Source organism: Myxocyprinus asiaticus, chromosome 39 (genome assembly GCF_019703515.2).
Source record: "Myxocyprinus asiaticus isolate MX2 ecotype Aquarium Trade chromosome 39, UBuf_Myxa_2, whole genome shotgun sequence".
NCBI classification, from domain to species: Eukaryota; Metazoa; Chordata; class Actinopteri; order Cypriniformes; family Catostomidae; genus Myxocyprinus; species Myxocyprinus asiaticus.
In genome coordinates, this window is record NC_059382.1 from 37721149 (window position 1) to 37785000 (window position 63852).

Below are 63852 nucleotides of genomic sequence, written 5' to 3' on the forward strand. Positions count from 1 at the left end.
GTTTTTGCAGTTAAAGAAGAGCTCAATGAAATTTTGTTTGGTGGGTATTTTAAAGATTTCAGACTGATTGCAGACAAACACAACTGCCGCTCAAGCAAATATAAATATATATATATATTTTTTTAATCTTTTGCGGCAGCTGCTGCGAGACGCACACGGACGTATCAGGGATTTAGGTACACGAGCAGCATGCAGAACTGCCCTGCATTGTGTGGTTTCCCGCAAATTAACTAGAAAATAATATCTGTGACGACATGGCCCTAATATTATCAGTGGGCTTTTCCAGTGTTTTTGGTTGTAGCATTTGCAGTCAAATCATGAGACATATCTTCTCAGCGAGTGCTAATTACTACTGTGTTGACTCATTTGTATGTACTGTATTTTCCCAAATCAGTCAGCAGATAGAGAAAAAAGATTCAGAAAGAAATCTCAGTATCTGTTCTTTAGATAAAACTGCACGTTTGAGATCTCCCCAGAGTGGCTCGAAGATATTAAGGTCAGGAGACTGTGATGGCCACTCCAGAACCTTCACCTTTTTCTGCTGTAACCACTGGAGGGTCAACTTGGCCTTGTGCTTAGGGTCATTGTCGTGCTGGAAAGTCCAAGAGCATCCCATGCGCAGCAAAATGCAAACTGTCTGCCAGTATTTTCTGATAACATGCTGCATTCATCTTGCCATCATTTTTCACAAGATTCCTCATGCCTTTAGAGCTCACACACCCCCAAAACATCAATAAGCCACCACCATGCTTCACAGTGGGGATGGTATTCTTTTCACTATAGGCCTTGTTGACCCCTCTCCATACGTAACGCTTATGGTTGTGACCATAAAGCTCTATTTTGGTCTCGTCACTCCAAATTACAGTGTGCCAGAATCTGTGAGGCGTGTCAAGGTGTTGTCAGGCATATTGTAACCGGGCTTTTTTGTGGCATTGGCGCAGTAAATGCTTCTTTCTAGCAACTCGGCCATGCAGCTCATTTTTGTTCAAGTATTGTCGTATTGTGCTCCTTGAAACAACCACACTGTCTTTTTCCAGAGCAGTCTGTATTTCTCCTGAGGTTACCTGTGGGGTTTTTCTTTGTATCCCGAACAATTCTTCTGGCAGTTGTGGCTGAAATCTTTCTTGGTCTACCTGACCTTGGCTTGGTATCAAGAGATCCCCGAATTTTCCACTTCTTAATAAGTGATTGAACAGTACTGACTAGTATTTTCATGGCTTTGGATATCTTTTTATATCCTTTTCCATCTTTATAAAGTTCCATTACCTTGTTACGCAGGTCTTTTGACAGTTCTTTTCTGCTCCCCATGGCTCAGTATCTAGCCTGCTCAGTGCATCCACGTGAGAGCTAACAAACTCATTGACTATTTATACACAGACACTAATTGTAATTTAAAAAGCCACAGGAGTGGGAAATTAACCTTTAAATGCCATTTAAACCTGTGTGTGCCACCTTGTGTGTCTGTAACAAGGCCAAACATTCAAGGGTATGTAAACTTTTGATCAGGGCCATTTGGGTGATTTCTGTTATCATTATGATTTAAAAAGGAGCCAAACAACTATATGATAATAAATGGCTTCATATGATCACTATCCTTAAATAAAAGACTTTAAATAAATTTTTGCATGATCAGTCATATTTTCAAAAACAATGCCAGAATTTCACAATTTCTGCCAGGGTATGCAAACTTTTGAGCACAACTGTATATCTTTACACAGATTTTATCGCTCTAAATCATATTTTGTTTATGTCTTGTGTCTATACTTTTTTAAACAGTGAGTATTTAAACATTTACAGGTTGGCCCCCATTCACTTCCATTGTAAGTGTCTCACTTTAACCCAGATTTTTGCTTTTTTTAAAGAAAAGGAAGGACGCCACTAAAAAGGAATGTCGTAAAATATATTGTTCCCAAGGAAACCACTGAGAAAGATAATATGTGATGTAATAAGATGTAATATGTGTACAAATGTGACATTTATACCTCCAATATCTGATGATAATACAAATAAAGTCTTGCATACAATTCACCTTTGAAGTAAAAAGAAGTCCTTTTTGAATGCAATTCAGTGTTTGTTCATTCAGCAACCTTGAACACACAGTCTCATAACTGACCTATTCTTGTGTCCATCCTTGTGTACACACAGCCTCACCCACTGTTCTCTGCATACGAGTGTGGAATGTGATCTGCTCTGCCCACTTCCCTTCGGAAAACTGAATTCAGCATCTCACTTTAATGCATCCCATTTGAAAACTACATTCATTTGTTCTAAAGCTTTCCAGGAAATTCGAACAGAAAATTCTCATTTACATATTCATATGAGCTTTTCTCCTCTGGAAATCGTGACTTGTTGATTCAGATGTAATTTGGCAAATGTCTTGAGCTTGAGTAGCTGCTAATTTGAAAGTCAAAGCAGAGGCGTGTAAAAAAGCAGGAGACTGATGTGTATGTGTGTCTTGTAACCTTTCATCAAACATGCAGCAATAAACCTGTCAACTTCATCTGAAGCAGAGGTGGAGGATGGTGACACACTCCCTCTATTGATCATCACCAGAAGCAGTAGAAGCTTTAGCTGAGAATTAAAGGAATCATGATTTACTCACTCTAATGCCATCCTAGATGTGTATGACTTTCTTTCTTCTGCAGAACACAAATTAAGATTTTTAGAAGAATATTTCAGCTCTGTAGGTCCATACAGTTCAAGTGAATGGGTGCCACAATTTTGAAGCTCCAAAATCCACATAAATGCATCATAAAAGTAATCCGTAAGACTCCAGTGGTTAAATCCATGTGTTCAGACGTGATATGATAGGTGCGGGTGAGAAACAGATCAATATTTAAGTCATTTTTATCATAAATTCTCCACCCTGCCCAGTAGGGGGCGATATGCATGATGAAAGAGAATCACCAAAAACAGAAGAAGGAGAATGTGAAAGTGAAAGTAAAATGGACATAAATGACAAAAATGACATAAATATTGTTTCTCACACATACCTATCAAATAGCTTCAGAATATATGGATTTAACCACCAGAGTTGCCTGGAGTACTTTTATGTTGCCATTATGTGGATTTTGGATCTTCAAATTTTTGGCACCCATTCACTTGCATTGTATGGACCTACAGAGCTGAGATATCCCTCTAAAAATCTTTGTTTGTTCTGCTGAAGAGAGAAAAACTTACACATCTGGGATGGCATGAGGGTGAGTAAATGATGAGAGAATTTTCATTTTTGTGTGAGCAAACCCTTTAAGGGGAACCTTTTATTATTTGTAAACAAGTTATTTGTTAATATTTTGTGCCTTCAATCAAGTCCTTGGTTCTCTCGGGTATAATCAAAACCTTCCTACTCCCCGTTTTCTACTATGTGAATTTTAGTTTTAGCTCAGAGTCAACAAGTCTTTAGCTATTTAGACCTGTCTACACTTCATGGTGTATTTTATTCATTTATCTTCTCAGCCAGTGGATAAAAAGCAATGTATCTGATGGCCACTGATGGTACTGATTTATCACAAGAGGGCACCAAAAGCCCTTAGCTAAAATGTGAGTGCAGCTCAGAACACTACTCAAATTGCATCTTGAAGTTTTTCTCAATTGCTAACACTACAGTAAAACACTCTATTGGCACTCTATTTTTATTTTTAAATATCCATCAATACATTTATCAAAAATATAAACACTATTAATCTGTTTTCACGCGTTCCAATTTGTTTAATATTTCCTGCAAAACTCTCCACAAAAATGTCCTCATGAAAAAACAGATTCTCTTTCACACGCTCACAGTATAATCAGAGACATAATGCAACATCAACATCTCAGGATAAATATATACGGTGTTACAATATATTCAGTTCCTGAGCTATTTGGTTCCAGTGGGCGGAGCACACATGAATATTCATGATTTACTCTGACGTGCGTGTTGAAGTGGAACGGAAAATGTTTGCACACCACCGTCATGACTCAACTTCAGCTTGTCTGAAGGATTATTTTGAAAAGGTATTTAAGTTTCAGCAAAGAACAAAGTTTGTATAAACCACAATATTGAGATTTTTGTAACAGTTGAGAGCTTATAATTGCAATATGTGTTTTGATTAGTTTTGTGTTCCTGAATACAGCATTTACTGATGTTGGTTATACACTGATCAGACACAACATTAAAACCACTGACAGGTGAAGTGAATAACATTTATTATCTCGTTACAATGGCATCTGTCAAGGGGTGGGTTATATTAGGCAGCAAGTGAACAGTCAGTTCTTGAATATCATGTGTTGGAAACAGGAGAAATGGGCAAGCGTAAGTATCTGAGCAACTTCGACAAGGGCCACATTGTGATGGCTAGAAGACTGGGTCAGAGCATCTCCAAAACGGTAGGTCTTGTAGGGAGTTCCCGGTATACAGTGGTTAGTACTTACCAAAGTGGTCTAAGGAAGGGGAACCGGTGAACCGGCGACAGGGTCATGGGCTCACTGCTGCGTGTGGGGAGCAAAGGCTAGCCCGTCTTGTCTGATCTCACAGAAGAGCTACTATTGCACAAACTGATGAAAAACTTAATGCTGGCCATGATAAAAAGGTGTCAAAACACACAGTGTGTATGGGACTGTGCAGCCGCAGACTGGTCAGAGTGCCCATGATGACCCCTGTCCACCGCCGAAAGCACCTACAGCGTCAGATCTGTACCTTGGAGCAATGGAAGAAGGTGGCCTGGTCTGATGAATAATGTTTTCTTTTAGATCATGTGGATGGTCGGATGCGTGTGCATCATTTACCTGGGTAAGAGATGGCAGCAGGTTGCACTATGGGAAGAAGGCAGGCCGGCAGGGGCAGTGTGGTGCTCTGGGCAATGTTCTGCTGGGAAACCTTGGGTCCTGGCGTTCATGTGGATGTTACTTTGACACGTACTACCTACCACGCAGGCAATGTACACCCCTTCATGGCAATGATATTCCCTGATGGCAGTGGCCTCTTCAGCAGGATAATGCACCCTGCCACACTGCAAAAATTGTTCAGGAATGGTTTGAGGAACATGACAAAGAGTTCAAGGTGTTGACTTGGCCTTCAAATTCCCCAGATCTCAATCCGATTGAGCATCTATGGGATGTGTTGGACCAACAAGTCCGAACCATGAAGGCCCCACCTCACAACTTACAGGACTTTAAGGATCTGCTGCTAACGTCTTGGTTCCAGATACCACAGGACACCTTCAGAGGTCTTGTGGAGTCCATGCCTCGATGGGTCAGAGCTGTTTTGCGGCACAAGGAGGACCTACACAATATAATTTTGTCTTTCTAGTTGTTATCCTTAACAGTAATGACTAAAATTGCGGAAGTATCTGTGATTTAATATTTGTTTTGGGTGGGGGGGGGTTGATATTCTGTGTCACTCTTTATTTCTTGCTCATTTTGTAAACAGGCTATGGCTAGGACTAACAGCTTAATACCACATGTGAACTTGAAATAGACCCTATTGTCTGTTTTTTGACCATGTGTTGCACTGTGGACAATATACACAACCTATTTCAGTCATTTAATTAAAAAAGGTCTTCATCAGTATATGTTGTGTGATGATAGCCTCCAACCTTTAGTGATCCTTGGTGATGAGGTACCTTACCCTGTACTGACTTATGTTTAGCATACTAATACTGTCCTCATTTTGCAGTCCTTTTCCTCAGTTAGACAAATAGGTCAACTCTTTCACACATTGGCTTGTGGGTGAACATTCTTTTTATTCAACATCACAATGAATATGTTGAAAGAGAGTGAAACTGCAGTAAAAGGATAAAAATATAATACATCTACTTGAATCTCTAACAACGCTCCAATATGAGTTTTTGTTTTGTTCTTTAAATGGTTTAAATATTTCATTACATATAGCTGTGTAAACAATAAATACAGCGATTATCAGAAACATTTACAGACAATGCTTTCTACAAGTGATCACAGAAAGAATGGCTTCAGTAGTCTAGCTGTGATAGTAATTTAAGCACTGCACTTTACTGAATAAAACTATCAGAATGTTTAAAAGACTGCATGACTATGTAAAGAATTGATAGTGACTAAGCAATAAAGCATTAAATAAATGATTAAATACATGATCCAGAACAATACTCAAGTCTCATTCACAGGTGTTCTTCTCATTTCTTATTTTTCAAGTATAGCCTACTTTATGTACAATGACAAAATCATCTGCTGCACACACCAAATGCATGTTGCACCAATTCCGGTCTTCTGTATTATAAGTTATATAAATATTAGTCACGTGAAACAATGCTACCAAAGCCTAATCATTTGAGGAAGCAGTCACAATGAGGGTGAATTCCTCTTCTTGGAAAGATAAGGAAAGCTTCAAAAACATTATTCCCCCAAGGGGAAATTTGGTGTGGACTCTCTGTTGCTACATGTCATTGAACATTAAACATTACACATAGTACAGCACAAACACACAATAAAAAGACATTCAATCAATGTGAACTGCTATTAAAAATTCACACTGATACAGGCACAAATAAGTTCTTAAATCTATTTAATTTACAATGTGGCACTCTGTATCTTCTTCCAGAAGGAAGCAATTCATACTGTGAGTACAAAAAGTGGGATGGATCACTCAGAATTTTCTTCACCTGGCTAAGTATGCACTGCTCATATACGTAGAGACTGGAGGTTGTTATATTCTTTCCGTTCCATAATTTTCATTGCTGTCTGTACTAAATGTAAACTATTTTAGCTTCACAGTAGGATTCCCAAACCATACAGTTATTCTGTACCTGACAATACTTTCTAAAACAGCCCGATAAAACAAAAACACAAGCTCCATAAAAACACAGTCTACGTAAAAAGTACAATCTCTGATGCAGACGAGCACAAAACCCATTCAGTGTGTGTATTCCAAGTGAGTGAACTATCTACATAGATACCCATATAAAATTATACATTATATGAAATTAAACACAAGATTAGTGAGTGTCCCAGAAAATTGTTTATTAAAAAATTGAAACAGTCTCCTTATTTGCCTGGATCAAATATTGCCAGTGGTACAGGAAATACAATTTATCAATATATTAAACTATTATCAAAATCTTGTTTTGAAATGTGTTGTAATAAATCATGAATGCTTTGAGGGCGTGGAGGCGGGCCTTGTATGCCTCCCTGGCTGTCTGGTCGACGACATAGAACTGGGCGGCTGTGTCTGGATGGTGACATGTAGCGACTCAGTCGCTCCCTCTGCGGCCGCTGAAGTCGTGAGAAGCCCTGTGTGGAGAAATGAAGAGACATGAGTTAAGACACTTGTGTTGTGCTGTCAATACAGTGATGGATGGTGGATATGGTCATGCGGCTGTGGCATATTACTCTTGTAGGCTCGCTATTGGCAATTTCTCCATTTGGACTGACGTCAATGTATTTCTCATTTTACAACACTTAAGTGTCACCTCAGTCAGCACTTAAGAATCAGACTTAGACTTTGCTGAAAGATACTTTTAGCTGCTTTATAAAAATCTCCTACTGTTTGCTAAGAATTATTGGACAATAAGTGAAAGCCTAGGACTATTCTTTAAAAATAAAATGTAACATCTAAAAATGTTTTCTTTTAAAAAATGAAAAAGGTCTCGCTACCCTGCACTATGATATACATCTTTAGTTACTTGGCACTTCACGCACTTTTTTTTTTTTTTAACAGAAGCATAAACTATTGCTGGGAGAGTCCCACTGGAGAAACCTAACTCAAGACATTGACGATGAAGTTTTATTCAGCAGATCAAGTTCACGGTCATTCCTTTTGGCATTCTCCAGAATCCTAACCACAACATTCTCATTAACCCATCATTACCATTCAGTATTTTTTACGTGTCTGTCTGTGTGTTTACGGGTGTAATTCTACTCCTTGCAGACAATCAGCAAGTGACTTACAGTATCAGTAAAAGGGGGCGATGTATGTACTCCCTAACTGAAATACCAAAATGCTATAGTTAAGGGGTTCAATAAAGACATCAAAGCTCACTTTCTGTATTCTTTAATATACAGTAATGATTTTAATGTTTGAATGGTGTGTTTCTGGCATGTTTTGTCTTTGTCTATGCATGTTGGTATCTGTGTCTCCTCCTTTAGCTCCCTCAACCCACGTCTCTTTCTCACACACCCTTATTCCCATTCCAAGGCCTTTTGAGTTTGCTGATCTGTGCATGTCTGGGCAAAAATGACGTGTGTGTATGTGTGTGAACACTTGGACTGGCATGTCGGGACACATGCATTGCGGCAGGATATTTTGCATCGTTTTGGCATCACAAAGGCTCACACAAAAACATGGATTCCTGAGTACTTCCACACTTCTTTCCTTGATTGAGAAACGTTTTGCATTTTAACAAAAGACAACTTGTACACCCAAAGTAGCCCAGAAGTTCCATCTGTATCACTGATATCCGCTGCAGCAACAACAACTGAGGAGCCACTAAACAGGTAGGACACAGATAACAGTCTGGGAGGGCAATTAAAAGTGTTTGGGGAACAAAAGAGAAAACAAAGAAAAGATAAAGCAATTGAGTGATAGAGGAAAAGACAGTATTAAGATCTGCCTTTGTTTCTGAGAGAGATCAAGATCTTTAACAATCTATACAGAATTGTTTAAGATTTGACTGATGTCACTAGATGGTGAAATACAATTTCGGATACTGCTTTGTAAAATGTACAGTTCATGATGCGTAGCTTTTTGTGAAACAGCTTCGCAGTTGTGGAATTTTGTTTAGTCTTTCTTCAGAACGTACAGTAAGTTGTTCCATGTCCTGACTTGAGTTCAGATAACACAGAAGCTCCAAAATAGTCTGCCTGAGGGTGTATAATCTGTATGCACACATACTGTATGCACAATGGCCAGTGTTTAGTCTAACTGTCTGGCTGTTTGTGTCACTACTTAACACACTTAATAATTGAATGCTTTTAATACTTAAATTCACCATTCAGAAAAAGGACATTGAGACTGTATTGTTATTTCTCATTGAACAGCCAGGTTAAAAGATTTCACAATTGGCTCTGTAAGGAAAAATAATGACAAATGTTTGAAACGTAGCGACACAATGGACAGGTTAAAGTCAGTCAGTGATATCGGACTTTGCTATTATTAAAGGCATAATTAAAAAAAAAAAAAAAATGTCATAATTTTCCTCATGTGGAACACAAAAATAAATAATTTAATTAAAGGTCTCATCAGCTAGGTTTCCATCTTCATATTTTTATGCGAATTTAGGGATATCGTCACATAAAAAATACTGGGTAGAAACACCATGATGCACACTTTTTTCATTATTTACTATTTTATGATTATTTTATTCGGTAAGAATATGCCTTTGATAGGCATCAAAAAAGTCAAGTGACTGCCAGAACAAGCCATTTGAATACATAATATGCTCAGAGAGTATCAGTATCATTACATAGCATAGTAAATGTTGCTCTGTCTATTCTTAAATCCCGAAGCCTGTCATCAAGATGACTGGCTACTATAAACTCGCAGAACTGTCTGACATGCTTTCCCTCCAAGACATAAAGCAACTAAACCACAATTAATACACGGCTCTCTGGAATACTCAACTCTGATTGGTCAGTGACGCCATCTAGCAGTCTGATATTTCTCAGTAACATTGGAACATTCACATATCAGACCGATCATCCGGATATTTGCGAGTCATCTTTACTACTTCTCTGTGCGATCTTTACAAGTAAGCTAATAAAATAATTTCAACTCAAATCAATGTTTCATGTGCATTTATTAATTTATTTGGCAAGTGATGAGCAGGATAATGTGCAATTAGACAGTCATTAATTACAAAAAAAAAAACACCAATAGAACTCAGAATTGAATTTAGCTGTTCAGCAATTTCTTCCTTCTCACATAATTACACAATTTTAATGCAAATCAAAGTTTCATGTTCATTTATTTATTTATTTGGTAAGTAGTCTTGTAATAGGCTGGATAATGGGCAGTCAGACATTCATTAATTACAAAATAAACACCAACAGATATCCGGCGTAAACCAGAGGTGGATTTCAACTGTTCTACGATTGATTGTTTTTTACATAATTACATAATTTCAACGTGAATCAATATTTTATGTCCATTTATTTATTTGGTTAGCCCTGTAATAAGCGGCCGGTCAGTCAAGACTGATCATCCTTTCAGGGTTTATTTTGTGAAAACAACCGGCTGACTGTGCATTATCCCTTACGTAATTTATCACATATAATAAATGAGCCACAGTGGCCTCTACTTCCATTTTCATTTCCATTTTGTGCCAATTTCCCCAGAAGTGACAATTTTGTTCCTTAAACACATGGGTTGTAAATGCTTTTTTTAATGATTATTATTTTTGCGATGTTCTGTTTTTTTTTTTTTTTTTTTTTTTTTGCATAGAATACATTTGCAACTTGTATGAAAACATAGCTACTGGCAGTGATTGAAGATGTACTCCATACTTAGTAAATAAGTATAGTAAGTATATGTTCCATACTTAAGTACAGATACCTCACTTATATTTTACTTAAGTAAAAGTCAACCATTAAAATACTACATAAGTAGCTAAAAGTAAAAAAATAAATAAAAATAAATTAGTTAAGGATAAAAGGTAACAGCAAATATTGCAAATTCAAATCCATTAATCTAATAAAATGTGACCCATCTAGATTGTCACTTATAAAACCACAAAATTGAGTCTCAGCGAGGTATTATTGGATATAATAAGTGACTACAAGTAGTTAAGTCGTTATTCACTTTTAAATCATATCATTGAAGTCTGTAAACATAGCTAAAATTCAATATTGAAGCTATGTCGAAAACATCAAACCTCATTGGTTCTCTCATGTCTCGTGCCCAAGCGTCATCACGTTATTTCACAAGATACAAAGAGGTTTGGCTAAAGCCAGAGGAAATCAAAGCAATTACCAAATAATAGGGCTAAATGATTAATCAAAATAAAATTGAAATCGTGATATGAAGTAGTGCAATTTTCAACCCATAGAGGCTGTGATAGATTCACTGCACTTACTGTATGTGCAGTGAATCTATCGCAGCCTTTGCAGTTTAATAATCGCATGCATCATGTTGTGATGCAGTGTAGTGTATTGCACATACTCAAAGCATGTGTGAGACTTATGAAATGAGCGTTTTAAAAGAGCAGTGCTCTAGAATCACTAATTGCATATTTGTGTAATCCCAAATATGATTGGCCGCTAAAAGTTACACCTGTTTTTTAGTGGACAGAAGAGTGGATGAGGGCATTTCTCTGCATTCAAAGGCCACTGTCAACACAACTACAAACTTCCTTCCGTCAGTGTACTGTCAAAATAAAAGCTTCTGCCAAAATAAAGGCCTGTATAGCTATGCCACATACAGGTTAAAAAAATACATAAATATGGTACTTTTTTTATAATAATAACAATAATAATAATGATAACAATAATAGGTTAACACTTTACAGTAAAGTTCCATTTGTGAACATTAGTAAATGCATTAGGAATCATGAACTAAAAATGCACAGTATTTTTATTTTAAATCTTTGTTCATGTTAGTTCATAAAAACAGTTCATAGTGCATTAACTAATGTTAACATTTTTTGATTTTATCAATGTATTGTTGATATGTTGAAATTAACATTAACCAAGATAAATAAATGCTGTAAAAATATTGTTAGTTCATGTTAACTAATGTAGTTAACTAATGTTAACCTTATTGTAAAATATTACCAATAATAGTTGTTGTTAATATTATACAAAAATATATTTTCATAATTATTTCTTAACTTAATAATAACCTATTATTTGGGTTCAACACCAAAATATTTATGTAATAAATATAATGTGAATGTGATGTGAAATGTTTCCCCCTCTATATTTCACTGCATTTTTTATTTTATTAGTCTGGTTCTTTTTAAGAGGATTCAAATGTAAACACCCTTTCTTGAACAATAATTTCTATTGGCTGTAGAGCATGTTTGCCCATGACTTAATTTTGGTCAAAAGGAAACACTTACTAGTGTTTTTTTATGTTAATCATATCACAGTTTGTGGTAACGCAATTGTAATATTTTTTCGTAATAATCGCAATTTGTTTTGTCCAATTCGTTCAGCCTTACCATATATATATATATATATGATGCATATAATTTCTGTTGAGTTTTGAAAGCTCATTCTAGGTGAATGCTAATAGAGTTCCATTGGTACAGATTGTGTTCCAGAGAATGGTGACGGGGTTGTGTTTGTGTTTGAGGGAAATCTGAAAGCATGGATCCTGGAGAAAACTGGATTTCTGAGGATGTTCCTCAAAGGCTGGAACAAAACAGAGTTCACCAGCTTTCTCTAGACATGCAGCAAAGTATGTATTACCATCTTCTTATCACAATAACACACACACACATATACACACACACACACACACACACACACACACACATGTTGGTGCAGCTATCATTATGAGGACTCTCCATATACATAATGATTTTTATACTGTACAAACTATAGATTCTATCCCCTAACCCTAACCCTACACCTAAACCTAACCCTCACAAAAAACTTTCTGCATTTTTACATTTTCAATAAAACATCGTTTAGTATGATTTTTAAGCGATTTGAATTAGAACTAGAAATGTCCTCATAAACCACATTTATAGCATAATACCCTTGTAATTACCAGTTTATAACCTAAAAAAAGTCCTCATAAACCACTTAAACCTGCCCATATATACACACAGATACACACACTCTCTTAGGAAACTACAGAGGAAACTAAGTAAGCCACAGGTTCCTGAAGAATGTGACAAAAACAGTGGCGATCAAAACATTGTTTGCTACTCAATTCACTGCAAATTTCTATACATATTTATATTTTTATTCTCTCTTATTTATAAAGTTCCTTATAGTGTTTTTTGTCATTTTTGTACTATGTGGTGTTAACACAGATCAACACTGTACCTGCCATTAGTTTTTTAAATTTCCACTTTGAAATTTATCACAGATTATCAATAGAATGTTCTTTACACACATGTATGAATTCATTTTATTTTCTCTTTATTTTATCAAACTTTTGAAATTATTTAATAGATTAAACCATATATTAAACTTCAGAAAAACAGAAATATTAATATGTTTCTTTTAAAGAAACATACTTAAAATGTCCTCACAGATGGAAGAGGTTTAAGGTGTAGAAGTGGTTTATGATATTGTTTATGAAAAATATTTTAAAAATCAGTCCTTCATTCTGGAGGTCCTCTTTCCATATTTCACCTGCTAGGAGCTATATAATTTTAAGTAATTGTGCTTACATTTACATTAGTTTGTCACAGTATGCTGTCAACAACATAATATTTTCCAAATGAACATGTTTACATGCCCACCATAATGCCGATAACTATCAAAAATCAGTTTATTCAAAACAATCTGACAATGCAAGAAAACAGCATGTACATGAGACCTCATCATCATATAATTCTCTGCTTTTGATGCCAAAATGTAAACAGTGATGTGTACAACACTTATGCACTTTGGATAAGCCAGTTAAAATGCCTATAAAGGTGTTTACATGCAGAGAAAAATCGGGATAATGGGCAAAAAATGTAGGCTACCTGTGTTGATTGTTTTTTGCTTAATCCATCCTTACACCAATAAAGGAAAACAGTTTAAGGCATTTACATGACCGCAAATGTTGTTGTTTTTTTAAGCGTAACTGGTTTAAGATTGTGCATTCAAACACGCTCATGGAGATATCGCCGTAAACGGCACAGTGTTTGGCAAAATCTACTCAAAAACTGAATGGATATGATTCTTAAATGGGCTGGAAAGAGTGATATTGGAATAGAAAGTGACATTACATTTTTATCTGATGTTTTCTTTAAAGAAACTGTCAAATTACACAGTATTCTGAATAAAAACTGTGGAAACTGAATTATCAGAATTGAGGCAACAATTATAGTCACTTGGGGGGAGGTGGGGGTGTACTGGGGTGTACTTGCTTGTTTTGATTATTGGGGGGGGTTATCTCCATCCCCAAAAATAGACATTTATTAATTTTAATATCCTATATATATATTGAATGTGTTGAAACTTGACACCGGGCGACATATCCTGAAAACTGCACCGTTAGATCGGTTTCATGCTGAAGAGCTGCTTAAAAGTTTTTGTTTTCTCTCGTAAATGTAAACGAGTGTAAATATCAACATCATAATGTATGTCGAAAGGATTGAAGCCTGTCATGCAAAACTTGAGTTCACTGATGTCATTAAATGAGTCTGCTTTTTTTATTCCATCTGTTACTCCTGGTCGGAGGCTTCCGTAAATATTTAGTTTATACGTAGGGTTGCGTCCTACCTAAGTTTAATGGTGCAACACTCAAATGTTTAGTAGTCCGTAAATTGTGACTTAGTGCCAATTTGTGCCACAACTAGCCTAAGTTGTAACGTACGTATAGCTGGTGCAACCGGCCCCTGGTCAGAGTCTTCCATAAATATTTAGTTTATACGTAGGGTTACGTCCTACCTAAGTTTAATGGTGCAACGCTCAAATATTTAGTAGAGCGTAAATTGTGACTTAGTGCCCATTTACGCCACAACTAGGCTAAGTTGTAACTTACGTATAGCTAGTGCAACAGGCCCCAGCTGGGCCGCAACGCTGGCCTGACAAAATAATGATAATTAATGCTGAATGTGGCAAATTTAGCAATTTCTGTAAAAACGGCACCTTACAAATGTGAGTTGAATGCTTTAACATCACCCCACTACATTGTGTGAAAATTTGCTCTTTTGGTTTTTTTTTTAGATATAAGTGTTGAACCGAGTTTGGCTAATAAGCTAAAGCTAGCACATTGCCCTCAGCTGGAAAACAGTGAGTGCTTCTCTGTATAAACTAAAGGACACATTAGTGTTCCGTTTGGGACAATACTACACTTTGAAAATTCATACAGTAGAAAAGACAGTGTGCATAGTGTATTGCTACATTTAGGACACAGCTCTTGCTGTTGATGAAGTTGAATTGGTCATTTACATTTTTAGAGCTGGGCTTAGCGAAGATGCAATTACAGTAGTAAATCACCATTCAGAACAATGGGTGGGACTCAAACATGAAACCATTAGGAGGGCTGCGAACAGAGTTTTGGTGGCGCTAGGACCCAGGAGCGCTTTTTGTCCAGCGGTTCGGGCACACGCGCATTCCTGTCATACCGCAGTGAATGGAAGTGATTGTTGCGAGTCCGTCAAACGCGCTCAGCGCTGCGATCAGCTCCTGAGAGTCCCGGGAAATTCACTCCCAAAACAGATCCCATCTGATAGATAGAGAAATCCGCTATTTCTCAACAGAACTTTCCTCATTTCTCTGCCTTCTTTCTTTTGTCAAGTTTCCTTAGAGGAGTAATTAGCGGATGATGTGATCATTTAACATGTGATGCGTGACTCGTATTTACCAGCTCTCAGCTGAAGTTGACAAATCTGCATTTTCCCAGCACTAGGGTGTCTATAGTGGTGATGTTGTGGTAAGTTTATTCTCTCAATGCAATGTATGATTTAGTAAAGCTGCCATTTAAACTTTTAAAAACTGAATCTACAGTATACATTAATAGAGTCACAAATTACAGTTTTTAGTTTCCTAAAAGTCTTGTAATGTTTCATGCAGTCTGTACATAATGTGGATTGCTTTGTTTTGTTTTTTCTGTTTGTTTTTAAAATAGCTGGCTACGTATTACTGAAGTTCATGTGGTGGTTCTATTTTTGATCTTGTTGAATGTGTGTCAGCATGTGTTTCTGGACTGGTGCCTCTGAGGATGTTTCCCTGCTCACCTTCTGTCATTTGTCTTGTGTTGTCTTGATTTGGACTTGAGATGTTGCTTGCAAAATAACATGCATGTCAGTTAAGAAGTGTAAATGGTGAGTTGGTTAATAGTTTACGTATATTTTGTTATCTTTGTAATAGTGGTCAACCAATATGAGTTTTTTAATGGCTGATGCCGATATCCAGAGAGCAGGGCGGCCGATAGGCAGATACAATGCCGATATGTAACACAATTTAATATAGTAAATAACATAAACATAAAATTGCTATATAAACTCTTATTTAGCACTATATTTACTACATTTCACACAAAACTAAAACAAATAATATTGCATTTTATATGGTAGATAGCAGTTTCTTCAGATTTCTGTTTAGTCATCAAATTTTAGTAATTTATTTGCACATGAAGAAATTGCTAATATATTAGGAAGAAGGAAATAACAGTTCATACAGTAGTCCAGCAACCATGTATGACATTAACAATCGCATTTTCTCCAAAAATACTGAATCAAACCAATTATACATACAGTGCATAGTGAATATGACATTTACTCTTAGCACACGTGAAGCGCTTTTACTTTGGGCTGCTTCCGAAATCATAGGCAGCTGACTTGCTACCTTGCTGCATAACCAGTTAATGGCTTAACTGACATCTGTTTTGAATAAATGGAACTCTTAAGGAAACTGGTCTCAAAACAGTTTGAAAAGCACCTTATTTTCATCGTACCTCCGTATACAGCCTCCGGACGCAGCATTTTCCTGGTTTCGGACACAGCCTTGAAATTGCGCTCACACACTCCTGCGGATCCAGCACGAGCCTAAATCTCCTGACAGTTTAAACTGCCTGGATCACCTGCTTGGATTATCATGGACTGACCGTCATGATTTGTGAATCAGAGGAACTTTTGATCCTGAAGTTTTTGATTCTGGCTGATAGAATATGCGCTTCAGAGGAAGATATTAGATGAGTGCGTGCCAGGAAGAAAACGCTGGATTTTCATGAGGTTCGTGAATGACATCTGTTTAAATGAGGTATCTGCTTATTTGCAAACGGTATATAATAGAAGTTTTATTGATATTTGCCTTTTATCATAGAAAAGTTACAGGGAACTGTTGAGGAGAGACTGTTAGAATATGTGCTTCAGAGGAAGATTTATGAACACTCCACAGGATGCTGGATCTGCTCAAGTTGTGTGAGGTTGGTTTATTACAACTGTTTAAACGAGATATGTGCATATTTGCAGACGGTGTATGATATTAGTTTTATTGATATTTGCCTTTTTATCATTAGACAAGACAGTTAAAAGATACAGGGAACGGGGGCCTGGGTAGCTCAAGCAAAGACGCTGACTACCACACCTGGAGTCGCAAGTTCGAATCCAGGGCGTGCTGAGTGACTCCAGTCAGGCTTTCTAAGCAAACAATTGGCCCGGTTGCTAGGGTGGGTAGAGTCACGTTGGGTTAACCTCTTCATGGTCGCCATAATGTGGTCTCGCTCTCGGTGGGGCGCGTGGTGAGTTGTGCGTGGATGCCGCGGAGAATAGCGTGAAGCCTCCGCACGTGCTAGGTCTCCGTGGTAACGCACTTAACGAACCACGTGATAAGCCACCCGGATTGAGGCAAGTCACTACGCAAGCATGAGGACTTAGTGCGCATTGAGAATTGGGCATTAAAAATTGGAAAGACAAAGGGGAGCAAAAAAAACAACAACAACAAATGTTACAGGGAACTGTTGAGGAGAGAGAGGGACAATGAAACAGGCTAGCACTTTAACTTGAGCTCAAACGCGTCTGCCGCGTCCTGGTCTATTATTGTAGTAACACGATGGTACGTAACAACAAAACGAAACGGGACTGGTTATTTACATGTCTCAGTCGCTTCACATGTACTACTTTGTTAGCAACTATACACTGTACAAAAAAGTTAAAATGTGCAGTTGTCAGGTATTTCTGATCTGACCCTTAAATTTCTTAGATGTAGCCTAATGTACAGTAGTTGATTCTGTAATGTGTACTTGCTGATTCTTGAGATAAGGGTTTTAAATCTTAGTTTTTTTTTTTTTTTAATGCTAAATTAATTTAAAATGTATATATTTGTTGACAAAGGTCTCAGCCAACTAATCATATAAGGGAACAGGTTTTTATAATAATGTTTTGTTTCTGAAAATTGACATTTATTCACTTCATAACTTTCATCTTACTGTCATTTGTGTCAACTCCGTCAGACACACTAGAAAGGATGCTATTTTAATTTGATCCATCCAAAAAGAGTGTAAAGTCTTAAATTATTTAATAATAGTGTTCAGTAAAGGAGTTTAAGGAATGTTATTTTAAGGAAAGTTATTTTATAACACTTACATCATGTTTACACACATATTGTTACTGTCTTGTGGCTATACTTTTGAAAAAGTAGTGGTGGTGGCGTAGTGGGTAAAGCACATAACTGGTAATCTGGTAAGGTTGCTGGTTCAATCCCCACAGCCATCACCATTGTGTCCTTGAGCAAGGCACTTAACTCCAGGTTGCTCCAGGGGGATTATCCCTGTAATAAAGTGCACCGTAAGTCGCTTTGGATAAAAGCATCTGCCAAATGCATAAATGTAAACGTAAAAAGTGAGGATTTTAACATTTAAAAATTGTCCCCATTCACTTCCATTGTAAGTGCCTCACTGTAACTAGATTTATTTTTTTTATTTTTTTTGAGAAAGGAGGGACAATTCAAAATTCAAGTACTGACACTGACTACCACCCCTGGAGTCGCGAGTTCAAATCCAGGGTGTGCTGAGTGACTCCAGCCTGGTCTCCTAAGCAACCAAATTGGCCCGTTTACTAGGGAGGGTAGAGTCACATGGGGTAACCTCCTCGTAGTCACTATAATGTGGTTTTCACTCTCGGTGGGGCACGTGGTGAATTGTGCATGAATGCCGCGGAGAATAGCGTGAAGCCTCCTCACGTGCTACGTCTCCGCGGTAACGCGCTCAACAAGCCACGTGATAAGATGCGCGGATTGACTGTCTCAGACGCAGAGGCAACTGAGATTTGTCCTCCACCACCCGGATTGAGGCGAGTCACTACGCCACCACAAGGACTTAGAGTGCATTGGGAATTGGGCATTCCAAATAGGGGAGAAAAAAGAGGGGAGAAAAAAAACAAAAACATTATGCCACAAATGCTTTCAATTGAACTTAAAGGGATAGCTCATCCAAAAATGAAAATTCTCTCATCATTTACTCACCCTTATGCCATCTCAGATGTGTATGACTTTCTTTCATCTGCTGAACTCAAATGAAGATTTTTAGAAGAATATTTCATGTGGATTTTGGAGCTTCAAAATTTTGGCACCCATTCACTTGCATTGTATGGTCCTACAGAGCTGAGATATTCTTCTAAATATCTTAATTTCTGTTCTGCAGAAGGAAAAAAGTCATACACATCTGGGATGGCATGAGGGTGAGTAAATCATGAGAGACTTTTTTCGGTGAACTATCCCTTTAACTTGAATTGAACCAGAATATTCATTTAAGTGATAACATTTATTCTATAATTTTTTTATTCTGTTTTCATGCTATTCTGAAAATTAAAATATTTTTTCATCTTAATCATGTATTGTGCACTGGATCCATTTTTTTCACTCTGTTAAAACTTCCTGTATAATCTAAACTAAAATTCCAAAATTATTCCACAATTCTTAACTGAAATTATGACAATGGGAATGAAGGAGTTGACATGTTGAAACTGTGACCGCAGAGACTTGGGCATTTTTTTTTTATATAAAAAATATCAGACTTACCAGATTACTGTTGCATCCACCATGAGCAGGAGGTGGGAAAGGAGTCCTCTGAGTTATATCTGATTTCATTCTGATTTATTCAGGATTATAAACAAAGTTGAGTGAGGACACAATTTTTATAGACAGTTTTTTATGGAAATTATCATTTAAAGTTTACTTAATGTATTGTTTGATATCTTACAGATCCCTACCTTTCATTTGATATTTATTTTTATGAATTTTTAAACATGTTGTTATACAGTTTAACATTGTGACCTCTTGCTGAGGACAGATTAAGTTACATGTGCTTCCAAGTATTAGACATGCACTTAAAAAAAAAAATCTAATGAAATTATTAAAAATTATTAGTAATGAATGCCCAGAGGATACATATTTCCTTTAGATTTAACTTTTTCAGTCTTTTTATTAATATGAATTTCTTGATTTTTAACTTAAAGTGGATTTTTTTATGTAGGACATGTTTTGTTTTGACATTTTTGAAACTAGTTAATGTTGCAATATGAAGTATAGTTGTAACAAAACATTTTAGGTCACATTACATTTTTTATATAAAACTTAGTTTTTTAAATCATAATAATGTTTTATTACATCATTCATTTATTAATCTTGGTTAATGTTAATTAATGAAAATACAATTGTTGATTGTTAGTTCATTTTAGTTCATAATGCATTACCTAATGTTAGTGCATGCAACTTTTCATTTTAAAAATATATTAGTATTATCAATATTAACCAACATGAATATTCTGTATGCTGTAAAAGTATTGTTCTTTGTTATTTATGTTAACTAATGTAGTTAACTAATTTGAATGAATATGAAATTCAAAAAAGCAGTATCACATGAGCAGAAATTACATCCTTGAAAAGCCAAGAATTGATGGTCCTTGCTCTAAATTTGGTATCAACTTTAAATGAAAACATGTGAAAAGGCCAGAACATGTGTGTCTTTAGTAGATCTGGTTTTTTATGAGTTTTTTGGTTTGTTTGATTGTTGTTTTCTCTCTCATTTGAACTGCTTGCATGCAAGAAATGCAAAATCAAATAGCAGTCCATAAAAAATACCCTGGCACTGTAAGAGTGTCAATGGGGTGTTTTGGGAACTGACCTATCCTCAGAGGTTAAGTGCATCCAGTTACAGACTTCAAACATTCTTTTAGCTGCTCCTCACTCTTGATTCCACATTGCTGAACTTGGGTATTCAAAGTACTTGGCAGATGGTGTGACTGCCGTCTGTTCATAATCCTCGGGCTTAATAATGACAGGTCATTCTCATGACGAATACATCCCTGTTGCGACTTTTTGCCTGCATCGCCAAAATGTCATTGTCATGCCGTTCTAATGACAGTTCGTACAATTCCGTCACAGGCTCTGCAATCATCGGATTTATCGTACACGGCATCAGAACATCTTGAATGCAGCACACAAATAGAATTTTAATTTTGTTTATAATTTTTATGGTGCTTTTTAAAAAATTTTTTTTGCTGGAACCCAAACATTCTGAAACTCCCTTTGTGTCCCACGGCAAAAAATAAGCAATAAAAAATCATTTAATATTAGAGTTTTGCTTCAGGTAAAGCAAGGGAATGCTCTGAAATGAGTTGAACGACAGTAAAAAGTGCAGTAAAAAGTCCCGCCAGTGACGTTTTGTCAGAGTGTGTTGAATCCTGAACATACAGTATAATGTGACTTTTAAATCTGTGGTGATCAGAAGTTTATGACCCTGTTTACGGTTGGCATTAAGATGCATCTTGGCTGATCCGATCACATGTGGTCATGCAAGACACATTGCTGTTCACACCTGGTCGCTAAATGTGTCTTCTGCGACCACTTGTTTCAGGATTTCGAGGGGAGGGTCTCAGATTTCATGATGACATACATCAATCACTATGTCAGTGTGTTACTGCATGATATTAAAGCGCAACAAAGTCAGGAAAGACAAAGAAGGTATGAAAGAACACAGCACACTGTGACTCCCAGATGCAGCTGAAATGTAATCTAAGCACAAACGAAGCATTTCGATCTGAATTATACGTTATTTTAGTGGATTACCTATATTAACCTGATCTCCCGATGTATGTGCCAAATCTGAAGGAACAGAGATGTCAGGGGCAAAGTTATTTCATTATTAAGTATATTAAGTGCTCTAGTTACTGTGTAGGTATTGCATCCATCTGCCATTTTGAATTTTTCAAAATATATATATATTTTTTATAAACTCCTACTAGACCATTGGTCTGTTTCATGCAAAATTTTGAATGTATCATCTAGAGACACTCATGAGTTGCTAAGAAGATGTAAGCCAATGAATTGTTTGGCAATTCACTTAGCCGATATCTTCTGAAAGATTTGATTAATTAAAATACTTTTGATAACTTTATTATCTTGAGGGTCCCTAGATGATACATGACATTTTTTTGGTGAATCGGAATAACTGTCTAAAGGACTTGAAAAAGTATGTTTTTTTGTTTGTTTGTTTTTTCAAAATGGAAGAAATGTTTTTTGAGATGAAAATGAAATTGGAGATATACATTTTGGGAAACAGATGAAAATATAGTTTTGATTCTAGCCCAAATGGCTGTAAAGATATGAATGAAAACCACCTAGTGTTCAATGGTTCTTCTTGGACTTCTTGGTTTGAGACTCAAATGTTTCTGTCAAACCCCGGTGATTTTCCGTCATCAACCTGCATCATCACAAACGTCCACGTGATGGAAAACACTATGCATGTTGCTATATCTGTGTTTTTTATTAATTTGGTGTCATTATGCACATGTAAAGATAGTGAACGACACTTGCGTAATTCAGCAGTTGAACATGTCAACTCTATCGGATTCTTTTTTAGGTCACAGCTGGTTGGATGCTCACTCATGCACCTTTATAAAAGGCACCTCACCTCTTCTGTGTCCTACAAAGTTCCCCTGTTATTCATGGTGCAACTAATGATGTAACTATTCTTAAACCGGCAAAAATGCATGCGCAAGTAATTTTACTTCCTGAACAAGTGCAAACCTGAGAACAGGTTGCCTTCTCACTAATGCAAACCACATCACAGTTCCATTGCAACCGAGCTCAGACCACTTACCACAGGTATTCTCGGGTTTGGTTCAATGGTCTGCTCCCTGGTCTGCAAAACAGCTTTCACATTACCTATTTTCATGCTAACCGTGCTCTGTTTTGGAATAAACTGCCATTGTGAAAGCCCCCTGACACACCTAGGGCAGAATAAGAATAAAAAATCAGTCCCAGTTGAATAGGGCTCCAGGGGCTTGGACCCTTAATAATCTATTTCCAGGAAGATACATTTCATTTCAAAAAATTATATAGTATTGTTGTGCCAATACTGGGATGATCAGTTACGCTATCTCTTTTTTGCAGGTAACATCATCCATTTCCTCGGTGCACATCCTTGCTACCTCTTGCCCACCCGCTCATCGGCAGACATGCTTGTATCTGAGGACAGCACATCAGGAACCATGCTTCAGAGGCTTATGCAAGAACATCAGCGATACGAAACAAATGGAACTAGAGGAGGCATAGGAAACAACAGCTCTCAGATGCAAAGCAATCCCACATCAACAGATAACCTGCTTCTACAAGAGGAGAGACCCCTACAGAGTCAGTCACGACAGGAACCTCAAGGTCAGGAGCATCAAGTGGACAGCAGCTCCATGGAGAAGACCGGTGGAGTGGGACAGGTTGCAGGTAGAATAGTCCAGACAACCCTAAGTTTGCCTAGGTTTGATACCCTAGAGCTTCCGTCTTATGATGAAGCTAAAATCCATTCGCACCTTTACAGAGGACAGCAGAGTCCAATGAACACTCCATCTCAAAACCCAGGCTACACCCACCAGAGTCTTCAAAACCCAAATCAGACTCTTCCAATAAATCTGCAACAAAATCAGAACCAGGTCCTTCACAAGGAGGGCCATCTAAACCTTGTCCACCAAAGTCAGCAGCAACACAACCAGGTCCAACAGACGCAGCAGTTTTCAGTAGAGTCTGACAGCCCCACAGGCTCATTCTCCTGTCCTCCGTCACTTTCCAATGCACACTCTCTCTCCTCCCCTCCTTCTCTTTCATCTTCTTCCACCTCTCTGTCCGCGGTACCTGTGAAGGCCCATGTGGAGGGTCAAGCGTGGGTCCAGCGAGGGAACACTGGTGGTACGACTCTTCGGGATGAAGGCCTGGCAGAATTGAAACAGGGTCATGTTCGTTCGCTAAGTGAAAGGCTCATGCAACTCAGTCTAGATTGCAATGATGCTAAGCAAATTGGGGGACCCTCCAGTTCACCCTGCACAGGAGACACTATACCTTGTGGGGCTGAGAGTTCAGCAAATTCCACTTCACCAACTAGCAAGACCTCTACAACTATACTTCCACCTCCACCACCACCCCTACCCTCACCACAATGGTCTTTGGAACAAAGAGGTCCTCCCCCAGAATATCCCTTTAAGTTCAAGGTAAAAACGATGTTTCCGGCCACATTGAACTCCAACCCTGGGTCTCTGGAATATGTCCCCCTCTACAGTGACACCTTGACAGCAGCCATGATAGAAACAGTGCCACATTTAAATGTAGCAAGGTAATTGTATCATACTGTTAAAGCTGATGTGTGCAATTTGTTCTATGTTCTCCTCATACGTGTCATTTATTGGTGCGACGGGTGGAACTTGTCCCCATCAGTTTTTGAAATAGATTTTGTCAGTGACTTGTCTAATGCAGAATAAACACCTCCAGTTCTTTAGCAGATGTTTTAATCTTGGTTTATTAAAAGAAAACTTTTATTAGGGCAGATAAGAACCATGAACCTCTCATGATCAAAGTGAAAATGTTACCTCTAGACCAGTGTTTCCCAACATTTTTTGCTGTAAGTACCGACACAGCACCATCAATAAGGCTGAAGTACCCCTTCATCAACTCAAAACCAAAGATGTGTACCAAAGACTAAATATAATTTAACATAATCATTAATATTGTAATATATATATATATGTAATATAATATAATATTGTAATTTTGGTAGATAATATATATATATATATATATATATATATATATATATATATATATATATATATATATATATATATATATACACACTACTGTTCAAAAGTTTGGGGTCACTTGCCTGAAAAGTTTCTCATGATCTTAAAAACATTTTGATCTGAAGGTGTATGCTTAAATGTTTGAAATTAGTTTTGTAGACAAAAATATAATTGTGCCAACATATTAATTTCATTTAATACAAAACTAAAATGTTATTTTAAAAAAAGTTTTTGAAATGGATGACTTGGACCGAATAATTTGTTGTGACTAAAAAAATCCAAAATAAATCAAAACTATGTTATATTTTAGCATCTTCAAAGTGGCCACACTTTGCCTAGATTTTGCAGAAATGTACTCTTGGCAATTTCTAAACCAGCTTCTTGAGGCACCTCCCTGGATGCTTTTTAAACAGTATTGAAGGAGTTCCCATCTATATGCTGGGCACTTAGTGGCTGCTTTTCTTAATTATTCGGTCATCCATTTAAAAAAAAATCTGTTTATTTTTTTTTTATAACATTTTAGTTTTGTAATTAAATAAATTAATATGTTGGCACAAATATATTTTTGTCTACAAAACTAGTTTCAAACATTTAAGCATACACCTTCAGATCAAAAGATTTTTAAGATCATGAGAAACATTTCAGTCAAGTGACCCCAAACCTTTGAACGGTAGTGTATATATATATACAGTGCATTCATAAAGTATTCAGACCACTTCATTTTTGTCACATTTTGTTATGTTGCTGCCTTATGCTAAAATGCTTTAAATTATTCTTTTTTTTTTTTCACATCAATCTACACTCAATACCCCATAATGACAAAGAAAAAACCAGATTTTTGATAACTTTGCAAATTTATTAAAAAGAAACATTAACATAAGTATTCAGACCATTTGCTATGACACTTGAAATTTAGCTCAGGTGCATCCCATTTCTCTGGATCATCTTTGAGATGTTGCTACACTTTGATTAGAGTTAATTTGTGGCAAATTCAATTGATTGGACATGATTTGGAAAGGCACACACCTGTCTATATAAGTTCTTACAGCTGAAAATGCATATCAGAGCAAAAACCAAGCTGCCTGCAGATCTCAGAGACAGGATTGTGTCGAGGCATAGATCTGAAGAAGGCTACAAAAATGTTTGGCTGTATTGAAGGTTCCCAAGAGCACAGTGGCCTCCATAATTCTTAAATGGAAGAAGTTTGGAACAACCAGGATTCTTCCTAGTGCTGGCAGCCTGGCCAAGCTGAGCAATCGGGGGAGAAGAGCCTCTCCTCAGTGCAAGACACATGAAAGCCCACTTGGAATTTGCAAAAAAGCACCTAAAGGACTCTCCGACTGTGAGAAACAAGATTCTCTGGTCTGATGAAATGAAGATTGAACTGTTTGGCCTCAATTTCAAGCGTCATATCTGGAGGAAACCAGGCACCGCTCATCACCTGCGCAGTACCATCCCAACGATGAAGCATGGTGGTGGTAGCATCATGCTGTGGGGATGTTTTTCAGTGACAGGGACTGGGGGACTGGTCAGGGTTGAAGGAAAGCCGAACGCAGCAAAATACAGAGATATCCTTAATGAAAACCTGGTCCAGAGTGCACAAGACCTCAGACTGGGCCAAAGGTTCACCTTCCAACAGGACAATGACCCTAAGCACACAGCCAAGACAACGCAAGAGTGGATTAGAGACAACTCTGTGAATGTCCATGAGAGGCCAGCCAGAGCCTGGACTTGTACCCAATCGAACATCTCTGGAGAGACCTGAAAATGGCGGTCCATTGACGGTCCCCATCCAACTTGACAGAGCTTGAGAGGATCTGCAGAGAGGAATGGCAGAAAATCCCCAAACCTAGGTGTGCAAGGCTTGTCGCATCATACCCAAAAAGACTTGAGGCTGCCAAAGGTGCTTCAACTAAGTACTGAGTTAAGGGTCTGAATACTTAAGTCAATGTGATATTTTTTTTTTTTTTTTTTTTTTTTTTCATTTTAATAAATTTGCAGAGTTATCAGAAATCTGTTTTTTTTGCTTTGTCATTATGGGTTATGGAGTGTAGATTGATGTGAAAAAAATATTATTTAAAAATTTTTTTCATAAGGTTGCAATAACAAAATGTGAAAAAATGAAGGGGTCTGAATACTTTATGAATGGACTATATGGGCCTGGACAGCTCAGCGAGTAAAGACGCTGACTACCACCCCTGGAGTCACAAGTTCGAATCCAGGGCATGCTGAGTGACTCCAGCCAGGTCTCCTAAGCAACCAAATTGGCCCGGTTGCTAGGGAGGGTAGAGTCACATGGGGTAACCTCCTCGTGGTCGCTATAATGTGGTTCTCGCTCTTGGTGGAGCGTGTGGTGAGTTGTGTGTTGATGCCGCGGAGAATAATGTGAGCCTCCACACGTGCTACGTCTCCAAGGTAACACTCTCAACAAGCCACATAAGATGCGTGGATTGACGGTCTCATACGTGAAGGTAACTGAGATTTGTCCTCCGCCACCCGGCTTGAGGCGAGTCACTACGACACCATGAGGACTTAGAGCGCATTGGGAATTGGACATTCCAAATTGGGGAGAAAAGGGGAGAGAAAAAAATGCACAGTATGCTGTATATTGCAGATACAGGGATTTATCCACTGACTTTCAAAATCCCAGGGAAACTGGCAAATGTAGGGATGACATTTTCAAATTAAATGCTAAATGTTAATTTGAGCACCTGAATTGCTTAGCAGCAATGACATTGTAGTTATAAAAAAATTCTCTTTTTTTATTGTTTAGGCCAGAAGTTAAAAAAAAAAAAAAAACTGATGCCAAGGACCCCAAATTTAATGATTATATTGTCTTAGAAACCCATTTAAAAAAAGGCATTACTTAGTTCTCTGTTAGGTGCCACTAATGGTGCCAATATTACACATAGCAGCTTTTTAAATGCGCAGATGTCAACGTTTCTCACACACTGTCTTTGTCCATTTTAGGCAGTGCCCAATATCTCTAAGTTCTTCATCACAGCACCAACAGCAGAACAGTCCCATGTTCTCTGAGAGCTGTATCCTACCCTCTCAGGCTTCTCAACAGCCATATCAGGCTATGTCTTTATCTCAGTCTCTGAGATTTCCTGCAGCACAGACTGAATCTGTGATACAGGGACTGTCTCTTCGTGAGGCCCCTTTAGGACAGCCTTTCCCAGGGGAAGCATTTGCCATGGTGAGCCATGCACAGCAGATGCTGGAGATCTTAAAAGAGGAGAACCAAAGCCTTAGACAAGAGCTTCACCAGCTGAATGAAAAAGCTTGCAAACTGCTACGGGTATCATACATTTTTATTTTCCCTTTCTGTGTGAAAATTCACTATAAAACAAATTTGCTGACTTAATTTTTTGTTAACTTTACTTAATGTGCAACTATTTGTTAACCTTTTTAATGTGTAAGTAGTTATTCTTACTATTTGGGTACAATGCTTTAGATATCCCTAGGTAAGATAACTTGAATTATATGAGTGCCATTTTGTTCAGCAAACTAAAAGGCTCCTGCACACTTCCTACGAAATCGAAGAACGAATGGGTGTCATGTCATTTAGAACAAAATCTGGTTTGTTTCAGTAGTTCGTAAAAAGCTTTCCAGGGAGAACTTTTAGGAAAACTTTGTACAGGCTGCTAAACATCTTTTTACTGCCATTTGTCCACGTTATCGGCAGGTGTGACCTGAAGCTCCACCTACTTTGAGGCTGACAGCCAATTCTTGTTCAGTCAGTTCAGATCAGTCACATGAACACACCAGCGTGCAGCGTTATTAGTGAGCTGTACGACTGTTCTGTATAGTCTGTATTTCTGCCCATAAACACTCTTTTATGCAAATATTTTTGCAGTAGTATCTGTGTCATCATAAATAACAACAACCGCATGTAGCGTGTTAGCGCATTTGCGCCATGAATATAAAATGTAAACAAGACAAATTATACATTATCTACCAGATTTATATTACTTTAAATAGTCAATGGGTGGTCAAAACGGCTTCTTTTAGTGATCTCTAATGAATTCTATTTATAGAATGAGGCATGAAGTCATTGATAACATATTTTAATGTTATATTAGTTGATGTTTTATGTAGTTTTGAGCGTCCTCGTGTAAATGCTGCTCTAAACGCCTCAGCAGTGTGGCGGGTCTGAATAACTACATTTCCATCTAAGGATTTTTTGCGAAATATGTTTTAGCTCATCAGAATAAAGCTGATGGAAATGCAAATTATCGGTTAAATTTCACAAGTGTCGACATAATATTTTTCATTTAAGTTTAGCATATAAATCCTACGTTGACATCAATTGTCATGAAAAACTGGTTTGGAAACAGTTTTTGTAGAGAAAAATGGCATTAATGCAAAAATGTAGCATCACATGACAGAATTTACATTTGTCCTTACAACAAACAGCACAACAGAGAGGAACACTTGGACTGAGGACACGAGTTTTCCTCAGTTTCTTTAAAAGACACATTACCTTTATTCTTTATGTGCAGACTGCGTGTTCCCGAGCCAGTAAAGATTACGGTGTCTTTTACCAAAACGGCTGTTAAAAATAAATGAAATATAAAACATTTTATTTTAATCCCGTGTGATTGTGAATCTGCACTGTCCAGCCTCTAAGCCACAGAGTCCAGCCTCGTCTCCTCAGTCCAAGTGTTGAAATTCTCAGAATGTCTGAAGTGGATGTTGGCCAACGAGAAGACACGATAAGACACTTTTTTTTATTGTATTGCAACAACAAACACGAGTTTTCAGATCAGAAACACAAAAAGAGAAATACAATTCATAAGTGCCAAAATAATTCATATATAGAAAAATAGACATAAGAGAAAAGGAATATGAAGGGAGTAATTAACTTAAATGCAGAAAAAGAAAGCATAACAAGTGTACAAAAACAGATAAAGTCATAAATAACAGAGCTATATGGTGTCATATTATACCAAAAGTTATCTAAAGTCACAGAAATTAATTCACACAGTTTGTTTTTTTGGGAAGAGGTGGACAGTGTTAATGTAAATTCCAACATCTACTTGAAAAAACAACTGCAGATAACGCTGGCTGTTATGTTTAAACTAATGCAGTGTTTCTGAAGCATTTTATGCTATTGAGTATTATTTACACATGTAAAAGAAAAAAAAAAGCGTTTTCTTTTGGTTACAAAAATGAGAAAAGAACACAAGCCACAATTTTGTGATTTGAGATAAGTGAAGAGGAGTGTTGAAGTTTTTGTGTGCTGTTCGGACGTTTCACAACATATTTTCAGCAGGGTCAAATAAAATTACTGTGAAGGGATTGTCCATATTTTTAATTGGAGAGTGTAATATAGGATTACAGGCTCACCAATGTCACCAGATCTGTTGTATGTTGGCAAGAATTACAGTCAATTTCTTCAAATCATCTCAGATACAGATGAGCTACTTCTCAAATTCTATATAGTCTTATTTCCTACTATTACTGGCCAATTTCAATATATTAACTGAATACTCTCTCCATTTTACACAAATATGGGGACATCTGGGACGCGAAATGTACACAATTTGTGATATACACAAAATTCTGTACGGAAACAGCTCAAGGGCAGATTTCTTTTGCGCTAAACAAAAACAAAGTATTTTTTTAAGAATGGCATCATGACGCACACCATTTTATCGGTAAATGGCCATTTAAATGGAAACGAGTAGGAGACAGCAAAAAATTTTTTATGCATTTTCACTTTGTCGTTAACATAGCGCAAAAAGTGGATAGAAACTTAGGTTAGTGTTTGCAAACAGTATGTACTTCTTTTTACCTCTGAACAAAGAAAAACTTCTCCATAAGTGTGCTGGGGCCTTAAGGAGTCTTTGAGGTGCACACACAAAAAAACAAAAAAAAAAAACAAATCGTTGGTTTTACTCAATCCTCAATACCATGTTCATATTACTCAAAAAATGCATGTAACCAAGGGAACTTAAATTATTCAACTGATTCAACTTAAAGTATTTGTCAGTTTTACTTAATCCATTTGCGATGAATATTATTTGTTTGGTTAACTGAAACTGGGCAGATGATTTCCAGTTCCCAGCATACTTTGCATGGGACTCGATTGGGAGAATAAATGTTAAAATTAAGTTTTATTTTATGGGTCTTTGTGCAAGATGAATATAAAGGGGCAGACTTGTTAGTGTTTAATGTTTTATGTTGAGATTTAGAAGAATTTCTAGTATGTTGTAATTTTGGGGGTGACCGTCAGGGCCGTTTCTTATCAAATGAGGGTCATAAGTGAAATCCTGCTTGCAGCCCCTCCAAAACATTTTACAATAAATTAACAAAACATTAACAACAAATGTCTATAAATAACAATAAATGCCTATATTCATTTTTTTTATATAAAAAAGGTAAAACAAAAACAACAACAACAAAAAAACAACCTTGCTTTGCGGGGCCCCTAAGCGGCTGCTTATACCGCTTATAGCTAGAAACAGCCCTGATGACCATCATGGTGAAGAGTGGAGCTTGAGCCTAGGTTAAGGACCAATATAGTACATATTGAGTATTTTACATATTGCTCTATCCGTGGAGTAATCGCTCCACGGATAGAGCAATCTTTTTTTTATAATTTCATTATCTTCCCTGAGATCCACTTATAATGTTAGTAAAGTTTTTTGCACCAAAACAGTAATAATTTTGAAATATATCATACATTTTAAATCCTGTCTCTGGCCCTCTGTTTGAAACGCTCAGTTTTAAGCTCTCTTGCCCTTTAAGACTTCAATGTAAAGCCCACTGTAATGATTGGCTAACATCATGAAGCCCCTCCAATACAGCCATATTTGAAACTCAGTTGGAAGAAAATGAACAACAAGCTCCACAACATTCTAAATTTAAATTTCAGGGTTTGCACATAACGTACACCCATTACATTGCATCCAAATACATTAAGCACAGTAGCACCTAAACTATAAAACAGTCATGACATTTGACATATCCATGAATGAAACTGTTTAATAATAATAATAATAATTAATTTTCTTTATTTATCACACATTATACATTTGCACATATATGGTGAAATTCTTCTTTTTCACATATCCCAGCTAGGCTGGGGTCAGAGTGCAGGGTCAGCCATGATATGGTGCCCCTGGAGCAGATAGGGTTAAGGGCCTTGCTCAAGGGCCCAACAGTGGCATCTTGGCAGTGCTGGGGCTTGAACCCCTGACCTTCTGATCAGTAACCCAGAGCCTTAACCGCTGAGCTACCACTGCCCTAGCAGTGGTACTTACTTATGGATTTGGTTGGGTCCAGTAGAGTTTTTAACTGCCCCATCTGTAATAGTGCTCACTCAGTAACAGTTCCTTTGCAAAGCTTGTCTTTTCTTGACTGGTTCACAAGCAATCTATGGTGATATCAGCTGAAAAAACAATCCACACTGAAATGTTCTTTAAACGCAAACGTAATACAATCCACGGTGATGTTGGGTGCTTCAGCGGGCCAAAGCAGAGACACTGGTCTTCACATCAATTTCCGTGTTTGTTTACACTTAGAACGGCATGTGTTTCTCCCAGTCATTGGCAGCAGCAGAATGAGACATGGTTTTAAAAGTTGTAATTGTACCGCTCTTAAAAGACACCGCACAAACGCATCAAAACATATAGTGCATGTTTACAAAAGACTAACAATTAAAAAAAGCAAAGATGTGTGCAAAAACAGTCCAGGACGCCTTCAAAATAACAGGAAACAGCGCAGCTGAATGAAACAGAATGGAGGTCTCCTTTTTAGAGTTATAACTTGTCATTGCGTCTTTTAAAAATGGCGCGAGATACAGGATAATGGTCAAAGCAGTTAATCTAGTGCATAATTATGTAGAAAAACATTTAAATCCAGCTCATGAAGATGTCCTGTATAAGTCCCCTTTGCTGTAGATGAATCTCCCTCCCTGGGCGGGGCCAAGGGTGCAATGACGAAAAATAGGCGTTGATGTCTTGCTGAAGAGGAGGTCAAATGCAGATATATTTGGTCCTTGTGATGTCTCAAGTTCAACAACTTCAAATGGCCCATTTCTGGAGCCTGATTTAAATAAATGCTCTTTTTCTATTAAGGAGGAAGTTTTCAGTTCTGAAACTTACAGTATGTTTTTATAGTACAATGATCTCTTATCTGTCAAAAGATAAAGGAATATTTGATTCCTCATGTCATGACCCCTTTAAAATGCAAGTGGATGGTGATCCGACATTTGAAGCTTCAAAAATCACAGACAGTCAACATAAACATCATCCATACGACTCCAGCGGTTAAATTAATGTCTTCTAAAGCGATATGATCGCTTTTGTGTGCGAAAAATATCAATATTTAAGGACTTTAACTATAAACCATTGCTTCCGCTAAGCTTCATGAGAGCGCTGAGTTCACGTGGTCTCTCGTGTGACGTATTCGCGTTGCCATGTTACTGACATAATCTCACATTCTCCACTCGGTTGAGACATCCAGGATAAGCACACAAACGCACCATTGTTAGTAAAGAAACAGATAAATACAGATCTAAACCAAAACCAAAGAAGCTTCTGTACAGCATTCCTCCTTCTCACTTGTAAACAGCACTGCTTTTCCATGTGTGACGCACGTGCATCAGTTCTCATGTGTTTTACGTGTCAACGCGATTATGTTATTCGCGCATACCGCTGCTGACCGAAATCTATTAAGAGTTAAAAAGTACTTAAATATTGACATTTTCACACTAAAAGCGATTATAAGATGTTAATTTAACAGCTGGAGTCGTATGGATGACGTTTCTGCTGACTGTCTGTGATTTTTGGAGCTTCAAAAGTTTGATCACCTTTCACTTGCCTTTTAAGGACCTACTGAGCCGAGATATTTTTCTATTTTTCTTCAAATTTAAGAAAGTAAGCCATACACATCAGGGATATCATGAGGGTGAGTAAATAATGAGAGAATTTTCATTTTTGGGTGAACTATCCCTTGAAGTGAATTAAAGCAACGTGTTTGCAAAATTCAATTAAGTAAAATAAATTTGTTTTTACCGTAATGTATGAGACATTTTTGAGTTTACTAATTAAAATAATGAATACTAAATAAACATGAAGAGGGCATAATAATGCAAAGTGCTCAAAAAGAATTCATAAAAATAATATGGTTAATTATGTGGCAGGGAAGTAGTTTGTAAATAAACTTGGCAGGAAATTAATTCACAATGGTGATATTGGGGTGTGGAAATGTTATTGGGATACTGCCCAGTATGACTTGAATACATCACAGGAGGAATATGATTTACTGTGTATGATGAATGGGAGTTTGTGCTGTGTTCGCAGTTAGAGGTGGAGGTTGAGCACCTGTCTGATGCGTATGAGAGTTTAGTGAAGAGCTCATCTAAACGGGAGAGTCTGGATAAAACCATGAAGAATAAACTAGAGGGAGAGATCAGACGCCTTCATGACTTCAACAGAGACTTGAGAGGTGAGAATGTGAAATTTGTATTTTATTTATTTATTAAAGGAATGTTCAAGGTTCAATAAAAGTTAAGCTCAATCAACAGCATTTGTGTCATAATATTGATTACCAAAAAATATTTTTGATTCGTCCCTCGTTTATTTAAAAATCACGGCTCAAGTAAGTGGAAATGAATGGGCCAGTTCATAAACATTAAAATACACACAGTTTCAAAAGTATAGATTCAATTACCGTTACATCACCAAGTGTTAATTTAAATGACTTGCACCTTAACACATACGATTATTAAAAAACGTTTCTAGATTCTAAAGGTTGTAGTTTTTTTTTTAATGTATAACTTATGTCAATTAAATGATAGCTGGACATTTCGATGTTTTAGTGCCGCGGGTGGAATTTTCAGATGGTCTCTTTTGTATGCTAGGCAATGAAAGTGCACCGGAGCATTTTCAGGCATTATTCTACAGCTACAACAAGTGTTGACTGTTTGGCATACAATGTTTTATGTCCGTATAGTATAGTCGGGGACGGATTAACCACCGGGCCGATTGGGCCGTTGCCCAGGGGCCTCTAAACCCAAAGGGCCCTGAGCTCTAAATCAATTAATTATTTATTTTGAGATATCTATTATAAATCCACGTAAATGTCAGCCTTATGTGAAATACCATTTGTTCGGCAGAATGAGTGCTGGACGACAGAAGTGCGGGCACAGACACTCGATTGTGCGCTCATGGAATCTGTGTCTCACAGGTGCAGCGCGTTTATTTGAAGGACTACAGAGAACAGCGTCTGATTTACAAAATGCTTCCAAACACAAAGATCGGGTGCAGTTTACCCTGTTTGTGTACAAAGCTGATGGTTTAAATTCATATAAGCGACAGCGTTGGTGCAACAGTATGGAGAACTTTAAAATGTTTATGTCCTGCATGGATTTAATGTTTAATGATAAAGAGAAAGATGCCTTAATACCCTACATATGTGCACGGTAACCTTTTGTAATATTTGGTTAACCGCGAGAGTTCGTGAATGGTTATTGTGTTATTTGTCGGGAGTCTGGACTCAGGAATAAAGAACATTTATTGTCATGAATGCATCAAACACTATCTCAGATTAGCAGGGAATAAAGTGCAGTGAGCTATGAGCCGAAATAGCACAATACATAGATCTTCAAATGATAAAATCACATTAAAGTCGAGCAAAAATAGTCTCTGTCACTGCCTGCAACATAGTAAGCCTATTCTTTTATTTTATTAAATATTATTTTATTTAGTTATTTTTTCTCCCCTTTTCTCCCCAATTTGGAATGCCCAATTCCCAATCCGCTCTAAATCCTCATGGTGGCGTAGTGACTCACCTCAATCCGGGTGGCAGAGGACGAATCTCAGTTGCCTCTGCGTCGGAGACTGTCAATCCGCGCATCTTATCACGTGGCTTGTTGAGCACATTACCTTGGAGACATAACGTGTGTGGAGGCTTCACGCTATTCTCCACGGCATCCACGCACAACTCGCCACGCGCCCCACCGAGAGCGAGAACCACATTATAGCGACCATGAGGAGGTTACCCTATGTGACTCTACCCTCCCTAGCAGCCGGGCCAAATTGGTTGCTTAGGAGACCTGGCTGGAGTCACTCAGCACGCCCTGGATTTGAACTCGTGACTCCAGGGGTGGTAGTCAGCGTCAATACTCGCTGAGCTACCCAGGTCCCCAAGGCCTATTCTTAACCAATGGAAAATGCGTAATTCTGCCCGGGCAGTTTCACTTTTAATAAGGCGGCAAACGCTATGGATTATAGGACTTTTTCGGGATGCTTTGATTTTTAAATGATTCAGCATTTTACTTGTGAAATTATTGTCTGCACACCAGAGCAAAAGGGGAAAAAACACTCACCGTTTATCAAGCGCTGAAGCTTTGCCAGGTGAAAAACAATCTGGAATCATGTGTAACAGTCACATTAAGTCAGTGGTCCTCAAAGTGTGGGGCACACCACGTAGCGGGGGTCGCGGAAGTATTGCAAAGGGGGCGCGGAAGACTGACTCATCCTCAAATCTCGTTCACTTTCACACATTCAACAAAAATAGTGAAAATACACATAAGAACCGATGTGTGCAATTTCTTTTCAATGCCCTTTCTCCTGACTTGTTTAAACTTTCGCCTGGCGCCGCAGCGCGTCCTGCATGCGCAGCTCTTGACAGCCCATGTAAACAAGGTCATTCTTGCGTGCGTTCCAGATTCAAATTAACTTAACAATTAAATTACTGGATGAGGATTTAAAAAAACTTGTATAGATACTGCTGAAGCTTATTTCCATTCATATATTTGAATCCTTGCAATTATCAGTTTTTTATTAGAAAAACAACTATTCAAGAGTAAAATTGTTTACAATGAGATATAAAACTTTCTGGTAGTTAAAGCTACGCTATGTATTTTTTATAAGTCATATTAAAAATAACTAAATGTTATTAATGAGGGAGTGCAACAAAAATCCATCTTCCAAACCATGTCTTTACCCAAATACACTTTGATAAACCTATAATAGTGATATAATATTATAAATATTTTAGAGCTGTTGGGATGGATTTCGCGGGAAATTGCATACATACGTCATTCGCCCGTGCGTGTTGACGTCATATCCATACACATAGAAAATAAGCTCCGGCTACTGTAGCGCGTGTGTGGGAGTAGGTGAACCTGAAAGTTTGGTGTCACAACTAATAAGAAAAATTGACCATGGATCATTCAAAACGGCAAACCTCCAGGGAATCACTTTTTAAAAACAAAGAAACCCCCAACAGATCACAGTCTACAAGCAAAAAGAGAAAGCTACAGAGTTCGTAATAAAACCCGAATCAACATCGGCTTGGCTTTTCAGAGGTGGCGACAACTCCAAGAACTGAAAGGATTTAAAAGCGACCCAGAGATGACTTTTTTCTTACTCAACAGGTAAGATATTTTATTGATATGGTTTATGAATAGTTGTGTAATCACACACACACACACACACACACGTCTGTGTGTGTGTGTGTGTGTGTGTGTGTAGTGAAATACAACAATTATACTGTAATCGGTGCAGAACATTTCACTTGCTAGCACACGTGTGTATTTTTCTTTATAACGGCAATAATTTATATAATTAAATCATTAGTCCTAGGCTTGCCAAGGACATGTGAATCTTGAAATGATGTTGACCACTGGTTGGTAACAATGGCAATCTATAAATTAGTTACTGTCGTGGTCTATTTGGCCAGAATATCCTGCAGTTATAAAAACTTTACAATGTTTGACCTTATCAGACTAGCAATCATTGTGTCTAATGTTAATGAATGTTGCCTAACTTTTGTAATGTCATTTATTTCAAAACATCAATGTTTCCAATAAGTCAAAACAACAGCATAAGATATGGCACTTACCGGCACAAATGACGTTTCGGATATCTGTCTTTTCCTTTCTTTCGTTATTTATTTGTCCATTCGCTTTGATAAGATGTACTGTATCCAGTGTACACCGGTGCCTCGAACCACATTCATCCGCGCAGAGGAGCAGAGCCGAACCACAACCAAAACAATGTCCTTCCGCAAGACACATGCAGTATTATTTTTAAAGGGCCAAAAGTTACATAGTGTAGCTTTAAATGCAGATGAATGGAGGATTTGGTTTTCTAGCGGCCAAGCGCCTCCTTGAGTGAAGTGTTACTTTTCATTCAGTTTTCATTGTATTTTTAAATAAAACCTTTTTGTCAAATGAAGATGAAAGAAAATTTTGTTTAATCTTTTAAAAGCATTTATTTTATTTTTTTTCTTCAGTAGAGTGGGTTTTATTAGAGCAGACATGATAACAATGACGGTGATCTGTAAAATATCATATTTTTGTCTAATCCTGAGTTTGTCCTGATCCGCTGATCTTGATGGAAATTTGACCCTCGGTTACTGTTCGGGTCTTTTTTTTACCTTTTTGACATATCTTTTACAAATTAAAAATGATTTCCTTCATTAGAGCAGTACAAGGCTTGGTGACTTTTCCTCCATTTACCATCTGAACACACAAAAAAACTGGACTTGATTTGATGAGTACAAATAGTTGCAAAAAAAAAAGGAAATGACACTTGTACTGTTCTTTTACATCTTGTGTTTACAGACTTTGCTATTGTATTCTCTGTTTCTTCACTTTATTTTCAGATATTCCACAGCTGTGTTTGTTTCCTTCACTTTCTAACGCAATTTGCACTGTAATAGTGGGGTTTTCCATCTTATGTAAAACTCTGGGATTCCCCCAATGTATTAGTGCCTATACGCAAACACGAGGGACAGTCAGTAATTTACATTGGTGTATATAAATGGGTATAGTGTATAGTGCATGTGATTTTCCCACTGTACTCCCAAAAATGTTGAATTTCCTCTGTGTTGACATTTTGTTGGTCTCCATCCATTGACGTTTGTTATCCGGTCTGTTAACATACATGCACACTCCTCAAAAAACGGTTAGAATGCTGTGTTTACATGGCCGCATTAAGCCACGTTCTCCGGTAGATACCGAGGTGTGTTAAGCTGCTTTCTCTTAATCCCTTAAACGCCGCAAGGAAATCAGCATTCTTGTTTACATGACGTATTAGAATGCTGCAAAAACCCTGAAATAAACAGTTTTCTTAAGGAATATTACAGGTTCAATACAAGTTAAGCTCAAATGCAGCATTTTTGGCATAATGTTTATTACCACAAAAATGCATTTAGACTCGTTTCTCCTTTTCTTTAAAAAACAAAGCAAAAATCGAGGTTACAGTGAGGCACTTACAATGGAAGTCAATGTGGCCAATTTTTGGAGGGTTTAAAGGAATAGTTCACCCCAAAATGAAAATCCTCTCATTATTCACTTACACTGATGTATCCCAGATGTGTATGACTGTCTTTCTTCAGCAGAACACAAATAAAGATTTTTAGAAGAATGTTGAAGCACTGTAGGTCCTTACAATGTAAGTAAATGGGTGCCATCAGGCTTATGGCTATTCGACGGACCAAAAGGCATATTTAGGCAGCATAAAAGTAATCCACACGATTCCAGTCGATCAGTTAATGTCTTCTGAAGCAGATCGATAGGTTGGTGTAAGAAACAAATTGATAATTAATAAATTGATAATGTGAAGCATATAGTTTTATAAAAGCACTTTCATGAATTCTTCTGTTATTACATGTATGTATTATTTGAGTTAAGTGTTTAAATCATCGTTTTAGGGTTTGTTGACATTACATCGTCATGGCAGCGAAGTTGTAAATTTGGCTATAACTTTACAAAGAAAAGGTTAGTAAGTGATTTTATCACACTAAAATCATGTTTACATGCATATTGTTTATGTATTGTGGCTATACTTTTGAAAAAGTGAGTATTTTAACGTTCATAAATTGTCCCCATTCACTTCCATTGGAAGTGCCTCTGTCACACCTACATCAGTCTCCACATCATCCGCTATCACCCACTCCAGTTCACCGGCATTCTAATCAGCATCACCTGTTAACCATCCCAACCTCATTAAGGACTCTATTTATACTCTCCATTTGTCTCCATTCATTGTTTAGTCTCGTCCATGTTGTATAGACCAGTTCTCGTGCTCTCCATTCAAGCTATGTGTTTATTCCTGATTGTTCCTTGCTACTGTTTGATTTACCTCTTTTGTTTACTTATTTGTTGAATGTTCTTATCATTGGTTTAATTAAACATCCCAGCATTTGGGTTCTCACATATCTTCTGCATTTTACTTCATCCCTGATAGCCTCACTGTATCCCAGATTTTTTGTATTTTTTTGAAAGAACAGGAGGGGCAAGTCAAAATACATTTTTGTGGAAATCAATATGATGCTATCAAATGCTGTCGATTGAGCTTAACTTGCATTGAATGCGGACTATTCTTTTTAAGTGCATGTAAACGTGATAACTTACCGCAATTTCTGCTTTTTTTGTTTTTATAATTGTATATTAAAAAATATTTTTTGTGGTTATCAACATTATGCCACAAAGGCTGTCGATTAAGCTTAACCTGTATTGAACATTGTTGTGAAGTAGCTTCTTGGCTGTCATGGTCAATAATTTTTTTGTGTATGTGTGTTGTCCAGATCGTTTGGAAACAGCAAATCGGCAACTAGCCAATCAGGAGCTGAATAGACAAGAGGATGGACACTTGTATCTGTCACAGAGTAAGGGACTTTACATTTTATTTGCTTAGTGTTTATCAGTACACAAGTGAACTTCCCTTACAAAAAATCTAAACTAGCCTCAAATTTGCAGCTAGTTTTTTTCACATGCAAATGAGCTTGTGATTCGCCACAGATGTTTGACAGAAGTTTGCAGCGCTTCACTGGTAGTGGTGAACCTCCGGCAAACCTTTGGCAACAATGGACAATTTGCCGCAGGTTTGCCGCAAAGCTCAAATGCATGTGAAAATTATCTGTGGCAAATTAGCTGCAATTGCAGCAAATTTGCAGTGACCTCTTAATTTTTGTAAGAGTTGATACACAATGAATTTGTCCTGTTAAAAAGTTCTGTTCTCTGCTGTAAATGTGTCATGCATTTCCTGCATCCCTCCCTTAACTTCCTGTTCCACTTCCTCCCTTACACTCAACTCTCTCTCTCTCTAAAAATGATAACATGGAATAATCTAATTTCCTTTAAATTCAGAGCCATAAACTCACACAATACTGGAGAACACTGAGACATTGTATTAAAGTTAGTCTTAAAGTTTTAGTACACCCAAAAACGAAAATCCTGTCATCATTTTCTCCCCTTCATATCGTTCCTTATCCAAAGAGTATCCTTATCCGCTATATTCCAACTCACATTTCTTTGTAAAATGTAAAATACTAGTTAAAGTAATAGTTCACACTAGTGTTGTCAAAAGTACCTGTACTTTGGTACCAAGTCGATTATAAAATACAGAAGATTTAATGATACCAGTGTTTCTGCAGTATCGGTAATACTTAATTCCCGTTAAGTACACCAACTTAATTCGGTACCCGCACACTTGTCTGACTGACACATGACTGCTTTCAAATGCTCACACGCTTGTTTGAACGTGTGCTCTGTTACTCCTTTTTACACTGAAATGGACAATTAATCAAATTAAATTCATGACGTGTCCTATTGTGATTATTATGGTTAACTTAAGCTGTATGCTTTAAATGAATGTGTGAAGCTAATCGCTCATACACTGGAAACTCCACAGACACTGAGGATCATTTTCGTTGTATGAGATGACAAAGCAGAGCTCTAATCCACTGTGGAGCACATATTACATTTAAACTATATATTTATGTAATTAAATCACGGAATTTGCACTTTAACCATCACATCATGTAGCCAATTGCATTAACTTGTCTACTAATTATAATTTTGAACCACTTAGGATTAAAAATTAAACACACACACAACATTCAAATTGTTGTGCCATTTCAAGCTTGGTGTGAGCAATTCATTGTGACAGACTCTGACGATTTGTGGCTCTGCCAATACAATAAAAATGTTTATTAAAAAAACAACAAAAAAACAAACAAGCATTCTTTTCAATTCTTTAACTCATCATTTTTTAATAAATCCTTGCAAATAATATGACTTAATAACATGCAGTCCTAGCCTAGGATTCATAACACGGACTTAAAGGTGCACTCAATCATTTTTTCCCCATTAAAAAGTTTTTGAAACATATGTATAATATCATGAACACTCACATTAAAATGAAGACTCCTGTCAAATCAGTAAACTTATAAAAGCTGTTTTATTTTACATCATGGGGGCTGCCATTTTAGAATCACATGACCAGCTGAATACTACTCGCTTAATCTAAGTCTTGTTATTGGACACTCACTCATGGATTAAATTAATCATGGCTAATTGTGAATAGTAAATTTCTACAATGGCATCAGTAACTCAAAACGACTGATTTTGAATGATGCTGCATTCACACCATTTGGTGTCACTGTAAGTCCAAGACGACACAAACAAAAATGTACTGAGTGCACCTTTAATATGACGAATTCTTCAAACACCAACAAGTAAGTCTGACAATAAAATGTTATTTAAAACTATCAGCTTTGTCGGCATTGGATCCATTCACGATCTTTCTGAAGTCTGAACTATTCACATGTGACTGCGTGATTGAGATGACCAATGAAAACATTTCTTAGGGTTTAGTCACGACTGCAGGGCGTGGTTTGCGCTTAAGTGGTTTGGGGGGAAAATCATGAACCTTTGCAAAGCGCAGACACAATCATATCTTCTTCTCTCATCAAACACCTCAATGACACACATCCACAGCACCTCCCAGTGGACTCAGTTGTTACTGTGAGATTTGGTAAGAGATTCACAGGGAAACTATGGTGTAATTCAGCGTTGCTCACTGCAGGCAAAAGGAAAATCAATTTGCAACATTCGAGTGGCTGGTGCAGAACAAGTACTCAAGTAGTCGATTACTCACAACCCTATCTTCGTTTGAGACGGCATAAGGGTAAGTAAATGATGAGAAAATTATAATTTTCTCATATCTTTTCCGTATTGTCATTGTCTTTCCTCTCAGGAAGAGAAAGCCTGAAAGATCTGGAGAAATTCAAAATGGAGGCAGCCAGTCTCCGATCGGCCAATGAGGATCAGCGACGACACATTGAAATCTTAGAACAGGCTTTGAATAATGCTCGGAGTAAAGCCTTCAGATTAGAGGAAGAGGTGAGTCTTTACACAATCTATGATCAATATATTGTAATCATTAAAGTAATCAGAGATGATACATTTTGAAACAGAGTAGCCACTGGGGTTTCTCATGCAATGAAAAACACATGAGGCTATTGTTAGAGGTATTTACACTTGGTCACTTCATGCATTTTTACTTATCGTAAAGCTTTCTTATAAGGTATACATGTTACATTTATACTTGGCCACTTAAATATGTCTCGAATATAAACGCAATCATCAATTTTACAGCTATATGCAAATTCAAGTTTACTTCCATAATGACGCTAATGCAGCGAAGCTTAGTTATTTATTATTTGATTTGAAGAAACTTTGTACGTGTGTGGTATATGTTTTCCCTCTGTGTTTAATGTAGGCAAAACTTGACAGTGCACGGCAGGTGCACTTGTTGTCAGTGTTAAGTAGTGGTTGGCTAAGCCGCTATTATACTGTAAAACTAAGCACTTTTAACTGTAGAACTTCCAGCCATGGCCAAGGAGGAACATGGAGGGATAAAGAAAGAAAGAAAAAACTTTTGGCAACTATCAGTGTTAATTTTTGCTGATAACGATAGTTCCTAAAAGCAACTATCGGCACCATTTAATCGGTAAAACCGATATATCGGTCTACATCTAGTGTTTAGTTTCAGTTTTGTCAGCGATCTGCATCAAATAAATAAATTTCTGTCTTTCCTAAAACATGCCTCTGTTTTCTGTAATTGTTTCATGTTTGCGCGCACCCTATGCAAATATTCCATATCAGCTCTTATGTGCCGTATTTTCCGCATGCCTTTTGGGTTCGCATAAATGGCAAGAACAACCACATGCATGTACACTAGGCCAAGTCGTGTCTAGTATGCATCTCAAACCACCTCCAGACATAAGCAGAGGGTGAATGAACTGCAGGATATTCAAAGTATATTTCCTGCCATCTGGAAGTATACATTCATTAATAAATACATTTGTAATTATTTTTATTTACACAGATGCCAGTACTCTACATATTGATTATTATTTTAATGTTGAATTGTATTTAATAAACCCATCCCATTTTTCTCTCTCACTCTCTCTGTCTTTATGCTGTAGTTGAGTAAAAAGCAGATGTATGTGGAGCGTGTGGAGCGGTTGCAGCAGGCACTAGCACAGCTCCAAATTGCATGTGAGAAACGAGAGCAGCTGGAGAGACGTCTGCGGACCCACCTGGAGAGAGAACTGGAGGCACAACGAACTCAACAGGTCTGTATATGAAACGCATAGAAGCCAATTATATGCAACAAGTCTGTTTTTGTGTAATAACAAGTACATCAACACACACACACACAATCCAGAGATGCATGATAGTGTTTGTTTTTTCAGTGCTTTAGAAGGGAGTTGGCAACCGCAGCAGGGCTGAATATGGGAAAGCTGCAATTATCCAGTCCAACATTACCCAAAATCTCTGTCTGTCTGTGTGTGTGTAGCGTGCTGGTGTAGGTGTGCCCCTTGCTGTGTGTGAGTCGAGTGCCCCTGCACTGCTGGATCTACTGAGGGAGAGAGAGGAGAGGATTCTGGGATTGGAGGCCGATATGACACGCTGGGAGCAAAAGTATTTAGAGGAGAGTGCAATGAGACACTTTGCCATGGAGGCCGCAGCTACAGCTGCAGCACAAAGGTCAATATATAGATCCTTTCGCTGCGTGTTGAGAGTTAAAGTTGTTCCGTGTAATGTGTGTCCAAAGATGAGATCCACACGACCCTTTTGTCATTGAATAATGTCTCTTTTAATACCCTTTCTGTTCTTTACAGTCAGTTGCTTATCAAAAACAAAAACAAAAAAACATCTACAAGCCATTCGAGTCCTGTCTCGTTAACATGTGCTCTTTACAGAACTGCCAGTTTTCTTTAGAACTGATTTTAGCACGTATTCAACAAATCAATGTAAATACTTGTTAATAGTACAAATTATGCCATGAAACGATAAATATGTAACAAAATACAATATATGCAATATAATATCTTATTTATTGATTGAATACATGGATTTGTTAATTTTTTAAAAGCCAAAATGTGACCAAAATGATTAAAATCTAATGAAATATAATTAATAAAATTAATATTTTCGTAATGTATCTAGTTAGAAGGTCCTTTGTATAATTAACAGCATCAGCTGGGAGAGAATTACTTTCACATGAAAGCAAAAGTGACATTATAACTGAAATATACCCACATGAATAGATATCGAATCGATTAAAAATTGGAACTGAATCGAATCGAGACCTTGTGAATAACAATTTAATAGAATCAGGAAATCTGTATCAATACCCAGCACTAGCCAGGACGTCCAGTTTTCTGTCCAAAATGATGAAGTACCATTATAGTTTCATAGTTTGGGATGAGTTTAGTATTTTAGTTTCAAACAGTTTCATATGGCTATTGTACTGTATTTAAGTGGTGAAATGCTCTTGGTGTACCTACCCAGCCAATTGGATGGCACCATCACGTATTGAAGCACTCTTGTGTCTGATGAATTTATTTATTTTCAGTTAATATCATTAAAGGCTCATTACAAGTTTGATTGGGCCACTAATTGATTTAAACATGTATAAAGCTGTAAAGCTGTTTTCATTTAATATTTGTTTTAAAAAATGTTATTTTTTTTTTTATTATTTCTTAATCTTATACATGCATGCAGCAATGTAAGATGAATTCGGTGGTAGCCACTGATCTAGCGTCAGATATTCCCTTCTCATTAGTAATCAAGATTTGGATTTGAGATGAGAAAACTGATTCTAGACCAGCAGTTACAAGCAGCGTTATTCCGGAGCAGCAATCAGAATTCCTTATCGATGTCGAAATTCACAGCCTTACACACAATCCGCCTATGCCTGTTAGTAAAGCGGTTCAGTTTACTGGTGTTGAGCTCTTTGGCTCATGCAAGTGGAGGAATCCCCAGCATACTAGATTATTTGAAGAAATTATTTTATTATTTTAATGTTCTTTTAAAAACTGCAATGTCTTGCAGTATTACCTTTTCTTATATTTCCTTCATCAGTATGTTTTATGTAATTATCATCATTCTTCGTTGACGAATAAAAAAAAAACCTTCGTCAACAAACATTTTGGTAAGTTATTTAATTGACAACTTTAACACTGAATACAGATAAAAGGCGAAAAGCCAATACATGTGCTACCAGAAGATGTAGTTACTGGAAAAGTTCATTTTACTGCAAATTAATGAGTTTCATGTGTGAAAGTGGCAGCTGTTTTTATCTGTTTTCAGAGACACAACTATAATCCAGCATTCTCGCAGTGGCAGTTACAGTGACGGGTTACTTTGGCAGCACGAGGATGAGAAGAGAATCCATAACAGTCGCCGCTGCCAGGAAATGGAGCAAAGGTAAATGTTCATAAACATATACTGTATACTGTATGTGCGCTCACCGTGATTTTGCCATTTAACCCTTATGTTGTGTTCCAGTCATTTTGACCTGGACAGCTTTTGTTTTGAGTGTCTATTTGCACCCTGGTGTAAATAGCATCTGCCACATAGTGCAGCTATTTGCACCCCAATAGTCTGGTGGAACCAAAGAAATATACGACAAACTAAATATTAGGTGTCGTTGCAGTGGCGTACGGTGTAAAGACATTATGTGAATGTGCACTGTTGTCCTAGTGACCGCGGTTCGAATCCACCTTTTGTCCCACTCTTTTTCCCATCCGATTTCCTGTTTCCACTCTTAATATTTCCTTTAATACTACTTAAAATAATAGATAAAAATGAATATAAATGTTGATTTCATTGCAGTGATTTAGTCCCGGTGAATGTCAGGGAGTGCAGAGAAGGGTTTGATCTGGAGATGGGGTCTGTCGATCGCACTCGTTCCCTCAGCTCGGCATTGCTGTGTGCAGACTGCATAACAGTATTACTAATACTGTAGTAACCATGTTTTTTTTGTTGTTTTTTTTTTGTCAGAAACCATAGTTTTAATGCAGTTAACCATGGTTATTACAGTAATATGGTGGTAACATAGTAATCATGGTTAATTTTGTGGTTACTGTAAATTTACAAAAAATATCATAGTGAAACCATGGTTACTGTTGTAAAACCAAGATTATTTTTTTTTAAGGGAAGGTTAAGATTTGATTTAGGGGTAGAGGTTAATGTACTGTGTCTGTGGGACACTAAATAAACACAACACACACACTACAGTGATGCCCATACTGTATGTAAGTATTTAAATATGGGTGCAAATGGTATCTACCATTATTTGCACCAGGGTAGGGGTCCAAATAATATCTGCCACTATTTGCACTGGAGTGTAAATATAATATACCATTATTTGCACCAGAGTAAATTTCATCTGCCTTTTTTTTTAATAATTTATTTTTTTAACTTAATCCAATTGGAATAGAATTCCTTGACTTATGGTATCTGAAAAATTTGACAATTTTGTGTTTTATTTCATTTTGTTACACTTGATGTGTTCTTGGTCAAAAATGACCGGCCATTGGAAATTAATGGATTACAAAATACAGAAATACTAAGTGTTCAGGAGCATCCCAATCCTATAGATGAGCACATATGTGGACATGTCCTTGGACATGTGCACACACACACCCACACACACACACACACATCGTGTGTTGAGTGCCCTCTTGTGCATCGTCTTTCTGTGTACACTCTTTGAGGAGTATTTCAAGATCTATTTATCCTATTATGTTGTGTTTGGGCTCATTTGAATTGGGATAGTCTACTGTAAGTTACTATAAGTCATTGTCTATGTTATATGTATGTTTCGGGAAGTAATAAGGAAAAACATGACAAAAAGAAACTTCTGTATGTGTGTCAGTGGGAATTTCATACATTAATACTCACTGTAGTTTTTATTTCAAGACCGTTCCAATGATATATAACACATGGCTATCTCATCTTTTTTTTTTTTTTGGTTTTTAATTGTTGTGATAGAAAATTTGCAAATGACGAGAATGAAACGAAAGCTGTAATTTGTCAGCAAATGAAAAAGCCTTATTTAAGAATTGGTAGGATCAGCAATATGCATTGTAAAGTCCAGATTCTAAGCATTAAAATGACACCTATTTTGTTCAGATCAAGCAAGTGGGTAATATTTTATTACATAATTATTATTATTTATTTATTTTTTCCGTAGGGAGTGCCCCTCACTGGCCCCGTTTGAGCTCATCATTCTATCAATAAAAAAATTTATTTTTTAAAATATGTTCAAAAAAGAAGTTTAAAACCTGTCATCATTAATAAAAAAAGAAGTTGATAAAAAGATCTAATGTAGATAATAAATGCAATATGAGAGATATATAAACAATCGGTCATTTTTGACCGGTAACACAAAATGTGTTAGCACAAAATGAACACAACACAAGGGTTAAGACCTGGATCAACATATTGTGATAGTTGTCAGCAACATTCTTGTCAAAGAAACATAGTCCTCCTAACCCCAACCTAAAATCAAGAGTGCAATAATAGGTTCATAAGAATGCTGTGCAAACCCTGGCTTGATTCTTTCTGCAAAATCTTAACATATCTTAACATGAAAATTGAATTACCTATTGCGGTGTATATATTAAATCGCACAGTGTTTAATTAGGATAATATGATGCATTGTGAAATATGAAATTTGGTCCTGATTCAGTGCGTCTGGGTTATTTTAGTGTGATGTTTATTAGTATTTCTAAGATCAAAGGCATGTCAAGTAATGGCATGTTCATTGGCGTTCATATTTAACACTTACTAATACTGTTCTAACAATGCTAAATAGTGCTGACTGACATCCTAGTGCGTCTTGGCAGGTAATTAATATAAATACAGTCTGTTATGTCTTAAGTGACTGGAAAAAAGATTGAATCTGTGCATTAAGCTTTGCAGCAAATGCAACCTTAATGAAACAGTGCAAGGAAAGAACAACCTCTTAGCAATAAAATGTCTCTCTGTATGTCATTACAGGATGAAGGACTTGCATGCTCAGCTGCTGGAGAAAGATGCCATGATTAAAGTCCTACAACATCGTTCCCGTCGAGAACCCACCCTTCTGCGCCCTGCACGCTCTGTGCCCTCCATATCCATAACGACTGGACTACACGTGCGGCAGACCTCGCAGACTGATCAAAGAGATCAGCACAGCTGGAAAGGCAGTACAAGTGAGTATACAACAACACACAAGTACAGTCACTGTCCCTGAGTTTACTTGGGACTAGGTATGTCCCGATACTGATACTGATACTGGTATTGGAATCGGGCCCGATACAGTGTTCATGTACAGTACTTGTTCTCGCGCTCGTAAAAATGTTTAGCAATGAACCTTAATAACACAATACCATGGTATTTTTTGTGACAGTTATCATAATGTGAAAATCTTATATGTTACACCCCTAGTGACCGTTAATAACGTCTCATATTTGTGCTTTTGGAATTGCCAGTGATACACGTCACAAACTGGCAAATTTGAATCTGCTACAAGGAGAGCAAGATACTCGCTATGTGGCTGACAGAAACAGCTGCTTAAGCAGCCTTTTCAATCACATTAGGGGTTTATTTAATGTTACAGACAACAAAAAAATTACAATAATGGTTTACACACACACACTGATGTTTATATTTTCTATTTCATCTGCGAATAGAAATATTTGAACCTCACACTTTCCAAGCATCAAACCAAGACAATATGCATGTAACTAGATAGTCCACTCAGTTGTCATAGACCAGTGACTACTTCCTGATTGCTATGGTCTACATGACAGTCTATGTTTTTATTCAGACCAAGAGAGGATGGTCTAGGTCAGTGGTTCTCAACCAGGGGGCCTCAGAAAACTTCCAGGGGGGCTCGAGATGACTTAAAATAATTTAATATAAGTTATTTTACATTAAATAGCTTTATTAAAATGAGAGAGGGAGGGCAAATGTTGACTTGGAGTCAAAAATGTTGAGAACCACTGGTCTAGTTGATCTAGTTGGATACTAGTCCATATGGCACATAGAATGGTAATAACTTACCACAGGATATTACAACCATGATAATATGACCATTATAAAATAACCCATATTATTATTGTAATGTATATTTGAGAATTAGAATATCTGATATATTCATTGTAATGATGTCTATAAAAAAGGAAGAAAAGAGAATACAATAGATAATTTCCTTGCCATATGTTTATTATAGTATTAAAAATATGTTATATGTAATTTCGATTGGTTTTAAAGGTGCAGTATGTAAGATTCAGAAATCCTTGTTATTAACGACACCTGTGGCCATTAAGTGAACTGCAGCCAGCTACCTGTTGCTCGTGCTCGTGCACACACTCCATAGGGACGTGAGCATCAGCCAAAACAATGACGTAACGTACAAAGAGGCTGAACGTGATCCACCGGCATCATGCTGACAGATGAGGTAGCATAATTAAAATTACACAGTTAGTGATTGTTTTACTACAAACTTTGAGACTAAACTAAAACTACTTATCAGCTAACATAGCATACTGATACACACATACAGCTACATACTACTGAAATATTCCAGACAGTTTACTGTTGCACTGCACTGTTATGTTGCACTATTTTATATTTTGTATGTCATATGTTGTACTACGAACAAGAAACCTGCGTATTTGTTTAAATATATCCTGTATACCTGACTTTTATTATAAAGAGAAGATCGTTGAAATGATTTGAAAGTTACGAAGCAAGGTAGCTTGCAATTCATCAGCGTTAGCAGGCAAGATCAAGTTAGCTAAAATTACACGGATCAATCCTTATGGCACTATATTTCACATGCTTTGCAGTTATGTAAGCTTACCTGTCCAATACGAAGAACGCCAATTCAGGATCGGTTTTGATCCCCAAAACTGAACGAATGTCCCTCCAGGAATCAAATTCCCTGCCGATGTTCACTCTAGTTTTCACTCGACTACGATCACGTTCCCACTTAGCCAGATGGGATTCAGTAGATAAATGTTTTTGATTTTTTTGGCTTACTCAGAGTTTATGTAGGAGTCGGTGTTGTGCTGGGAGCCGGACGTTTGCTGGATTCCATCTCTAAGATAACGTTAACTTGTGTTGCAGTTTGTTGTCGCTGTTGAATAGCGGAAGCACTGAGGCAAGGCTCTCGGGAGCGCGCATAATCGTCACATCCTTTGGATTTTCCCGGCAAAACCGACCCACTCCCTTCGCATGAAAATCAGTCTACAGGCTTTAATAGGCAACCTAGGAAGTCTGAGAAGGTTTCATTTTTTAAGTTGCGTTACAAACCATTCACACATTGGCAAAAAAAAAAAAAGGCGAATATTACATGAAAATTGTTACATATTGCACCTTGCAAAGAATTTACGGAAGCACCTACACTTAACCCCCTCTAGTGTGTGGGCCGTGACGTGCCACCTCCTAATGGATTTTGCTTTCTTTACATTATTTTGATCATAGTTATGTTTTACATGTGAAAATAATTAACTCTGGGGGATATCCACCTCCTATGACAAGCTTAAAACTGAAGTGTGTAACTTTTTCGAATGTTAAATTACTTTCTCCTATCCCATCATTAAAGGGTTAGTTCACCCAAAAATGAAAATTCTCTCATCATTTACTCACCCTCATGTCATCCCAGATGTGTATGACTGTCTTTCATCTGCTGAACTCAAATGAAGATTTTTTAGAAGAATATCTCTGCTCTGTAGGTCCTTACAATGCAAGTGAATGGTGACCAGCACTTTGAAGCTCGTAGTTTGTAATCAAGCTTGAAATCATGATTGCCAAGGAGGTTTGGTCCGTTCTCATCCAAAATTAATTGAATTGCTTCAGAAAATATGGACTTAACCACTGGAGCCATATGGATTATTTTATGCTGTCGTTATGTGCTTTGTGGAGCTACGAAGGTCTGATCGCCATTCACTTGCATTGTATGGACCTACACAGCTGAAATATTCTTCTAAAAATCTTCATTTATGCTCTGCAGAAGAAAGAAAGTCATACACATCTGGGATGGCATGAGGGTGAGTAAATGATGAGAGAATTTTCATTTTGGGTGAACTATTCCTTTAACACTTTGCTTCAAGGTTTGTTTTTTGATGGCTTATTAAAGTTACCCTGCCTAAAAGAGTGGTTTTCTCTTTTTCTTGTCAATGTTGTTGTGGGAATATTCCCTTATAACCAATTTTGAATCCCTTTTGTTTTACCCTAGTATTATTAAAGCATTCCAGATTCTAGACTTTATAGGCCATTTCAAGCATGTAAACAATAACAAGGAATTTGAATGCAATTTGTCCAGCAGCACATACCGGATCCTTTAAATAAGGCTCTGAGTTAACATATTTTCCTCAAATAACGTCAAACGTTAAATGACTTATCCAGATGTGTTGTTGATACTGAGCGTCTACGCGAGAGAGATGGTGAAATTGTATCGTAGCTCATAATTATTTCCTCAGCGGAGAACTCGGGAATGATCACTCCTGTTATAACAAAGACTTTTTAGTCAAGTCAGGTCACTACGCGGCCATCTTTGGAATGCTCCCGGGCAACTATTTGCTATGTAAACAAGTAGCATACAAGAGCAGCTCCTATGTACTTGAATGGGAAAAGACCAAAATCCCCAAAACGGTTGGTCAAGATTATTATCAAAGAACATATTTCAAAGCAGCAGTAAAATTGTGATTCTTTTCCTCAGATTACGCTAAAAACCTTTTTTTTCCCAGCTTGCATAACTAATGCGCATGTGCGTTCATTGACAGATGATGTCTGTATCTAAAAGATGATTGGCTCGTTTACCTGTAAGGCGGGGCTTCCTTTCTACATCCGTTGACCATCGGGCGTTCCAATTTCTCCCATTCATTTTAATAAAAGTGACCCGTCTCTGCTAAATAGTCTCTTTATAATCAGTGAAGCCGTTCAATGAAACTGTCTGTGTGACAGGTAAGGATTTCTTTTTTTGATGGTTAAAATACTTTTCTTGTCTCTTTCTTCTGGATAAATGTGCCTGCTAAATGACTAAATGTAAAAGTAAATGACATGCAGAGCTTAGTAGGTCACTATGAATGAAGCACCTCACGTTATTTTGAATGAGACGTCACTTCCTTAAACCGTCTTGAAACCTATAAGCTAGCTCCAAAAGCTCTAGAATAATGTGTATTGTGCATGTACTCTGAATGGGTACACCAAATTTTAACAGAAAAAAAAAATCAGGCCACATTATTATCAGACATGATGCAATAATATTTCAAATGTTCAAATAAGATTCCAACTGATTCCAATTTGTACATATTTGATGTTTAATGTACAGTTAGGGTGAGCAGGATTTTGGACCAATGAGATTTCACTGTGGGTTGGCTACTCGGCCTGATGCCATAGTAGTGGAAGTCGCTTGTCAAGGTTGTGGCTGGTTAGGAAAAAAACTCTGGACACTAACCCTAACCTAAACCTAACCTAATCCTAACCCTAGGTGACGTTTTGTCCAATCTGGCTCTCAACCAAAAAAGAGTTTGACACCCATACTGTCAGGTTAACCATATATTGCTTAATGAACTGTGTTACTTGTGGTTTTTCCTAAATGGTTTGTGTTTTGTTTGCAGGTGTACTCTCGGGAAAAGACAGAGTTGAGCACATCCTTCCCTCTCTGCCCTCTCTTTCACTCTCTGTCTCTTCACCACTCTCTCCTTCATTCTCCTCTCTGCCCTCCTCTTTTCCTCCCTTCCTGGCCTCTGCAGGTTCAAGCACATCTTTAATAACCTCATCCTCCTGTCTTCTCCGCTCCAACCCTCCCTCGTCCTCTTCCTTGCACTCCTCAGCCTCTCTCCTGCCTCCTGCATCTTTCTCTCTGCCCTCCATTTCTCTCCTGTCCCTTCATTCCAAATCTGCCAGCAGAGACAGCAGCAGTCAAACAGAGACTTTTAGAGCCGCATCCACCACAAGACAAGAGAAGACAGGTGAGACAGAGATACAGAGAGCGTAATTCACTGATAGGGCAAAATGTTAGCCTCCGTTGCCATCTTTTTTTCCATACCATGAATGGTGACTGTGGATAACGTTCTGCCTTTTATGTTCCACGGTAGAGAGTAGGTCATACGGTTTTGGAACAACATGAGGGTGAGTGCATGAGGATAGAATTTGTATTCTTTGATGAACTCAATACATTGGAGAAACTGGCTAGTAGGCAATGATGCAAGTAGTTTCGCGTAGCCTGACCTTTGACTGCGGCAAAAGATCTGGGCTCTATTGCAGCTTGAACTGGTCAAGAGCTGCAACCTTAAACAGGAAAAGCCATCTGACTGATGTTAAGCAATCATTCCTAGTCAGTTTTGTTATTACTTGACATTTAGGGGTGGTTATATTATATATACGCAAAGCGGTGGAATTTTTTTGTCACCCTAACGGGGTTTATTTTGCGATAACAACCGGCTGACTGTACCTTATGCCGCTTATTACACAGCTACTAACCAAAATAAACAAATACATGGACATAAAATATTGATTTGCGTTGAAATTATCTAATTATGTGAGAAGAAATAAATCGTTGAACAGTTGAAATTCACCTCCGGTTTGAGTTCTGTATTTTGTAATTAATGAGCGTCTGACTGCTCATTATGCATCGTATTACAAGATTGCTTGCCAATAAATAAACAAATGTACATAAAACATTAATTTGAGTTGAAATTATTTTATCAGCTTGCTTGTAGAAATTGCACATTGATCTGAGAAGCCGAAAAGATCGCAAATCCGCAATACCCGGATGAGCGGCCTGATATGTGGATGTGCGGTTGTTACTAAGAAATATCAGACCCCTAGATGGCGCCATTGACCAATCAGAATTGAGTATTCCAGAGAGCCATGTAATAAATTATTTTATATATATATATATATATATATATATATATATATATATATATATATATATATGTATGTATGTATGTACACCTGAGAAACTGGAGCGCACACCTGCTCATACGTTCAATAAAGCTTCCAGTTTCGAAGTGTTACAAATTTCGGTAAGCACAGACCAGAGTTTACTGCAGCAGACAGTGCACAAACTGTGTCCGTGGGTCCTGATCCTTGAGACTATGCTGCAAGTTACACTATGACCTGCACTATTTGCCACAAATATGCAAGAAAAAATATTATATACTGTATGGTAAAATAATTCCTTTGTCTCTAAGTCAAAAATAATTTAATCAAATAAGGCAAAATAGTTTAATGGCCAGTAAGAATATTAATGGTAGGTACATTTTCTAAATTCACCATTCCACTGCCAGGTGAGACTAAATATTTGGACCCTCTATGTGTGTGTTTATGTGCAGAATCTCAATCCACCAAGAGCAAAGCCCTAGATGGTCGAGCACAGCTGAGTGGAGGACAGAAGCTGCCTCTGCCTGATCCGGACCAGATGGAGATCCTCATCTGATAGAACAGCACTGGAAAATCTGTAGCATTCCTACAGAGAGCACAGCATTCCAGAGGGAAAGAAAAAGTGAGACAGAGAGAGAAGGATAAAAAGGAACAAAGGCCCTGTTTACACCTGGTATTGTTTATTGTACCTGGTACATTTTGGGCGATCCCATCACAAGTGGACAGGTGAGACATTTCAAAAAGATCACCCTAAACACATCTTGATACCAGGTGTTAAGGGGCCAAAAGAGAGAGCAGGAGAGAGCACATGAATTCTTGTGTTAAAACTTGTGTATTATTTAAGCCGTAAAGTTGTTTAAATCGTTGTTTTGATGGTTGTTTTAGGGGTTTATGGTTTATGGTGTTACGTCATCATGGCAATGAAGTTGTAAAATTGGCTATAACTTCACACAGATGCGGTTAGTAAGTGATTTTATCACACTAAAATCATGTTAACACACATATTGTTTATGTCTTGTGGCTATAATTTTGAAACAGTGAGTATGGCCCCTATTCACTTGCATTGTAAGTGCCTCACTGGAACCTCAATTTTTGCTTTTTTGTAAGAAAAGGAGGGACGAGTCAATATAAATTTTTATGGTAATCAACATTATGCCACAAATGCTGTCAATTGATCTTAACTTGTATTGAACCCAGAATATTCCTTTAAAAAAACACTGAATTTGATGATTGATCATGATTCTACTTGTCAGTTTTGGGTGATTCTCATGAAACCTGTCAAGAAAATGTCTTGGGAATATTAAACCCCAAATCAATTGCTTACAAAAAAAAAAATAACATTGTGGTAATGAGATTGGGGGGTAAAATGTGCATAACTGTCGTGTGTGTGTGTGTTTTTTTTTTGTTTTTTTTTTGCACGTTAGGTTCAGTAAAAACCCTCTTATCAAGTTGACTAGGACTTTTCACACTATGCTAAACCCTGGGTAATGTTTCACACTTTAAAAGAGGGTTATCAAACGTTCCAGGTGCTAACCCTGAATTGTGATGCCAAACGTATATTGTTTATATACGTATTTAAAGTATGAACATGGAACAAAATAACCCAGGATTACGGTAACTATTTTAAGTGTGAAAAGCCCATATGTGGTTCTTTAGAGACTGATAAAGTTTATGCAAACATGATATTACATGTAAAGGTTCTTCAGATTGTTTTTTTTTCCCAGTACATTTTCTAAAGAAACCATTGAATAAAATATTCTATAAAGGTTCACATATACAAAAGCCTTCATTCTAATCAGAACCTTTATTTTAAAGAATGTTATAAATGTCTTAAGCTGCCTTCTGTCTTAGTTTTTCAGCTGCCTCTTGTATAAGCGCATTCCATGGAGCTGTTTATTAGGATAAAAGTTGTTTATAATATTTGGAGCAATATTTTGTGTGGATGGATGTATCTACCAAAAAAATACTGTTTATTGTTATACTGTATGTACAGAAATTATAGCTTCATTCTCAGACTAAACGAGTGAATGTTGTGTCTATTGATTGAACTTGCTGCAAATACGAGTAGTGATTAATTAAATAATTTTACAACAATAACTACTGTTTTGCTTCATGTATGTAAAAACACCTGGAATAATGTCTCATACATGATAATACCATAAGTCCGCAAGTTGCCTTTAATTTTGCAGTACCCTGACATTGGCCCCATAATGATAGTCACTGAAAAGCTGCATTTCCCATCAGACATTTTTGCATCGGTTCAAATGTGTTAACCTTCTCCAATGGCGCGCCCGGAAGCATATTGCGTCAGTGTTTGTATAATCAGTGACAAGTGCAATTCAGAGATTGTATTTTGCCTCTAAGAATACATTTACTCCAGTGATGTTTGGCTTTAGGTTTTGATGGTAGAGTTCATAAAATATGCATTCCTACTCACTGTATTACTTTTGGCGCCTGTCTTTGGACATTTCACATGGACACTGGAGCTCACTTCCCACTTTGGCCACTGGGGGCAGTGGTTAAAATTTCGGGAAGCACAGACCGAGTTTAGCTCAAAAAAAGTCAACCTACTCTTTCTGTGAGATCAGTCTGATAGTTAATGAGCAAAGCCTGTTTGTCAGCTCAGTGGAAATCTCAGTAGCTCAGCTTCAATCATCAATTTTCTTAAAGCTCTGAAAAACGGGGTTCATTGTGTTCAGTTCATATATTTTAGGAAAGTGCATCTAGAATGGTAGTTGATTTATCAAGGGAAATTAATAGAAACATTTTCTAATTTAGTTGACATAGCACAAAATAAAAATTATGAAACTACTGGGTCAAGATGACCCCCTCTTGGGGCAAGAAGTCCCCCAGGGTAAACTCAAACGCATGAGTAGGCCTAGTACAAAATCTGACAGTTCTGCTTACTTAAACTTGTAATTTATTAACTTAAAACATTTGATGTAACTTTTTTTATGTAATTTTTTGAGTTCTGCTAATTTATTCGGGTTTACAGTGTGTAATTCCACATCTGCACAAATAAATCATCTCTTCTGCATCTCTCTCTCCATTGTACAGCTTTCAGCTGCTCATTTAACACTTGTTGAGTTCAGTGTGCGCGTGCGCATATTTACTGAATTAAGATGTTACAGATCTATAAACCTGTTAATTCGACATGTGAATGGCATTTTAAAGCGTCTCTGTAAGCGAGCGATGCATTATAACTATGCTCTTGTTTATTATCAACAAAGCTGTCAACACTATCTAATTTTTCTGCCTTTCATACCGTGGTGCTCCAAATACAGCACCAAGAAATGCTCAGTTGCAGGGTGAAAAGAAACACTTAAACAGATACAGTACATCTCATCTCCCTACAGCAGTTTTAATAAATATGTAATATACATAACCAATAATTATAGTAATAATAATACTTGAATATTAATAATATACATAAAATGAAATATTATTATCAGTCTATCTTTAATATACATATTATATAAGCAAGGTTCTCTCAGGATTTCATTTGTTGAAATTGTCATTTTTAATGTAACTGTTAAGTATTGACTTGTACTCTTAAAGTGATAGTTCACTCAAAAATGACATTTCTGTAATCACTTACTCACCTTTGTGTTGTTGCAAACCTGTGTGAGTTTCTTCCATTGAACTTAAAAGGAGATGTTAGGGAGAATGTTAGTTTCAGTCACCATTCACTTTTATTGTATGGAAAGTAAGATGCACAGTGAATGGTGCCTGAGACACACATCTCCTTTTGTGTTCTACGAAAGAGGCAAATTCATACAGAAATGAGGAAGAATAATGACAGAAATGTCATTTTTTTGGCTGAACTGCCCTTTAACTACCTGTTAAAGTATTTGTTGAAGGTATCTGCCAAGAACAAGAACATAAATGTAAGTCAACACATGACTGCATTACATCTTGTTGGGAAACAAGCGACTGAAGAAAAGGGCCATAATGTAGACTGTACTTAGAATCATTCTATCTGAATAAAACTAGAGGTAAGCATCAAGAAAAGTAGCCCCTGTGATATTTAAGTGAGATTGCTGTAAAATTTCAGATGTTTTAGTATTACACATTTCCCCCCCACTGCGAGAGCTGAATTCTGTAGGAAACATTGCTGTGCAGACCTATGAATACATACATATAAAGACCCATTTTAAAAAAAAAAAAATTTAAATTGAAGGCATGTCATAATAGTAATACTATGAATTCAGATTGAATTCCACTCAATTAGCCTATTAGGTTATAAGAAACAGAGATGATGTATGAAATGTACATCTAATGCATGGAAGTATTTAACAATAAACCCATAAGTTATAATAATTATAAAATTAATGATGACACCAGAATCAACCTTCTTCTTTACCTTGTCACTTCAAAATAAAAACAATATTTTTTTCTCCAAAAATCTGAATGCATTATTGTGTCCACAAGTCCTCCATTAACAAATAGACATAAAACATTAAATCTCCAACGTAATAGAATGTCACAGATCACTATTTTCCAATGACACAAAATTAGATCAATTAACTTAAAAACTGTTCATTTGGAACAAAATGTTGATATTCAGAGTAAATATCAAGATTAAGAGGAGCACAGTCATTCATTAAAGGTGTTGAAATTAGATTTAGTTAAGTTGGGGGAGGGGGCGTCTTCCCCCATCTTCTCCTATTGGTCGCTGTAAAATTTCCATCCTTCAGTTTGTGTTATTTCATTTTGATGACATTCTGTGTGTGTGTGTGTGTGTGTGTGTGTGTGTGTGTGTGCGTGTGTGTTAAAATTCATTTGTAAAGATCGTCTGCTGTTGTCCAGCGTGGTGATTGGCGATGTTGCGGGCGCGACCTGTCATATTAAAAAATGAGCTCTGAATCAGTGGGACGCGTGAACATATGTCGCAGTAGAATGGGATGAAAGGCCTCGCGCCGCGTCTTTCTCTCGCTTTCTCCTTAGCGCAAAAACTTCAGTCATGTTGATTTTTCCCATTAGGCTATGAAACACACTTTAGAATTAGTTTCTCTTCCAAATCTATGCATTTGAACTCCGGTCCATGTCCACTCAATTCTTGATGAATAGCCCACCAACGATGTTTAAGGAACATAAATTTATGTTAATATATATATATATATATATATATATATATATATATATATATATATATATATATATATAAACACATTTTAGCTGAGGCCTTAAAAAAAAAAAAAAAAATACAGCCCAACAAAAGATCGATAAATTAACCTACTTCGTTCTTGGTGTTATGCATGTTTACGGAAATTTGTGTCATTTAATACAGCATGCACGATGCGCGTTAAGACACCAATGCTCAATAAATAGTAGCATTTATTAGGCTATATTTAATAATAAAATAAACAGTTCAATAATACATAAAGAATTTTCCACCAAGAAATATAGGCTACTTATTCATGTGTTTCTAAGCATTGTAGTAGCTTGAAGCAACCATATTAAAATGTGCGGTCACAGCACACGTGTGCGTTTTGTGACATTTTACAATGGCCTCGAACGCGTCTCATCCAATCAGAAGAGAAAACTGTACATTTAAAAAAGAAAATAGTTTTAGACAGGAGAACTGAATAGAATGGAACAGAATGTTGGGATGTGATGTCATTCTGTTCAGTCTGCACCTGCTGTCCCACTTCCACCTGCCTGCAGCACTTCCTTCCCGTCTTCCCCACCCCGGTCCGGGTCACTCTCATTATCTGCGGATCAACGCGCGGTTTTGTCCGGTGGTTTTTCCCACGTCTGTGTGCTCTGCTGGCAGTCGCGTGGCTCCAGGCGAACAGATCACAGATGAATTCACAGACATCTGCCCATGCATGGCCGAGACACTCTTTTATCTGCTCACACCAGTACCCTAGTGCTGTAGTGAACTTGATTTTAAGCGACAGTAGGATCCAACCTACTTTGCAAATTCTCTAAAAAGGAAATGGTGCATTCATTTTGATTCAATTTTGGCCTTGAAGAAGCAAACAGCTATTCAAATTGTACAGGCATGTATTTTCTTTAAAGTCTTTATGTAATCATACCTCCCCCACATACTTCCCCCATTTAACTCTTAGAATCTATTTGTACTATTTGCACTGTATTGTATTTGTTTATTGATCAATAAAATAAAATAATGTACCTACTTTTAATTATTATACTGCAGCAGAAATTGGGAGTCACCGTCTATTTTTTTCCACCTTTGTGTAGATACTTGTTAAAGTGAAATTATTTAATGAATGTATGTATCTCTCTGCATTGTGTGGAGACACAGGAGAGACTGGGGCTAGTTATCACACTTTTTACTCCAGTGAATATTTCTCAGGGTAGGTTTATTTTTTAGAGTCAATTTCTGTATAGACACATAGCTACATGTACGTATTGGCTACAACAAAAGTTTCTGGACATCTCCACGGTTATTACCTAGCAAAACAGATACTATTCACTGAATGCATATTGACCTGTTTTTTTCAACTGTTTGCTCTAGCTTTAGAGCATTAGTCAAACTCAGTTCAACACTTAATTTAAAATAACGTACATATTAACACAGTGTTGGGTGATGGTAAAGTATTCAATTCAAATTTGTAAGGTGCTGTTTTCACAGAAGCTTTTCTAGTTGCCACATTCAACATTAAATAGGATGATGTCAGCAAAAGTCGACCACGTTTTTGTAAATCATACTGAACAGCATTACAATGTTTTATGACATGTCTTTTAAGGTCCGTCCGCCCGTCCATCTGTCTGTCTGTCTATCTATCTATCTATAAATCCATCCATCATAGTCTGTCTGTCTATCCGTCCGTCTGTTCGTCCGTCCATCCATCCATCATTGTCCATCCGTCTATCTATCTATCCATCTATCATCCATCATTGTCTGTCTGTCCGTCCATCCATCCATCCATCCATTTGTAATGCCCAGCTGGTATGTGATAGCTGTCCCGTATGTGTAAACCTCACTCCCCTGGCCTCAAGAGGTGCACTAGCGTCTGATGCTAGAGGCTGTAGCCTTTAGCCTCCTTGTTAGCACCCGCATCCCATGCCAGAGACCCCGGTTTGAATCCCACACGGAGCGGGTCAAGCAGGTCCGGTTACACATCTATCTATCTATCTATCTATATATCTATACATCCATCCATCATTGTCTGTCTGTTCGTCCATCCATCTGATTATCTGTCCATCCATCCATCCATCCATCTTTGTCCGTCCATCTATCTATCTATCTATCCATCTATCTATCCATCTATCATCCATCATTGTCTGTCTAGCGCCGCCTCCCATGCCAGAGACCTGAGTTCGAATCCTGCTCAGAGTGGGTCGAGCAGGTCTGGTTTCACATCTATCTATACATCTATATAGTGGTGCAGCGCTGCTGAGACTCGGGCACGAGAGACACGTTTGTTTTCTGAAAAGTTTTGTTATATGTTAAAGTTTGTTAAGTTTATTAAGTGTGCTGAAGTCAAAAGTAACAAAATAACAAGATGGGGAAGAAGACTGTCGGAGTGAAGTTGTTGTTGGTACTGACTGCATCCAGTGTTTGCATGCAATACTACCCCGCCATCATGTTTACCAGGGGAAGCGACCAGGTGCTACGGGGTTGTGGCAGAGAATGGCTGTTGTCCTTATGAAAAAGAGCGGTACCAGAACCGGGCCTGCTAGACAACGTTCCAGAGGAGTTGTTGCGACGGCATGGAGACAGTCAGCTGCGGAAACGAGGGAGGAGGAACAGCATTCAACATCGACTCCGCCAAAGATGCAACAAGCCACCGCTGCCATCAGTACTCTTCAGCAATGCTCACTCCCTGGGGAACAAGATGGAGGAGTTGTGCCTGAACACAAGAGTCTGCAATGAATACCGTGAGTCATGCCTCATTATCAACACAGAGACCTGGCTTCATGGAGATTTCCCGGACTTATTGATTCAGGTACAAGGCTTCACAAATGTTCGTATGGACAGAAATAATAACTCAGGGAAAATGAAGGGAGGTGGCATTTGTGTTTTTATTAAGGACACTTGGTGCAGGAATTACTCAATAAAAGATACGGTATGTACCTCCTGACCTTGAACTTGTATGTTTAAGTCTAAGACCTTTTTATCTACCCAGAGACTATGGGAATATTTTCATTTGCGCTGTATACATCCTGCCCAGTGGGAACACATCCAAAGCTGCTTTACGGATAGCCGACAGTGTCCATCAGCAATTGCAAAATAAGCCTAATGCACCGATATTTGTATTGGGGGACTTCAATCACTGTAAAATGGACTACGCTCTTCCAGGGTTCCAGCAATATGTTAATAAAAGCACACGGAAAAATAAGATGCTGGACAAATGTTATGGCAATATTAAAAATGCATATGCTACTAAGATTAGACTTTCAAATTCGGACCATAACACCATCCAGCTAATTCCCATCTTCAGGTCCACCTTTAAAAGAAGCAAACCTGTCTCACAGACTGTCAGTGTGTGGCAGGATAGGAATAAGGAGGAGCTAAGTGGCTGCTTCCTCTCCACAGATTGGGAGGTTTTCTATCAAGACAATAATATAGACAGTAATGCGGAGGTGATCACAGGGTACATTCATTTTTGTGTCGAGACTGTAGTTCCAAAAAAGACTATTAGGATATACCCAAACAATAAAGACTACATTATGCCTGAGATTAAACACTGCATTAAATGGAAAAAAACAAGCCTTCAGGAACAACAATACAATGGAACTGAGAGCAGTTCAAAGAGAACTAATGGGGAAATTATGGGAAGTGCGGGAGCAACATATGGGGCTTTTCCACTGCACGGTAAGGCTTGACTTGACTCGACTCTGCTCACTTTTAAGGGGTTTTCCACTGTGGAAAGTACCTGGTACCTGGTAATTTTTTTAGTACCTCGGTCAAGGTTCCAAGCAAGCCGATACTAAATGTGATGTCAAAACCCTGCAGATCACTGACTGATCAGAGAGAATCGTCACTACCAGCGTCACTGGATTTGCGACATGGGACATCAACCCGCTAGTTTTAAAGTTAGCAACAGCGATAGCAGTCTCATTTGTTCACGCAACTTTTGAATTGTAAAAAGAAATGGCTGTGCACAAAACCACGCCGTGGTCAATAAACGAGGTGCAGATGTTCCTCTCGTTAGTAGCCGAGGAGAGGATCCAACGAGAGCTGGATGGGGCGACGCAACTATGACGATCAGCCTATAATCCCACCCACGTTGAGGCGGCACTAAACTGCAGTGGAAAAGCAAGCTCAGA

The 63852-nt window shown here is 37.5% G+C and overlaps 1 protein-coding gene across 4 annotated transcripts; it reads left to right on the plus strand.

Moving 5' to 3' along the window:
* The first annotated feature begins 8226 nt into the window (after positions 1-8226).
* On the plus strand, positions 8227-56816 carry LOC127429486 (angiomotin-like protein 1). 4 transcript variants are annotated; one of them, XM_051678513.1, is made up of 13 exons: positions 8227-8445; positions 12198-12346; positions 22951-24157; positions 27591-27819; positions 33935-34079; positions 40173-40253; positions 42626-42771; positions 43860-44009; positions 44234-44424; positions 46033-46149; positions 48730-48923; positions 53340-53693; positions 55062-56816. In XM_051678513.1, the coding sequence occupies exons 2-13, from the start codon at positions 12256-12258 to the stop codon at positions 55163-55165; spliced, it is 3009 nt and encodes a 1002-aa protein (XP_051534473.1). In that variant the 5' UTR covers positions 8227-8445; positions 12198-12255; the 3' UTR covers positions 55166-56816. The 4 variants fall into 4 exon arrangements, with proteins under 4 accessions (XP_051534473.1, XP_051534472.1, XP_051534475.1 ...); XM_051678512.1 differs by having other exon boundaries at positions 8229-8445; positions 27591-27921; XM_051678515.1 differs by lacking the exon at positions 12198-12346 and having other exon boundaries at positions 8230-8445; positions 27591-27921; positions 55062-56815.
* The last annotated feature ends 7036 nt before the right edge of the window (positions 56817-63852 follow it).

What these genes read in the sequence shown, in the direction of transcription:
- LOC127429486 (XM_051678512.1), top strand. Translation starts at nt 12,256, where the DNA reads ATGGATCCTGGAGAAAACTGGATTTCTGAGGATGTTCCTCAAAGGCTG. An exon ending in AGGCACAACGAACTCAACAG is followed by an intron (nt 44,010 to 44,233) that starts GTCTGTATATGA and finishes GTGTGTGTGTAG; the next exon opens with CGTGCTGGTGTAGGTGTGCC. An exon ending in GCTACAGCTGCAGCACAAAG is followed by an intron (nt 44,425 to 46,032) that starts GTCAATATATAG and finishes ATCTGTTTTCAG; the next exon opens with AGACACAACTATAATCCAGC.